General features: G+C 39.6%; 2 protein-coding genes across 2 annotated transcripts; one reads left to right on the top strand and one right to left on the bottom strand.

Moving 5' to 3' along the window:
* The first annotated feature begins 1,992 nt into the window (after nucleotides 1-1,992).
* Nucleotides 1,993-4,849, top strand: LOC139736580 (cytochrome c oxidase assembly factor 7-like). The gene is made up of 3 exons (XM_071647326.1): nucleotides 1,993-2,095; nucleotides 3,213-3,353; nucleotides 4,391-4,849. Exons 1-3 carry the CDS (start codon nucleotides 1,993-1,995, stop codon nucleotides 4,840-4,842), a joined length of 696 nt encoding a protein of 231 aa, XP_071503427.1. The 3' UTR covers nucleotides 4,843-4,849.
* A 19,561-nt stretch (nucleotides 4,850-24,410) lies between these two features.
* Nucleotides 24,411-53,084, bottom strand: LOC139736574 (osmotic avoidance abnormal protein 3-like). Its single transcript, XM_071647321.1, has 15 exons — nucleotides 52,860-53,084; nucleotides 52,012-52,158; nucleotides 50,832-50,970; nucleotides 49,692-49,925; nucleotides 48,660-48,809; nucleotides 45,186-45,413; nucleotides 36,467-36,687; nucleotides 35,406-35,541; nucleotides 34,396-34,541; nucleotides 32,526-32,662; nucleotides 30,884-31,106; nucleotides 28,468-28,641; nucleotides 27,826-28,092; nucleotides 26,416-26,512; nucleotides 24,411-24,807 (listed from the first exon to the last, which is right to left on the bottom strand). Exons 1-15 carry the CDS (start codon nucleotides 53,082-53,084, stop codon nucleotides 24,590-24,592), a joined length of 2,742 nt encoding a protein of 913 aa, XP_071503422.1. The 3' UTR covers nucleotides 24,411-24,589.
* Between the last annotated feature and the right edge of the window lie 428 nt (nucleotides 53,085-53,512).

The raw sequence follows: 53,512 nt of genomic DNA, 5'->3' as shown, positions 1-53,512 counted from the left end.
ACCAAATGGACGATCGCATGCTTCTGCGGCGGCAATGCGCAACTGTAGTATGATTTTAGTATTATATTTATGACGTTTATCTTCGGAGCACGACTGTTCTCTTGTTACTTGTCTATACTAATTTATTCTTCTTTTTTGTATAGTGCATAAATAAAAAAGGGTATATAGGAACCCTATGTAAAAACAAAATGAAGAAAAATAATTAAAGGAAATATACTTTACTCGAGTAAAGTTTATTTTAGTAGATTATTCTTCCATTTTATACAGATAAATCAATTCAATATCACATGCAAAAAACGTCAGAAATTTATTGGAGATAATAATGAAGATAAACATAACAGCATCAACTTGAATTAATAACAATCAAACCATGATGTAACAAACATCGTCGTTGTTATCAATTTTACTGTGATTACCTTTATCATCAATGCAAAGGAGAATGAAACTCAAATATAAATGTGGAATGAGCGAATGTAACAATATTAGAAGGATAGAAATTAGTGAAATATTGAGGAAAATCTAACAATCCGTTGAAAATGTAAAAATTTTCAAAGTTTCGGTGCCGCCATCGTATAGCTGTAGGAGATTGAAGTCTACAATATTTTGTGACGTCACGTTTTGATAACGATATAAAGAAGATAAAAAGAAAATTCCATACATATAACATATAATTATTACCTGCTACTTTTAAGATGTACATCAGGTTAGAGCTCTTTTATCATGGTATATAAGTGAAAATGAAGTAATATTAGTGTGTGGAATTTACTTTCTATCGTTTTCAATACGTGACATCAAAAAAAAAAAATAAATATGATATAGCCTTCTTTTTCAGCTACGGCGGCACCAAAACTTTAAAATTCAAAACTTTTCAATGGATCTTCCAATTTTCCTCAAACTTTGACTAATGGCATGTTTGAAAAATGTTCATTCCCTTTAGCCATGTTATAATAATCCATTATTGGGTTTCATTCCTCTTAAAATAATACAATAATAATTACATTGTCTTACGACAAAGTCTACTAAGTAAATGCCATACTCCTACCGACTTATTGCAAGTGTATTGAAAGTAATTATATTTCAATAGATTTTACAAATAATTTATAATTCAAACACTTTCTAAACATTATGAATAATCTATATGACACGCTGTAAATGCGTTCGGCAGCATTAAATGACAAGTAGTTTGATTGCATAAAAAAAGAAAAAAAAAGAGGAAAACCTTTTCCAGCTTTTTGAAGTAAAGTCATCATCAATAAATAAGAGAAATGTTAAAACTTTTGAATGGCACTGCACTCGTTACAAAATAAGAACGATATCAAGAACTATCGCAGACATTTTTATGTATTGCCTTCGCTTTTCACGAGCTTTAGTGTCAATTATCTCAAATTAAAGAGCTCAATTGAAGAACTCAATTATGTTATTTAGACGACAGTATATAGGAAAATCAAAATTTTGCTCTCTTTACATTAATAAAGATATTTCCGAAGATAATGCTATTTTCTAAGTATTTTCTTTGGTTTTCAGCAGCTTTAATCTCAAATATTCTGAAATATTGATCAAAATGGATTATGTTTTTGCATTTACAGCCTCTACAATATCGGCTGTCATAGTGATAGTGAAGTAGGAGATAATAATTCAATTAGGATGCAAGTAATCCATCATATTAGTACCGTGTATCAAAATAACGAGCTACAGCAGCTGCAGCGAACAATCGACGTGCGTTACGAAACTTCGGACGAAGAGGGCAGTGTTTGGCAAAATTACAAAACCGGCGTGATGACGCACCCGTCCGCGAGTGCTTGCACAGTGCAGCCAGCAGTGCACTAGCCCCTGCGTCCTCGTGCAGCGGGGCTGGTATTGAACTGCATACACGTGTACGTACGTACAATCGCCAGCCAGGTTGTGTAGCAGACGAAAATTTTAGTTGCGCAATATGCGTCCACTGAGCTGGAGATGGAGTAAATGAGATTGAACGGAACCTGGTCATTGAAGATGTTCTCTGTCGATTTTAAAAGCGAAGAGGAGGTGAAGGAGTACATTAAGAATGTGGGAACAGAGTACAGCTTCCAGTGTTACAAGGAGAAGACTCCAGACGGTAAGGTTATTTGGCAAAAAGGCATGGAAACCGTACATGCATCGTGCATTTACTGCCGTGCATGATCGAGCATAGACCCTAGTTACATAATGTCTTAAGGACGCGGAGTTTTACTATAGGCATATCCGGTCAATTGTGTTCAAAGGTCCTACCATCAATACTATGAAGTATCAACTGCAACGTTACTGGGCTTAACTGCAATAGTGGGGTAGGATCGAGTGCACAATTGCCAGAGATCGTCTTCTTCCATTAAATGTGCTGTTTTCATGCTAGAATTTAAGGCACTGTTTTTGTGTGCGTTCTGTGTAACGGCCAGTGCTGACCACTTCATCACATGCAGACACAGGTTTTGCATTCTGCTCTTTGCGATGAATGAATGTTCATGAACACGATGAATGAAGGCGATTAAAGCGGGATCTTTCTCAATTTTTCTTAAGGTTTATCATGTAAGATATGCATGCATAGTAAAGTAGTGACTCTCATGCACGTCCTATCCGAGGGACAGAGTGTTTTTGCCTCTCTTTAATACTTACAAGAGGGGCGGTATGATTACACACAACTCGATCACTCAGTGGTACTCGGGAATCAAACCTGGGTCCTTTGGATCTGGAGGCAGACGCGCTATTTGACCGAACCATATCATATCGCCACTTTAGATGCGACCAACCCGAACGCAAAACATTCTCCCACAGTTTAGGCAATAAGCTATGTAAACTGTACCGTAGACATGTACAATGGAGCATGCCAGGATTATAATCTCTGCCCTATCATAATGCAGTAGGCCCCAGATTTTTTATTCTACTGTTTAGCATAACTGCATCAGGATCTTTTTACTATTACTAAGCAAAAGTGGTCTTGCGTATTTCTACTACAATAAATAAGATAAATACACCCATTGTCCAGTTGTCATGGTAACATGTGTACAGCACTGTATTTTGCTGACTTTACAGATTGACAGTTTGTGTAATGAGTTTGATAATTAATGAGGGTGTACTCTTGGGTTGTCCATTTCCATTTGTACTTTGCTTCTGTCTATAATTTAATTAATTAAACTTCTTGATTCTCATCTGTTCTCGCTCGATCTCCATTGCTCCATTCATCTTTAATGTTCATACAGGATGCTTCCGGCTGGGTGACTTCTTTGCAGCCGTCAAGAATGACTTCCCCCAGGCGGCCAAAGCCTACCAGAAGAGCTGCGATGACTTCAGCCATGCCCGCGGCTGCAGCAAGATAGGGGCCTTTTACCTGTATGGGAAAGGTCAGTCTACAGTACGGAGAAACTTGTTTGAATAGACTACATGGAGCAGTCACAGATATATAAATACTACTACTACTACTACTACTACTACTACTACTACTACTACTACCACTACTACTACTACTACTAATGATAATAATAATAAAATGCTTCATATATGTCCCCAAATAGTTACCAGAGGTAATAGACCAGTTTGTCTTTTGTTACAAGAATGATCTAACAGAGTTTTGTTTTTGTTTTTGTTTTGTTTTGTTTTGTTTTTGTTTTTCCTTTTTTTGGGGGGGGGGGGAGGAGTTTGAAAGTAAGTAAAATTGTATATCATGACAATGTATGTTGCAAGAAAGGGTACAGGTAATTTTCCATTACCTAATATCCTGTTAGCCCATTGAAGACGAGTCCCAAATATACTTTGGCAAGTGTCTATGGGAAATATGTGTTGTAGCAAAATCAACAGGTTAAGTTTGGTCATTAGAAGTGTTGCTCATACATGAAGAGCTCTCAAAGTTTGTTAATCTGTGTTTTATATTTTAGTGAGGATATAAGTTGAGCTGCTGCAATATGAATGGTGTATAAATATACCTCCCTGTTCAGCATATTTCAGTATAAAGTGAATTTTCTGTCCTGTGAGATATAAGCAGTTATTACATGAGAAGGACTGGCAAATGAAGCTTAAACACTGGCAAAAAATGGTTATCTCATACTATTTGATTTAAAAGCAGCACATCCAAACTTTTAGCCTTACAAAACAAAGGGAAAGAGAGAGAGAGAGAGAGAGAGAGCAAGGGGGATAGAGAGAGATATTGAGCATTATAACCTGATTTCCTCATACCTGGCAAATCAAAAGTAATTATTATCATATTGGAAGTCACTTCCTACAATTCCATTGCGCAGGCTAAGCCAGAGCTACCTGCAAACATTATGCGTGGCTGTCCTTTCTTGAAAACAAACTTTTAAACCTTACTCAGAGAATGAATCCAAGAGATTGCCACTATCTTTGTTTTCTGGCAAAGTCTCTTGACCTTTCACCTTTGACCCAGGTGTTGACCGTGACAGAGAGAAGGCCCTCCACTACTTCACCAAGGGTTGTGAGGGAGGAAATACAGACGCCTGCTTCGGAGCCGGCTCCGTGCTCCTGTCATCGAAGAAGGGCACGAATGAGGCCGAGGAGGCCCAAAATCGGTCCCGGGGTCTGGGCTACCTGGAAGGGGCCTGCAAGCAGGACCATGCCGCTAGCTGCTTCAACCTAAGTGCTATCTTCATCAAGGGTCTCAGCGGGGTCGAGAGGGACATGGCGCGGGCCGCCCACTACTCCGTGCGCAGCTGCGAGCTGGGACACATGTACGGCTGCGTGAACGCTAGCCGGATGTACGCCATCGGTGACGGGATCGCGAAAGATGAGAGTCTGGCCGCAAAGTTCAAGGAGAAAGCCAAGGAGCTGCACACCGAAGCAAAGGAGACCAACAGACAACTAAAATTTGGGGAGACGTGATGAAAGTGGAGTGACTTTAACCCGTTGACGATGAGTCGCTAGTATACTCGGGCAGATGTCTGTGGGAAATGCGTGTTGTAGCAAAATCAGCCCGTCCTCAACGGATTAATTTATTCTCAGATGCCTGATACAACCTGTAGTATCTTCCACAGAGCTCCCAAATCTTTCTGACTTTGCAGGAATTTCCCCATAAAAATGTGAACTTGTTTTGGCATCCTGACAATGAGGGTATTAACCCTTTCTATGCTAGGGACTTAAAATAGTGTGAACAGGGCAATGGAGTTTTTTGTGCCAATAGGCAATCAAAACAAATGAAGGGTGAAGACCTTCCCACTTTGGGAATCATTTTTACCTACTGAGATATTATTTGTCCCTTGATAGCATTTGAAAACAGGAAAGCTTGCCCAACTTGGATATACACAGTATGTATATATCATGTTTTATCAAATATCCCCATAATGAATTGTGTACAGCTTTGTATGTGGTAAACACACACAGTGGAAGAATCTTCACTGGAGTTGAAGAATGTACGCATAAGAACACATTATCTGCTAACAGGCAGTTCCATTCATGCAGGCCTGCACTATATACTGTATACGCAATATATTTCACAAGTCTAAATTTTTGCGAAACAGGACTTCCCGGTAATTTCGCTAGTGATTAAATTCGCAATCGTGGAGTCCTGTGCTGTGCTGAACGGAGAAATGTATACGTGTACGTCACGTTCATAATATCGGCATTAGAGTAATTATTTTTGCGTGTTTTTAATTTCGCGAATATAGTAGCTGACTCGCAAAATTCACGAAAATAAAAACCTCGCAAAATATTTGGCGTATACAGTAGTTGATGTTTTTGAATGTACCCTGGAGTCAGTGAATGAAGCTCAATTGAGTTTGGCCACCCTATGCTACTGACGACGTTTCGCGTGATTATCCCGCAACGCGTGATGCTCTCGCCGCGACATTGTACGAATTTTTTCTTCCAAGTATTGCGCAACTTTTGAGACCACATTTGTCGCTCCCGGGCATACCGTTTTGAAGCCACTACCCTTTGAAAAAAATTTGTCGACCCAAAAATTGCTCAAAAACATGATTTTGTGTACAAATCCAATGTAAATTGTGTTTTTGTAATTAATTCATATAAAAATAAGTATATTTTTACTTTCAATGGCTGATAATGATTTGTTTTAGCCTGATTATGCTTTAAAAAGTTTCTGTGACAAATTTTGACAAAAAACCTAACAAAAACAAAAAGTAAAAAACAACGAAATACATAAGAAATTCAATAAACAATAAAATGCATACAGTGTAAGAAATAATTATGAAGCCGAATTTTTGCTTTAATATTATTGTTGAGGATACTGAAAAGAATATGTTCATCAAAAATTAGAAGTCTTGGAGTTTTATTTTCATGAGGATCGTGTGATCCATGACCGAGATCTGAAGGGGGGGCCAAAAGCCCCCCCTTCAGTTCCTCAGAAAGTTCCTCCAAAAACCCGGTGGGATTAGGGTTAATGTCCCCTTGGAATATTTGTGGAATCTCCCTGGTTTTGAAGCGTGAATTTTAGCAGCCACCCCTGGGGCTGTCTGGACATGTTGACAGCCTTGAAGTGAGGCTAGGCATGCAACCATCGAAAAATACCTCAAGCATACAGGTGCATGTCAATTATCAAACCATTACTGAAAAGAGTGTGTGAAATTTTATTCATGTTATATATGTAAAGAGACTACTGATTACTTCTATATTGACTTTGATCCTGTAGTACATTGTAGTTGCATATGACTTACCTCACATTGTCTCAACTATTGAAAAAGGATAGTGTTTGCTCGAAAACATTTTCTCAGAACTTGAATAAATAAGTTCTAAGCACGCAAATAATGATACCTTAGATGTTGTCCTGGGATTATACTCTTTTCATTAGTTTCTTTCCCCATTATCCCCCTTCCTATTTTCTTGAGATTTTTTGTAATAAATGTAAGATGGTGTACAATATCAGACACAAGATTCTTTATCGGGTGTGGCCTTGGAACATTCATGGTTCCCATTTCACTCATTTCTTTTGCACTCTTGAACATGTAGTGGGGGTGGGGGGAGGCTACCTAAATTTCAAGTGTTACTGTAGGGTTTATTTGATTAGGACATTCTTTGTGCAACCTACCTCATAATGTCTTTTCTTTCCATGGTAACAAGTGAAGTATGAATGAGGAGGTCTATGGGAAATGCGTGTTGTAGAAAAATCAGTCCATCCTCTATGGGATAAGAAGTCATTATATGGCATTGAAGATAAATAACATTATAACTGTGTGGCATGTTTTGATGATTTTGTGCAATGTCAATCTGTACTTACTGAGAAATGGATTTCATACGTTTAGTCAAATTGAATATGAATGAATTATAAGAATTCATCGAGCAACAAAACAATTTCTTGTGGTTTGATGGGGTTTTTTTGCGACAGTTTTGACTGTACAATTCATCTTTGGTGTTTCATGAGACGAAGGTAAAGTACACTTTCACTCAAATCCTTTGTTTTTCTTGTCTAATTGTATGTCTTCTGTTGTAGAGTATTTTAAGGTTGTCTAGCTGCCAAATTGATCACTAATTCTTAAATTGGCAACAATTTTTAGGTGAAATTCATTCAGTTTCTCTCTCAAATTGACATGACATGTTTTGTGTGTGTGTGTGTGTGTGTGTGAGTGGGTATGATTGTAGTTCTTTGATAACATGTGTATTGTGTATAATGCATTGAAAACACATGAAATTCAGAGATTCTATTTCACAATGAAATATAAATGGTAATTCTGCAGCAAATTCCTCCCAGACTTGATTGGTTTGCTTGCAAAGTAGAGGGTGTTACAAGGATATAAACCAGGTAAAAAAAACACATACATCTGTACACCTCCGATTTCTATAACATGTATTTGGGTATTTCTCATTGGCCCATCACATTGCACAAACAAGTGAAGCCGCAGTGCAATGTTACCAGACACTTTCACTTATTTTCCATCAGAGACTAATACTGCCATCACATGTATCTATTTTTCTTATCTGTCACTCGTAGGAAGCAAAGTTATTTGCTTCCAGCCAGCAACTGAAGTTTATCAGATGGCAGTCTGACAAATCCGACTCGTGTCGGTCGACTACAAGGTCAGTGTCAGCCATGTCAGGCGACGACCTGATGGGGCAAGATCATCTTGATACAAGTAGTCGTCCAACATGAGTCAGATTCATCAGACTGCGATCCGATACCCTTCATTGCATGGCCGTAAGCAACAAACTTTGCTTCTGATAAGTGACCGACGAGAAATAAAATCTCAGTGGAACGGGGGTATAACTAAGATCATGTGATGTTGTGTGCTGCATATACAAGTGCATGGGATTAGTGGGGTAATATGGCGGCATGATGGTTTCAAAGTGATTGGCCCGTGAGATAGCCAGATACAAATTGTACTTCCTACGGAGGTCGGTGCCTTACACAGATGCACCTTGATGTCGGACTCTCGCGCACACACACACCCACTTGAAAACAAACACAATATAACATACAGTACACACACAAACTGTAAACACAATAGCACAGAGGCAGGGATAGGGGTATGTTTGTGTGTAAACATGTGTGACTGTGTTTTGTTTGTTTGTTTGTTTGTTTTTTCTATTATGGTGCATGGATGTGTGTGTACGTACTGTACATTTACAGTGTGTATTTTGAATGTTTCTGTGAATTTGTTTTTGATATGTGTGTACATGTACACATACCTGAATTCATGGTTTCAGTTTGTACAGCAGTACATGCCAAAGATACCATAGACACACTTGATTACCGAGGTGATCTCATAAGCTTGAGAAAATACTGTGGCAAGTGGAAGACAATCTAAAGTGTCCAAGGAAGCCAAACTGTTCTAGTGTTTACGAATGTATGACAAAAGGAAAGGCCAATAGTAGGATGGGGTGAAGTCTGCTCGTAAGAGGTAAAGTAAAAATGATGGACTGACTAGACAAAATGGATAACCAAGCCAAGAAAGTATTCAGAATCAGACAAGCAACATTGTTTACAGTCAACACCATTTTTATTCCAAAATGCTGCTGAAATATCCACATTAGTTCTATGTATGTACATCAAGTCAAAGTAACAATGACAACAATGAAAATCAATCAACCTGAAAATCTGGCTATCACCATTTCTGGTGCTCTCTGAGATCGCTCATTCACATCGTAGATCTTATCTCGAACACAAGGATTGCTGAGGTTGAGAAAACCAGTGCCTGAAGTAGTAACAGTTTGTTCTCTGCTATTGACAAATAAACTTCATGTCCAGTTCATGAGAACAGCAATGGGTCACAGGTAAACATTTCTCACTTTTATTTCCTACCTTTACTTTGTACTTGAATTCAATCTTTTTCTTTCTTCTTTTTACCAGAATTGTGTCACACAATGACCAATTCTGGACTACCCTACTTAAAATCAAGAATACTGATTTCATTTTGTGTTTCAACTGGGAAACAATAGACCAAGTTCACTTCACACTTACACTGATTATTCCTTGTCAAATAAGCCTCAAAAACTTGTGTAGCTCAGAGACTTTGTAAGAGAAACTGTGCTGCAGGTGCATGTCTTTGGAACAATCTGATATCTTTCACAGCAATCAAAGGCTCCCAAAATGGTTGAGCCTAGTGAACATGTTCAATGATGCGTAAAGAACCCCGAGATGAAAGTAACAGGGAGACATGGCGATATGCTTACAAGTACATAATGTCAATTTGTGCCCAATATGGAAGTGATACCAGGTTTGATAGCTTACTCTGGTAAACTTGTCATCCACATGGGTGTCTGTAAACACAGAATGAGAATGCTCAAAAATTATTCGCTCAATTGCCACAAGAGGGCGCACTGTTACTTCATTCAGGGCTGTGTTTGTGGTCTGGTCAAAGGACGACCATATCTCTGCAGAGGACACCAGTGTCCACAATTAACTTTCTTTGTCCATCCAAGCAGGTGCATACAGACTTCCTATCAACCAGTCTAATACATCACACCTGTGTGACATACTAATTGATGTAACTTCTTTTTCTTTTTGTTTTGTACACCAGTTAAAGTAGTAAAATGCAAACAGAAGAAAACTGACTAGAAAAGAATACAATTTATTGGTGGAAAAATGAGCAAATAAAATGGGATGGAATCCCGTTTTCTTTGCTCATTTTTCCACAGTTAAAGTAATGTTACTTGTACACAGTCAGATCATGATGCAGCCACTTTTCTAAGAAGTGTGAAACTGATACATGGCAAATACAGACTGTTTCAACCAGTCTGTAATTGAAAGGTTTATTGCAAAGGGGGGAGGGAGCTGTTTCAGTAGGAAATCGTTATATTAGCTGCAATGACATTCTACTTGAATCCAGACCAAACTAACAAAAGTTTGTCTTACACTGCAGAGATACGAGTTACCTAACTCAGAGAGCACCAGTCTTACCCCTCCTCACTGTCTAAAAGTTGACGGTATTCTATGCTAACTTTAGTATTTCCTGTCAGGAATTAGTGGACCCCAGGCGTTCTTCTTCCAGAACTTGTAGAAGGCAGCAATGGAGCCCAGAGTAGCGCAAGATGCCGAACCGACGGTGATGCTTTGTGCTGTAACAAAATCAAAAGCAGCGCAACATTGAAAAGGCTAAGCATCAGGAATAGTGGTATCTACAATTTGTATACATGTACCCACATACAAAAAATTTGCTGCAATACATAAAACAAACCACCCATACTTGAACAACCTCACCAATGATCCTGTTCAATAGTTAAAAACAGACACACAGAAAATAGTCTTTTATACCTGAAGGAGTACTGTATACGCCAAATATTTCGTGAGGTTTTGATTTTCAAGAATTTCGCGAGTCAACTGCTATTCGCGAAATTAAAAACATGCGAAAATACTGACTCTGATCCTGATATGAATGTGACATACGCGTACACATTTTCTCTGTTCAGTACAGGACTCCAGGATCGCAAATTTAACCACTCGCCAAATCGTCAGGAAGTCTCGATTCGCGAAAATTTAGACTGGCGAAATATATGGTGTATACGGTACTCAATTTAACACTACTGTATCAACTGCACTTTATTTTGCTGGTGGGAAGTCCTGCAAAACTGAGATGCTGTTAACACACCATAGCACCTATTATCTGTGTCCAAATATATGTCATATGAAGTCTGAATGTTGTAAACTTAAAGATACTATAAAGTTTTGGTACCTCAAAAGTTTCCCTAAGTTTCCTTGTCTTAGTTTGTGTTTCAGGTTAAAGTACCTTTCATATAATTAACACTGTGAGACTTACTCACCCCAAAGTGCTCCTATGTCTTAGTAATCACGCAATAATGGTTTCGTACAATACGTGTACAGTGTGTACATTGATTGTCGCGGTACCGCATCGAGTCAAACTACCGGCTTGTTGAATTTTTCAGAGCCCGCTCTGCTCTGGTACGAAACCATTATTGCATGATTACTATTAATGAGAGCACTTTGGGGCGAGTAATGCTCACAGTGTTATTTATATGAAAGGTACTTTAACCTGAAACACAAACTAAGACAAGGAAACTCGGGAAACTTTTGAGGTACCAAAACTTTACATTATCTTTAATTTCCCCTACATAATTTTGCATTGTAAATCAAAGGTGTCAAAAGTTGCCAAACATGGATTTGCTGAAATACATCTGGGATATAATCCATTTTTCTCTTTTTACATTCTACATTTACCAATGATGTTTAAGTTGTCAGCTTGTATTTCAACAACAACAACAAAAATGGTACAAGGGACAGCATGTAGACAGATGAAATTTTGAAAAAAAAAAGAAACAAAAAAAAATCAAACTCAAGGTCTATGTGTAGTCAAGTCAGCAGAAAATTGGGTATTAAAACAGAATAATTTAACTAAAAAAAAAGAATAGTTACGTTGTTCTAACATGCTCCATAAAAAGTGAAAATTGTCTAAATTCAGACGATTTTTGTGACTAATTTCTGTGACTTTACAAATTTGACTGGCGGAACATCTAGCAATGTCAGAAACCTTAAAGGCTGTGGCAAAGTTCAAAATGATAAAAGTTTTACATTGAGTTATTGCAACAGCATATTTATGTCGATATACAAAACGTAGGGCAACTTGTCAGTCAGTTGCAATTTTGGCAGAGTATCAATGTCTTCACTTGCAGCCAAGCAAACCTACCATGAAGTCTTCATAGCTGTGTTGTGTGCTACTTTTATATGATCACAGTAATTTGGTGGCTTTTCCCCATAAGCCATGGTCGCACTACAATGTACCGGTATGTGAAATTCCAGTGCACTCCCATAAAACAAACGCGGTTATAACGAAATTCCTGTTACACCGAAGTAACAATTCAGGCCCCAACATTATTTGCTCTATAATGTATCTTTTTACTGTATATGTTTGGTCAAATAATGACATTTTGATATAACAAAAGGAAACTGCTGGTTCCGAGGACTTTGTTGTAACAGGAGTCGACTTACATGTATTAAGCATACTTTCACTGCCCAGTATTTATGCCTTGTGAAGATTGGCAGTGTGCCTGCACACTTCACAAGAAATTACCAGCAAAACTTCACATACAATGATGTAAAACTTCCTTCATGCACTTGGGATGTTTCTGAATTTCTGTGTGTAGCATAAGACTATGATGAGTAGTTTGTGTCACTCAAATACACAGTTTTGTCTGATATAGTGTAATCAAGTGATCAAACATCTGTGAGTTATCAGGAAGTAAACTACATACTTGTATGCGTAGTTTCACATCGTATGACCATTGCTATTGTGAGGTTTAATACAATAGGGAACAAGGAAGGTTCAACCCACTTCTTGCCCCAATGAAAAGTCCAGACGTGCAGCCGCCAATAAAGTAGTTCAGGGGCGAGTCACTTTCTCGTAAGGAGGCAGTAGCACCAGTTGTCACGGCAAAAATGGCTCCTACTGCGGCTGTGAAGGGCAAAGAAATGGAGAGCGGGTGAAAATAGAGAAGACTTTCAAAATTGTATCCACTCTTGCTTAAAAATGTGAATTGACAAATTTAGCCTGTTACTGGGCCATGGCCCTAAATTGGCACATCATCAGACAACAGTTTATCATGTGTCAGACCGGTGCATTGCTACACCTAAACAGTCTCTTATTGTGTACAAAGTAGTCAAGTTTTGGAGGGCTTTCATATTAAATAGAATGCTGAAAATAGAAGATACACAAAACAAAACAAAAAAAGTAGAAAGATAAAGACAGAATTTACACATCATACATGAATGTATGGTGCACACTAAATACTAACAAATCGTTGTTTTCATTTTAAATGCATTATTCTTTTTTTGAATAGTTCCTTGGCATCGAAAAAGTGACCAGCAAATTGTGTTTTATGCCAAGCTAAAAGAAAGGAAATGGGTTGAATACATCCACAGATCTCCTCTTGTAATTTGTTCTCCCTTAATTGATATTCTGCACTCTCATAAGTAGCTGGGTGTATGTGCCATCAACAAAATGACCAATCAGCAATCAGTATCTATGGAGACCATTTAATGAGACTAATTACTGGCTTCACGATTGAAAGTGAAGCTCTCATTAACCTCATACTCACCAAAGGAGGCTGTGACCGACCCAAGGCGTAACAGACCCTCAGCAACGCCTGCAGGTTTCACAGACAGGGTGAACGCTCCTCCACAAAACCCTGGACAAAAGGGAAACACGCCATTGGAAGGAATGTTTGTTATCATCATACAAAAACATGGGACATACTTAAAATGAAGGGTCAAAAGCAGATGTGATAAGTTTGGTGATAAGATGTGATAAAAATTTCAGAAGCAGTTGTGGTGAAGGTAGCGAAGCATGCTGTAGTCTAAGTGTAGATAGAAATCTGCATGCTACGTTCGAAAATCAACTTCTGAAAGTAGACCAGACAAGCCCCCTCCCATCCCACACCCTCAGCTCTCCTACTCTCCTACTCGATGCTTCGCTGTGCTCCCTCGCCCAGAGAGCATGACCACTGCACTGATGACATGCATGTGGTGGATGGCAGATTTGGTAATTGGACAGGAGAGTGGAGGATTGAGGATGGAGGAACTTTTGGCTTTTCAGTTTAAAATAAAGGCAGTGTATACAACCACACGCATGTGTCTTTACTATCCAGCCACACGAGTGTGGCTGTAGCCATAGCCAGAGTCGCTGGATACATCCACACACGGCCACGGCGAGAAGCTTTATACATTGCGTAGCAGGGAACACGCTGTGTGTGGCCACATCAACACGCGATAAAGCGATGAACTTACCTCCTCGATCAATTTCATTTAGGGCCTAATATCATCTCACCATCGCCATCTAGACATTTTAATATTTTGAACTTTATTCTCAATTCCTTTATTTGATAAGGTGAATTTAAGATCAATAGCAAAGTTACAATTGATTTTGCACTTTGATTTACGATTGATCATGCATCGCGTCGTTATTGAGACTTCGCCTTCACTCGTTCGAGTACAGTAACTCGCAAATCGGGCACCTTATAGCGTACACAGGCAGCCGGCGCGCGGGTCCCTGCTGGGGCGGGCGGCGGCACAACTGCGCTGGCTAGGCTACTATACACTAGCTGCGCTGAGCAATCGCTAACATGCACACGAAGTCACGATGTACATCATGTAGGTCCTACCACCTGTAGTCTAGGGATGTCAATCCGAAGTCCCCCCATTTAGCGGCAGTTGTAATTTTGCTATTAATTCTAAACCCACTGTATCAGGCAAACACGATAAGAACAGAGCAAAAAAAAATATTTGTAAGAAAACAATATAAGAAGGTATGAAAATGAGGTTACTTCATCACTTTGCGAGCAAGCTGGTCGTATGGACTGTGGTACAAGTTGTATTCATGTGCTTGATACGCACGGCGATCAGCTTCTCCGTGTGTGTGGATATGTATGTACACTGTACATTACACACGAGTCGAGTGTGGCTGTATCCAGCGACTCGGGCCATGGATATAAGTACAATCACACTCATGTGGCTGGATGGTAAAAGACACACGCGTGTGGTTGGATCCGTGTGGTTGTATACACTGCCTTAAAAAAAAGGCGAATCAGTGCAGTATCTATGTCATGATGGCAGCTGAAATCATCATAGGTGTCAGTTTTCATATATACAGATCTGTCTAACGTTAGATCTAGATTTATTCTACCCCTACCCGGTCCCTAAGCATTCTACCCCCCCCCCCCTCCCCTAAGTTATGAGTTAGAGTTATCTCTAACGCTAGCCGATACAATGAATTTTACATGCTGCACTTGGCAAACACACAGCATCAAATGTTAATATGTGGGACTAGGCACGGAGCCGGCAAGATTTCACTCACCTATCCCACTTGCTACTGATGTAATTCCCACAGTTTTTTGAGTAGTTTGCTTGCCGTCAAGTTGATCGAACTTCGGCCGAAGGACATCTAGAATTCCTGAACTCATTTTGACCGAATTTGTCGAGCGATCCTACAAGTTACACACCAGAGGGCTCTTCACCCTGCACTGCACTCCTGTCGAAAGGTCACTATCGATCGCTGTCTCCAGCTATCGGATCGTATAAGCACGTATGATCGATTACCGGTATAGGGAAAAGAAGGGTGTGGATGGGGCGAGTAGGAGAGTGTGTGTTTGTGTGTGTGTGTGTGTGTGTGTGTGTGTGTGTGTGTGTGTGTTGTGTGGGGGGGGGGGGGGGGGGGAGGGGGGTATCCCCTTTCCCCACACAATGGAGCATTTGCATTTCTGCAGGGATGGATCCATGAAATTCCAGAAAGAGGAGGGGGGGGGGGGGCACCTAGGTAAGCAGAGCAATTAAGTGAGGAGGAGGGTGTTGAAATGGGGTACACTGTAGGGAGATATATTCAAATTCATATCTGCAAACAGAAATATTAAGATAAAACCATATTTGTATATACATAGGCCTAATAATGTATGGGAGGAAGGACGCCCGGTGCGCCCCCCCCCCCCCCCCCCCCCCCACCTGAATCTGCCACTGTTTCTGTGCACACATTGGTCGTAATAATACATATATATAATAGAAAATGATCAAGAGAAGATTATATTGTTTGGGTGTATGATATTCAAATGGCAAAAAAAAAATATATATATATATATCAAACTATAGGTTGCATGCACTATCAATCAATTGTTGCAATATTTGTTAAAGCCTCCCTCGTTCAACTGAATTGCAACTATCATTACGGGCCTATACGAAATGATCAGTTTCCACTCGTGTGAGATTGAACCAGATCGAGCAAGGATCTGCAAAATGTCTGGGGGGTAATTTCCCTGAATAAATACATTGTATATCACATGATTCTCAATATCCTCTTTATCACCTCCAAATTCTTTTGATATACATCAGAAACTGGAAGGACGCCAGAAGAAGTTGACTGTTTATCAACAAAATGTCACACAACGTAACTTTTAAGTTCCGGATCTCATTTATAACAATATGGAGGTTTGACTGGATGAAAAATAATCTTCATCAGTACAATTATCATCTTTATCACTTTTTGACGAGGAAAATTTGAATGACAAGGACAGTAATGAGGAAGAGAATATCTTCCATAAGTCTGAGTCGGGGTGAGTGACCTTTCTGAGGTCCTCATGCACGTGTGAATTGTCAGATATGATGAGGACTTTAAAGGCAACGACGATGACGACACGCTGAACAACAGTACAGTGTATCAGATTTGACAGATTGCTCTCGAGAATCCGTTGATTTCATCTCGAGACCTTTTTCTTTCCGAAAATGATATTGCCATCAGAAATGCCAAGGAAAGTGTCAGTGTCATTTTAGCTTTGTTAACGCCATCTTTATGTATAATGGAGTCAGAGGCATGAAAGATAACCATCTGCTATTTGTATTTTGTGGGGTTGTTTCCATCTTTGATTTAATATCAGCTTTCTGAGAAGTCTGTGCAACGTAGTTAAATTCTTCTTTCTTTCTTTTTTACTTTGAGAAAGGATGGACATTTTGATATTCATGGTCTATCAGGTATTATTAATATTCTCTGACTTGATAAGGTACATATTTCTCATTTAAAAGAACACATTTTCCATTTTCTATCTGTATTTCATCCTTATGCTAGATATGAATACTATTAAAATGTTCACATCAATTACAGTTTTAGTGTAATTAATCCATACATTTATCTATCAAGGGAGATATGCAGTGATGCATATACCTTTAGAATTATTTGTAAATTAAAACTTCTTGTAAGGTATGTTTCAAAGCTTTGTTCCATTTTATATTCTACTTTTTTTTTCTGGAAAGTGGATTAACATGTTTATTAAAAATTGTCTGTTGCATTGAATTTACATTGTTGGCCAAGTTTATCATTTTTTTCTTTCACTTTTTTTTTGCATCCGTCTTAATGCATATTTCATACACACACATACACACATAAATGTAGTACAATGTATCATATTATATAATATATTATATATATATATATATATATATATATATATATATATATATATATATATATATATATATACAATTGCCATATTATGATAATTGTATAGTATACTTTTAACTGAGTCCACAGAAAACACAAAACACCGTCAAGTTAAAGCTTTGGATGTCTTTTATTACTATAAGTATCTACTGCCACACGCTGCACATTTTAGGGAACACACATTATTATGATATAAGATACATTTCTGATGCCATAAACCTCTATACAGAGCAGAGCCGAGTAACTCTCCAAAAAGATCACTAAACCATTTATATCACCTCTCAAGCAGAAACAAACACACATTTTTGAAAAGTACAGAATACGTTACCACAATATCCACAAAGCACCAAGCCTGTTGCAATATGAATTACAACTTTCATATTTCTCATTCTCAATTTTTTTTTCCTATAAAAGAGTCCAGATAACTCTGAAGGGAAGAGATTCAAGCACTATACGGTAATAATAGCTACTCAAAATTTTGAATTGTAAAATAAAAGTCACATCAGTGAAAGACCTTGTGACAATGTGAAAAAGAAGCATATGCACAAAATAATAATATCTGATATGGCAATACATGTGTAATGAAGGTGGAATGATAGAATACAAATCATCTCTTCATTTCAGACTTGAACACTAGCTGGTAAACTTTAGAGAACGGGGGGGGGGGGGGGGGGGGGGACATCATTTATACATTGCATCTAAAACTGAATACTGTGCATATAGCAAACAGGGGGATTGTCACCCTGGAAGCGTTATTACTCCAGATTACTTGAAAGAGAAAGAAATATACAAACACACAAATATACTCGCACATTTCTTTTGCTAAACTGCCATGCTTACTTCACTAACACCTAACAATGCTGCTTCACCAAGTTTTACATGTTTTATATGCAATATTCTTACCACTTTCCATATCAAAAGACTGCAATGAGTAATGCTGTTAGGCAGGGTAGGTGCTTTGTGGAAATTATCTTGTTACGCCCCACATACATGCTCAATGATTCAATTTCAAATTAGCTCAACTCTGCCATTCAAGTTCACTTGACAATATCTTGCATGCAGGACCACGTACGAGTACATGGCACCTGACAAAAACATTCATACATTCTTTTTCCAAATAAATATAAAACAAATGCAAATTGCATAAAATGGACATATACTACAGAGTAATGCTAAAGTTGGCATAGTTTGGAGCATATAAATATTGTAGACTGCACATTGAAATGCTAGCCTACATTTCAGACCTGGATCTAAATCACACACACACACACAGAGACAGAAACAAACATAATCATGTTATGTAAACAGTGCTGACAAAATGCGGTTTGTGCATTCAAATTTTTAGCCCAACATCATCACCTGCCGGTACTTGGTAAAACATAACATTAATATCAAACTTGGCACATTTGCATGCTTTTCCAGATTGTCTCAATGTACATAATACATTACATGTTTTTGTTTGGTTTGTGTTAAACAGTATGATATGTGTGAGATAAATACCATCTGAAAAGGTAGGCTAGCAAAAGGACGGGTAAAACATGCAAAAATGAAATTTCTTTATAAACTGCTTGATTTTTTAAACACTTTTTTTTAAAGCTTTCTTATCTACATCGACACACAAACTTTGCAGGCAGTATAAGGTACATTTGGGTTGATACTGAAATTCACACTTTACACATCTGCACAATCTTTAAACATCATTCATATTTTTCTCTCTTTTTTTTTCTTCAAAATGACAGGTATAATCAGAAAACAATCCACTGGAAAAACAAAAACAAAAACAAAAACAGAACAAAACAAAAAACAAATTTCAGATGACAAGAAAAGAAGAAAACATGCCAGAAATTTGTCTTAAGGTCTCATCAAGTTACATCAACCGTGTTAAAAGTGAGTCATAAGTTCAAGTTGTATAAAGGAAGATGTCGCACTGGTAAGAGTTATAAACTCTTTCAGCCCATAGCAGTGAATATTCTTCAAATAGCTGACGTACTGTCGAGGCAACATCAATTAATACCTTCAAATCTTAACTCAATGATCACTGGAAACAGAAGCATTAGAAAAATTTAATCCAGATGGCATGAATTGACCCTCCCATTGGATACATCACATTGAACTCTTCAGGATCAGGATTGGAATCTTCTGTAAAGCCTTAATTTACTGCAAGCACAATGTCCTATGTCTATATGTTACACTGACGTCAAGGTTATAAGTGGGACTAACTGAAGCCTACGTAGCACACAGTACACTTTGTTTTTGGTTTATTTGTCTGTTGTTTGTTGTTTGTTGTTTTGTCTCTTCCTGTGTAAGCGTACACTCAACTCATGTTGCCAATTTTTAGTCCACAAGAAAGCACAGATCTGTTGTTCAAAGAAAAATGTTTGCCTTTTGAGGCATTGAAGGCCAACAATATAAACTGCTTGTCCCAGTTAGAAGTGCAAATTTGTCAATACAGAATTGTTGTTTCATATACGTTTCAATCTGCTTCATACAGACGAATTATTAAAGTACAGGATGAGTGAGGTTCCAAAATAATGATTTTTAAAATGCTGTTTGTGAATACTATGGCATCCATGACCAGTCACAGCAAATGGTTCTCTCTGCCTGAATAAGAATATAATTTCTTTTTTTTTTTGAATGCACATGTATGTTGATAGACCTGACAGAAATAAAATGTTTGTTAAATAATAAGACTCCCTGGATGAATAATTTGACACTTCAACAATATTTTCTCACTCTGAGTACGTAAACTTCAACACAAGCAAGCTATAAATGGGGTTTAACTGTACAATTTCTACGACAACGAAAATATACACGCATTATCATTATTTCCCTTCCAAGTTCATAAAATTCCTCTTGTACAATGATAAAAAATAAACTTTACATCTCTTTTTATTGCACACACAATAAAACAGCATTTCCTGCACAGGTTGGACACACCATTCCTTGCAAGGTCGCAGCCTTCTTTAACTAGTTTCTTACCAGATTTTCAAATCCTCATATACTTTGCACAGGCTCCTCAAACCTGACATTGGATATGGGTTAAATGGCATTGGGGCATGCGTTCCAAGGAATGTAGCATAAGTGAGTATTTTAACGTGTTGAGGATGGGCTGATTTTGCTATAACACACATTTCCCATAGACACCTGCCCAGGTATACTCAGGACTGGTCTTCAACGGGTTAGAGACCCAGTAGTGTGGGGGAGAAAAGATTGGCCAGATTGAACTGATTTTTATTCGCTGCCCAATGGGGTACATGTACATTAGAAAACAATGAATAGTGCAGGCCTCCTAGAATAGAATTGTCCATCAGCAAAAATATGCATCGAAGCAGACGCTCATTGGTAACATTCAACTCCTTTCAGGATTCTTTGGCTGTGTGTGTACTTAAATACTGTATACGCCGAATATTTCGCGAGGTTTTTATTTTCGCGAATTTCAGGAGTCAGCCGCTATTCGCGAAATTAACAGCACGCGAAAATATTGACTCTAATGCCGATATGAACGTGACGTACGCATATACATTTTCTTCATCAGTACAGGACTCCACGATAGCGAATTTAACCACTTGCGAAATTGCTGGGTAGTCCCGATTCGCGAAAATTTAGACTCGCGAAATATATGCCGTATGCAGTACAGAGAGATCAGTGATAAATGTGTACACTATTCATGATGGTTATTCCTTGTAATGAGTTTATGTGAGTTGGGCCAGTCTTTCAATTGCATGATATCCCAACACTACCGAGTCTTCAATGCAAAATTGAGGGCCAAATATCCTGTCCCAGTCTATACATGGCAGTCATAGCCTATTAAAGAAATAATCGATAATAAGGATACATCTTTCCAAAATCATTTCACTTCTGTGCTCAATACAGATTTTTTGAACCACACAATTTTGAAGACTTGGAAAGGAAAAAAAAAAATCAGGCCATGTGAAAACTTTTCATGGGCCAGCATGCAATAGCACATGACAGTTATTCTAATACCAGGTAATGCTATTTAAATCTTACTTCAATGTTCCTGTTTTTTGTAACAAAATATTGAAGAGCTTTCCCCCAAAAGGGTCGACTATCCATTCCTGCAAAGAAACTTCCCATTCCTGGATAATTTCAGCGCTCAAATATCAAGATACATTTCTAAGCTTGGAATGAAACACTGCCTTCACATTACATTGCATAAACAACAAACAATGCAAAACATAAACAACGCCAAAAAATGCAGAGGATTATACTTTTTCTCCCTATTCTTCAATCAACATGTAATTCCATCCACGAAACTGTATGATTATTGCTCATACAATGTCAATTTAACTGAAGACTATGCAACCCAAACAAAAATATGAACTCAAAACAAATATCTATAAAAATAAAACTTATGTCAGTGATATAATATATCTCTTCACGGCACACACACACTGTATTAATGGATCTCCCACTTAAACCAATCTGTTCATCCAATGAGAACGCAAGGACAGAAAGATATCTCAATGTTTAATATCTACAAAGGCAAATGCATATGTCTACATGCATTTGTCGTTAAGTACAATGCATATCATGAGTTTTGTGACACAGGATGTAGAGGGTTAATACTCTAGATGATGCAGTATTTTATGAATGACAAATATGTGAATATAAGAGTGCAGTTTTTTCCCTTGGCAAAAACATACATTTCAGCTCTGAGTCAGTCTGGACCTCTAGTGATGAGAAGGAGTTCAGATTTTTCACATGGTGCTCATCAAAAAGCAGGCATATCATCATAATCAATTGATTTTGTCTACTAAATGTATAAAAATACATTGAGCTTACACACAAAAAGAACATCTGCACACATTTTTAAGTTTAAAATATTGAAAGTTTTACACAGAGCTAAAACTTCTTGCATACACAGACATCAGCTCCAAAGAAAAGGAAGCTGTAAGAGCATTCATGGTGCCAAAAGCATTTCATCTCAATTCTGCTTCTAGTGTGGATTCCTCATCATGGACAGACGAAGCACAGGAATTAATATTTTCAGCATTTTTCCCCGCATTTTTTTTTTTAACCAGCTGCGATAACTTACAAAATAACAAAAACATATCACAGAGACTGTTAAAAGAAAAAAGAAAAAAAATGTACCTTTCATTCTTATTCTTCAGAGAGACAAGAAAGAAATTCCAGTGTCTTCCAGCAGGAAGCAATACAACATTTGCTGGGTAGTGCAAGTCTTTCCATTTTTTGGCAAAACTTTTAAAGTAGTTTAACCTTTGCCTCTGAAGACCACAATGTGAGATTTTGACTATCTGGAATTTTGGCTGGAATTAGGGTAAACATAACAACGACAAAAAAAAAGAAAAAAAGAAGAAGAACGAGCCACAAAAACAAAAAATAGCATGAAGTAAAATGTACCACTTTTAGCATCATTTCCTCTCTCAAGGACGCCCTCTAGGTTTAAAACACACATCTCCTTGCCATGTCATGAATCATCCCTATAACATCATGGCATCACAAACAAGTCATATTTTACAATCTTTATAATTCTTCATAATGTCATTTTTTTTCCTTTTCTTAAAATCTTTGTACAATGACTAATTTAATATTCATGATTACAGGTTGTGACATCATCAGACATACAGACAGACAAGCTTAAATCCTGTTTCAGTAAATCTTATATCATGAACGGAAAATATCCCTGCACATATATTCTGTACACAGCGATGGGAATTAGCCTCATAAGTACATTCAAATTTGTACACATCAGAACAAAAGCTGTCACTTATCTTGAATACTAGAATCAACGGCACATGAACACATCGGCCTATGAGGGAAGATGTTGATGGCTTTAACGTACATTCTATTTGCATGCTTCATCTACAAGAACATAAAACCAATACAGTCGCACCTGTCTCAGCTGCCACCTGTCTACTGTAAAAGTGGAAATTTTTAGCGGTGTTGAAATTTTCGCGCATTTCGCGCAACCAGAAGCTGGCGCGAAAATAAAAGCATGTGAATATTTTTGCGTGCCATATGTTCCAGTAGTTGATGTCTTGATTCCGCGGAATTAAAAACAAGCAAAACTCTTCTTACCCGCCCAAGCGCGAAAAATTAGTAGCGCGAAAATATCCACCATTACAGTATAGAGGCCAACTGCCCTAAACAGCCCATGAAAAATGCACGCCAGTGTGCAATGACAAGATTAGTAATGGCATCGCTCAATGCTGTAGAACCTGTCTAGAGTGGTCACCTGTCTATGAAGACCACTCCTTTCATCTCCCTCGGATGGCTTCTTAAGATTGGCTTGACTGTATCTAATGAAAGAGTCACATCACGATGAAGGCTGCATCCCTATACCACAACCGTTACGCCTTCCCCTACTTGGACATCAATGAATTTGAATTATCGTACAACAGATCGACTATTTCGTGACTCACATTTGCACTTTCTTTGACAACACTGAGCAAATAGTTGGATGAGAAGCACTATGTACACCTCTCAGCAGACGACTGCGCTAAGACACAGTATTTACACTCATGTGGCAAAACCATAAATTTATTTCACAGGTCTCGGAATGTAATGGGAGAAATATAAATAATACACAAGATGATTTAATAAATAGATGTGAAATACAATTGTAAATGTGATAGCATTATATACATGCATGAATGTGCAAACTTGGCTTAGTTCGCCCCTAGGTTGGAAAAAGATGCTCTTGATGTGATTTCCTTTCCAAGTCAAGAGACAATTGAACAATGAATACAGGGCATGCAGGGACATGGAAGCTACAGTGCAACAATCTTGAATGCGTCGGGTGATGGAATTCATTAACTTCTGCAACTGATAACAGTGTCCACTCTTGTTACTATTACCAGGTCACTTGGAGGTGAAACAGTGTCAACAAAGATCTAGGCAATAGAGCTTTATGGAGCATTACCTCGCAGATAAAAGAGCGCCCTCTACTGCTGTATCAGAGTCATTTTGGCAGACTCAACAGCTAACATGCATTTACACAGGGAGGTGTGATTTTTTTTAGTTCTGCATAACAGTGGGTCAATATCAGTAGGCATTATACCAGCAGAATATATCCACAGCCCATCTGTGTAAGTTTTTCACCACATTCTCAAGCCCTACACATGAAGGTGATAATGCTTTTGACACATTATGCAGTTGAGGATTTTATTACCTGTGCAACGTCCCGACAAAAGATATAGCAACACATAGCAGTATTTTCCCCAACAAAATAAATACAACAGCACCCTCTGCTGTTGGAAAGCTGCACAGACTTACAAGGGCTCCAGCGTGTTGTTTTTCTTCTTCCCTTTCTTGGGTTTGCCGGTGGGCAGCTTCTCCAGGCGGGTTGGCCGCCGCATGCCGATGTCCGCTGGGCCGAGTTGACCGTGCACAGCTGCGGCCGTCAGGTCCGAGTTGGAGAGGGCGTGGTGGGAGGCGGGGCCTAGCAGAGAGGAGTGGGAGGAGTGAGGGGAGTGGGAGGAGTGGTCGGCTGTAGGTGGAGACGGGGAAGAAAAAGGGGCGTGGTCATTTCATAACATGTTGAAGAAGAGATCTTGATGCTTGCAAGAGCAACTGCTTGTGTTCAAACATTCCATTTTAGCATGGGTTTCAAGAAGGAATCATTTCCGAAAACAAATTCTGTTATCTGTTCGTAATTCCCTGCAAGACACACTATCAGTGTCAATGTCACAATTGTCTTTCAAAACTCTGTCAACCTGTCTCTATTGCATGCCATTACCCTGATGCGATAAATACACAGAAACACACACACAACAACAAACACACACAGACACAAAAACCTATACAAAGGGACACATACATACACACAAACACACAACCTAAATATTTGTATCCCATGAGTGTCACCAAGAGAGATTACTATCCTGCCTCATGTTCTGCCAGTTGAGAACAGGAGAGGACTTCCAGTCAGTAAAACTCTCCATGGAACTCAGGGCTCCCATCATCTACACATCAAAATCTATGAAATACTTGCCCTTTACATCCATCCAACGAGGTCTTGAATAATTCCCAAATCAGAAAGACTCTTATTTTCACTTGACACAACACGAAGAGATATCTAAGCTTTCAGGAATCCTCCTGCAGTTGCAGATAGACTAAGAGCCATCGCACATAATACAACTATCGGTCGCACGACTTACCAATTCTGGATCTGAAATAAACAAGAGTGTTTATTCTGAGGCTATTGTGATTTATTTCCGATCCAAAGTCGGTCGGTCATGCAACCAAAAGTTGCATAGTGTGAGGTGACCTTTAGCGGCTATGGGACCCAATGCCTCTCTCCATGCTATCCCAGCTAATGTATGCTGTGCCCCATGTCTATTCTCATGCTACACTCTCATAACATTCCCACATGCAGACATCATCCGCACACTCCACCCCTGGCCAAAAGAACGGCCAAAGTGTAGTACGGTACAACAGGCAACCCACATCTTCCTGCTTGTAGTTTCTAGGAAGGCTGAAACATAGGGACTAGTTGTCATGCAAAACTCCTGATAGAACTCTACCTCAAACACCTCTGAAAAAAGATTATCAATGAAAGAATTTTACAAGAAATTTGAGATATTCTCTATTGTTCACTTACTAGGGATATTCTTTATCCTGTGACTGTCAGAAATACATACCGTGTAGGTGTTTAATGACAACACAATTTGATAGCATTTCTTTCATACTTGTAACATTTCTGACCCTGAATTTAATTTCTGCAGGGCTATCAAACTTTGCAGAGCGACAAATATATTGATGGGAGCTAAATAAAAACATATTTTGAAGGCAGGAATAATTTCTTGGTGTAAAAAGCTTTAGAATTGCATACACTATGCGTGCTCAATCAAATCTGAGGAAAACAAAAACTGATATTCATTTTCCTATTTATGATGAAAGAAAGTTTATAATATCCTAAAAAAACCATACTGGTTGTTAGCTTCCTTTCTGCTATTTTATGTAAGCATGTTCACATTCCACTTTACAAAACTGATGAATGAAATTGACCGATGATCCTGAATCAGCCAAAGCATTGCACTGCAATGTAAGGAGTATATGGGCAAAATCTTACACCCCTCCCTCAGCGCATACTCACGCAAGTTTCTGTTGATGTCTGCATTGCTAAGAAGCTGATTGGCTCGTTTCGGCTTGAAATAATCCATGGCCGAGTCGTGCTTGGACTGCTGAAGTTTCTGCGCATGCAATGGGGTGGGGTTAGAGAGAGGACATGTCTTCACATGCCGCATTCACTAACGGAAAAAACGAGTTACTACAAGAACGCGAACCGTAAAAGATCACATTCCTCCTATACATGCAGAAGTCTGTACGATGCTTGACTATTAAAGAGAAAAACAAGGCTGACCCAAGACATCCCAAACATGCAGGGACGGCTATGTTGTTTCTGTGTTTTACTAATTTACATTTACAAGAATGTCATCATGGGTTTTCTAACAACAAGAAGTACAGGATCTATTACTTGTTCAAACACAACCCATCTATACATACAGAAAATGAGCCCGAAAGGACAAAAACAAAACAAACGACTTAAGAGGGACTGGTGATCAGTTCTAATGTGCTATACTTATCAGAATTTCAATAGTTCAGCACAAGAACTGATCACCAGTCATTCTTTAACAGCTTTATGAAACACCCCCTGGGTTGTTCTATATGTCAGAAGTTCAGAAGTATCAGCCATCAGCTGTAAGTATTCAGAGACTCATACTTGATTTTCTCACTAATGCTCGGTCTCATATTTCATGCAACAGGACCAACGCATGAAAATGAGAACAACTTTGCTGGAATAGTAAATGTCATGGTAATGAGAAGAAGTCAACCTTCCTGTTTGTCTATTGCAATGAATAGTTGCACTTCTAACTGATTACAAGAGTTGCTATCCTAATATCTGTATAAAATGGGACCCAGAACTCTTCTGATTTCGCTCTTTAAGACTGTGTATTGGTAATTGTTTATTTTCAATAGTTTATAGATTAGAGATAGAATGTCCTACAGATAGAATGTTTGAACCCATTTCATGGATTAAATTGAGGTAGCTATGTATAACCCTTCTTTTAGAGCAGTCCCATCCATGCCATTAAAGTTCACAAACTTGTCCTTCAAAATGCTTGGCTTTAATCTGATAATCCCTTCATTGTCATTGCTTCAGTGGTTTACATACTGTGTTTTGTCCCATTCATCACACAGCTAGCAAGGCTTGGTAAGATTAATCGCTTGAATAGACCCTGTACTGCAAAGCCTCTTTTCTCAGTACACCCTTTTCCAGAGTGTGTGCTGTCTTTCAAATATTTTGATAGGTTAGGAGAGTCCATATGAATTGAGTTACACATCGTTTTAAAGCTAAGAGTCTGCTCTTTTGAATCTGCCCTTGACTTAAAATCCATGTCTGGGATTTTTTGTTGGTTTTGTGATGCAGGGTCACAAACGCAATGCACAGACATGCAGAGATATCCAGTAAGATCCCTTTCTGCACTGAAGCATGCAAACTCACCTGTCTGTACCGGTCCTCCTCGTCATCGTATGCACTTGGTCCAATCCCGTTGGTGTACCCATTGACCTGAGGGCGATCATTTTGAGGTACCCGCCCCAGTCCCCTGTCTGCCTGGCCCCTCTGCTGGGTCAAGGGTTGCCGGCCGCCGGGCATGACCCCTCCTGGCATGCTAGCCCCACCCGTCGCCGGGAGCTTGTCCCGGACGACGACCAGGTCTGGCAGCTTCCAGCGACTCTCTTCTTCATCCCAGGAACACTCCAACTTGACCTGATGGAGGAAGAGATTGGGCAGGGAGGGGTTAGTTTAGGGGGAGATAAGGGGAGATATGTAGAGAATGTGCTGTGTAGGGATTATTTATTGCAATTTACCACCATTGACTGTCTGACAACTTTGGCATTACCACAACATAAAGTTGAGTGGTCACATGATAAACTTCTCTTAAGTTTCAGCTGCATACGTTCAGACTGCAAGACTGCACAAACTTCTAGAAGATTTGCTAGTTTTAGGGGAAAGTTTCGCAGGAAGTTTAGAGAAAGAAATTTCTGGGAAATTTGCAGTCATGCTAGCAAAACTTCGTAAGACTTTAAAACTTCTCGAGATTTGCCACTGCACATGCATGGCTAAAGAGAGAGAATTCCCCACCTTGTCGAGGTTGAAGTAGTTGCAGTCCCGTCGCAGACACGGCTGGACCTTGTCCAGAATCTGCTGCAGCATCTTGACCTGCTTCTCCTGCTTGCGGATGGTGTCCAGGTAGTCGATGCGCTCAAACTCAAACTCGGCGTTGAGGTCGCTGATTTCACACTCAGCAGCCCTCAGCTGGAATGAGGGAGGGAGAACAGAGAGGATTGACAATGAGTGGATAGATGATGCACATGTTTATATCTAAAAATTATTCATGCTACCAGACCAGGACACAGCCACAACACAACTGCCATGTCTACAACACCAGTCTACGCAAAGAATACCCCATGTGTACTCAGAAGATCACCCACACAACCTAGAGCTGCATTACTCCAATAAAAATCTCTCATTTTAACCAAATCAAGACTCATAATACCATAGCTCTACTCTTATCTTACAGACACAATGCAAACATTTAATAGAGCTAGCTATACATTCTATGTAACATTAAAACCACAATCATGGCCACAAAATCATGCAGATAAGCATTACTCACTTTAACTGGTACTAGTACAGCACTCAGGTGACCAAACACTATGTATGCATGCAAAACACTGTCATGTACTGCAGCATAATACTACTTATAAAACTAGAACACCATTCCCACAATCTCATCAGGACACAAGTGGCATATATAACACCTCTCGTACATCAAACCAAAAACGTCACTCAGATAACCAACTTATAATACAACCAGACACCATCTCTAACATAACCAGCACATCGCACCAGGAGACGATAACACCACTGAAAGGATCATAACACCAACTGACCATAACACCACTCAAAGGATCATAACACTAACTGACCATAACACCAAATGATCATAACACCAACTGACCATAACACCACTCAAAGGATCATAACACTAACTGACCATAACATCACTCAAAGAACCATACAATGTACAAAGGGCCTTAACACCATTCAGAAGACAATAACACCATACAAAAAACAAACAAACATAAAACCACTTAACAAACAATAACACCACTTCATATCATAACACTACTCACACAATCACAATATGAAGAGTTTGTTCGCAAAAACCGATAAGTCCATTTTTGAAGACTTTGAAGTACGGTCTCTGTCATAAAGTACAAAATAATACCTTTTAAAGGGATAGTACAGTATTGGTGGAGATGAGAATTGGGCTTTTAACTTTTTTCGAGATACCAAGAAAACACTTATGATGTAGTACAGAGCATACTATTTTATGAGGAATTCAAAGATTAGTGGATGAAAATCAGGTTTGGAATGACTGAAACATCCAAAAACAAAGTAAAACAAAGCGATCGTAATAAAGTGTGGGTCCCACATTTTATTAGAATTGCCCTTTTTTGGATATCTCAGCCATTTCGAAACCAATTTTCATCAAATAAACGTTGAATCCTCATAAAATTACATGCTCTTTCATATTTCATAAGAGGTTTCTCATTATTTCACCAAAAAATGTCAGAAGCCCCAAATTAGGTCTCAAGCAAAATTGTACGATCCCTTTAAATGATATATTGGTCACTACATATAAAGGTACATTTTTGAAGTTATGGTCAAAAGAAGCAAAAATTTTTTTATTATTCTCTTTATTTTTCTTGACCTTTAATCGCAAATATCTCCATTTGGCAAATATGGACTTATCGGTTTTTGCGAACAAACTCTTCATATAATCAATGCAACCACAACATCACCAATGGAGCCATAGGTATATCCATGCGCACACAATAAGCCAGTTTGGGGTTCCACTTTGAGCATGAGCAGAAAAAGGTCATCTGTATCGGCAGAGCATGTTGGTTTTTTATTCACTGAGATAAGTATCTGTGATGTAATGATTATTCAAGTGATCATTATGAGTGGTGCTTGCCAGCACATCCACCTGACAGCAAAAGTGGTATTTGACAATATTAATAGAAAAAGATTGTTAATACATTCTATGCAAAATAATGAAATGGATGCTTTCCAAAGTGCTAATTGATGGATCATTCTGGTCACCTGGTCTACGCAAGTTCATTCTTTCTTTGAACATGACTGATGAATTCCAAAAATTGCTTAACGTTGGGTAAGCTGAAATACCTTCTCTCACTTGAAAACTCGTGGAGTGCCTAATCAACTGAGAAAGAAGAAAGGTCATTTGCACCGATGTGCCCATGAGCTAACCCCGAACTGGCTTATACAACCCATGCAACTGCAGCATGATTAATGCAACCACAACACCACTCATGCACCCACAGCACAATTCATACAACCACAACACCATTTATGTCACCATAACACCATACACAAGACCACGACACCATACACAAGACCACGACACCACTCATCCAATTCAAACACTGGTCTTGTCACCGTTACACCCCTTCTGCACTGATTATACACCCACCTTCTCAGACTCCTTCTTCAGAAGCTCATTCTTGGCTTTCAGCTCCTCCTCAATGTTGCTGTAGATGTTGAGCATGATACCGTCATCATCCATCTTAGCGATAGCTTTAGCCAGGGCCAGTTTCCGTAGCTCGGCGTGCTTCAGCTTCTTACGCCTCTTCTCTTTCAGACCCTCGTCCGACGCACGCTCTCCTCCCACCATCTCATGCTCCAGGGCTTGCAGTCTAGAGGGAAGGGTGAGATACAGTGGAGTGGGGGAGCATGAAGGAAGAAGGGAGGAGGAGGAGGAGGATGGAGAGGAGGAGGAGGAGGAGGAAGAAGAGGAGGAGGAGGAGGAGGAAGAGGAGGGGGAGGAGGAGGAGGAGGAGGAGGAGGAGGAGGAGAAGGGGAGGAGGAGGAGGAGGAGGAGGAAGAATAGGAGGAGGAGGAGGAGGAGGAGGAGGAGGAGGAGGAGAGGAGGGGGAGGAGGAGGAGGAGGAGGAGGAGGAGGAGGAGGAGGAGGAGAAGGGGAGGAGGAGGAGGAGGAGGAATAGGAGGAGGAGGAGGAGGAGGAGGAGGAGGAGGAAGAGAGGAGGAGGAGGAGGAGGAGGAGGAGGAGGAGGAAGAGGAGGGGGAGGAGGAGGAGGAGGAGGAGGAGGAGAAGGGGAGGAGGAGGAGGAGGAGGAGGAGGAGGAGAAGGGGAGGAGGAGGAGGAGGAGGAATAGGAGGAGGAGGAGGAGGAGGAGGAGGAGGAGGAAGAGGAAGAGGAGGAGGAGGAGGAGGAGGAGGAGGAGGAAGAGGAGGAGGAGGAGGAAGAGGAGGGGGAGGAGGAGGAGGAGGAGGAGGAGGAGGAGGAGGAAGAGGGGGAGGAGGAGGGGGAGGAGGAGGAGGAGGAGGAGGAGGAGGAGGAGGAGGGGGAGGGGGAGGAGGAGGAGGAGGAGGAGGAGGAGGAGGAGGAGGAGGAGGAGGAATAATTATGGGGTGGTTAGCACAGCTCATTTTTTATATCGGATTTGAGCAAGTAGCATCGGATTTGAGCAAGTAGCATCTACAGTGGGAAAAATCCGGCAAAATCAAATCTGATTCACTCTGCTGTTAGCATGCTGTCTTAGCAAATTCTTTAACCAGTTGATGATGGACTGATTTTGCTATAACATGTATTTTCCATAGACACCTTCCTGAGTATTCTAACGACTCATCCTCAACGGGTTAAGAGTTCCGACAATTACGATGAATCGAAACCTTGAGACGCATACTTGTCTGCAGTGACTCCCTTGCTGAAACAGCTTTATAAGTCATTTTACTGCCCCATAACCACAATATAGTAAATGATCATTGCAATAATCACTCAAATACAAGATTTTAAGTTTCAATTTTTACCATAAGAAATCATTTTGATTTGATTATGATTTTGATTTCTCACTGAGGGACCCTAATAATTGCCAATGGGGTGGGGGGGGGGGGGGGTTTGAGGGCTCAAATTCAATTTCACAAAATCATTTTCACTCCTTGTAACACTTTATAATAGTCAGGGTGCATGAGATTGAATAACACAACACAGAACAACAAAAAAACAAACAAATTCAAATAGAAAAGAGGAAAATCCAGGTGGAAAGGAACTAAAATTCCCAAGGATGTCACATTTTCCAGATTTGGGTGCTCACCTCTTTAGGGCCTCTTCCTGATCTAACACTGTGCTCTGCTCCTTCCGGGGCAGTTTTGGAGAGGATCGGGGTGCAGACGGTCCCTCGTCATCGCCGGCAGGCGAGGGCTCACTCTCCTCGGACATCGGTTGTTCCGCCTACAAGCAGTACAGTGTACTCTCGTCATAACGAACACAGTTATAACGAAATTCCGGTTACAACGAAGTAAAAATTCAGGCCGCAACATTATCCTCTCTTTGTCTTTTATTGTTTGTTTGTTCGGTTATAACGACATTTCAATATAACAAAAGAAAACTGTCTCAAGGACTTCATTATAATGGGAGTCCGCTGTGGAAAGGGATGGATAGTAACCGTGATTTCAATCCTACTAGGCAGTCCAGTTGGATATAGGCCCCCGCCAACAGCATGACAACTCTAGTCTTTCAATGTACATGTTCCTTGTACCCACAAAATCTATCACCTTCACTCAGTATTTCATCATACATGTTGTAGCCTGAAACCTTCAAGGAGCAAAGCCCGAGTGCCACTTTAGAAATATGTGCAGATACAATTCACAAAATAGTTCTCTTTTTTTTTGGGGGGGGGGGGGGTAGGGAAGAGGAAAAGGCTTAGTACATCCCTAACTTCAAGTCACAAGAAGTGTCATTTTGCGATTTAATTGATTTATTTTGTTGTTCCTTCATACAAACACGCATTCAATTCCAGGAAGGAAGCTACTGAACGCCGATACACAACAAGGGACCATAGAACCATCAGCCAACGTCCCCTCAGAAGGAATAGGTAACAAGGATGAAGCCCCTTACCTAAGGGCAGGCTTTCAAGCAGGATAATGTAAAAAAGTAGGAATAAAGTAGGAACAAAATCTCTAAAAAAGTAGGAAAAAGTAGGCCATGAGAGGGAAAAAGTAGGGCATTAAAGAAAAAAAAGTAGGAATAAATCAGGACATGTGCAGGCTTTTTGGAGTAGTTTTCATTGATACTCACCAGAACTCTTGATGCTACATGTAAATCATATTTGTACTCACAACCCTGCTGCCTCAGCCTCACTTTTGCTCCTTTGGAGAGCCTGGTAATTTTGAGCAAGGATTCATGTGTGTTATGTCCTAGATGAAAATCAGTGGCAATCACATTGAACAGGGCAAAAGCTGAGATATCAATTGGTTTGTGTTATCCCTCTTTCATGCTGAAGAGCGATCCCCACCAGTCAAACTTGCAACTAGAGTCTACGCGATTTCTTTCAACTATCAGGAGCTCTTTGTTTTACGGGGTTGTTTTAGGAAAAAGTAGAAAAAGTAGGATCTCAAAAAAGTAGGAAAAGTAGGGACACAGTAAAAATAGGAAAAAGTAGGAAAAGTCCACTCAAATGTAAGGGATTTACTGATATTCCCTAGAATTGACAGTCTGGGGGTATTTATACATTTCCAGAGTGGTTCTAAATATTCTCGCAATTCAACGCTACACAGTTAATCGATGGCACCTCAGCCAGTACTGTACAGTCCCTTTAACTGCTTTGCTCTTGAATGCTGTGGACAACTGCTATTTTGAAAATGTCTTTGTTTTTAACGTCAATGAAGCTCCTTTTGAAATAGAGAAAAATTATGTAACTTTTTGAATATGAACAGGGGCCCATTTCATAAAACATGTCATCAGTGACAACTGCCATATTTCTATGACAAATTTGCTCTCAGCCAATCAGATGCAAGGATTTCAGTAGCTTGTCACATCTATGAGAACTTGCCACTGATGACAAGTTTTATGAAACAGGCCCCAGGTCACTAGATTGGTACAGGACATCACACTGTGGATATGAATGGGGGAAAGACATTCCAAGGAAAACTGAGACAAGATTGTAGAGATCTGTGAGAGCTCACCTGACTGGATACCTTGGCGGAGGCATCCTCCTGACCAGCTACCGGTCCCTCTTCACTGCCGGGCGTCGGCTGGACTCTCTCTAGGGTGATCACCTGCTGCTGGGATGGGAGGGTCGGGGCGCCCTCGCTTGACTGGATCTCTCCAACTGGATACAGACAGATAAACAGTAGGGTGGGGTTGATGGTACACAATGCTTTTCACTAGTAAAGTTAAAAACCAAGTAGCGTGAGAATACCACATAGTGTGAAGGATGGTCCGGTTTGGATATTTGAGATCTCAGTAGTGAAATGTTTACGGACTTATCAGGATCTTTGTGTAAGTACAAACAAAGCCCAAGGATCTCCGCTGGAATCAATCTTTATCGACAAACGTATGCTTTAATGCACATACAGGCTGACTGGTGCTGTATGCGGTTTTTCGAATGTACCCCGAAGGCCAGCGAATTAGAGCCACCCATGAATTGCCATGCTACCGGTAAACTAGAGTATCTACCCAAAATTCAACAGTTTTCTCCATCTAAGACTGGTCATGAATTTAATAATTTGCTCATCACCAATATCAGATATCTCACGACTTTAGAGCTGCAATGCTTTTGGCGCATAAGACATACTTTTAGATATCATCTTATTTGGTCATGCAAATTTACCCCTTTGATCTTACAATTTTGGTCAGTTTTCTTTATGTGAGACTGGTATACTGAGATGGCTTACTGTTGTGTGTCAACATATCTAAATCAGCTTTAGTCCTGGACATACTTTCTTGTTCAAGGACATTCCAGGACCTTTGCTTTTAATTTCAGTTTTTTCGGATGTCAAATCATCTAAAAAAAAAGAAAACGAAAAAAAGAAAAGGTGACTATCTACATACATGTGTAAATCACTTTGATCAGGTTACAACCTTCTTGTTCCCAGATCTTCTTGGAGCTCTAATTTCAGTTTCTGCATTTCAGGACCACATGAAACTAATCTGGGTAGTTTTATGTGTAAATTGGTGTCGGTTCTGGTGTTACCTCCTTGTTTGGAGACCTGGGCCAGCTTATCCTCATAGAGAGCCTTGAGTTGGTCCATGTCCTGCTGCAGTTTGGCCTTGGACATCTGTTCCTGTTCATACATGGCTTTCATCTCCTCTAGCTGGGCTTGGTAGTCCTGGAACCAAGAGAGTGTGCCAAAAGTGACTTCAGATCGAACTTTAAATCATTTATATGAACATCACTTCTATGGAAAATCATTTCTATGTACATCATTTCTATGGAAAATCATTTCATGTACACATGGTGTACATCGTTTCTCCATTAAGTAATTTTTAAGTACATTGAATTTCAAAATTTCTGCGAGAATATAAATTTCCAAATATTTCAAATCACCACAAGACAGGTGTTGGTAATCCACTCAAAATGAATCTACAGTAAACTTTTCTGGATAGAAACATGGTTTTGAAATAAGAGTTATGGGTAGTCATGATTACAATACAGTTTTAACACATGGTTTTGTTACACACATTGGAGAGGTAATTCAATACTGTGTTTGCAGAAACTAAAGTTTTGAAAGTCTAGTAAATGTAACCGCAATCTCAATCATGGTTTGATCGACAGCTGCAAGCTGCAAGTACCCTATTGACCCAATTTTCAAAAAGACGATCTGAGCACAATGAGATATGTATATGCAGTAGCCCAGTTCGACCAAGCCTTGCCAGAAACTAATTATGGAGTTTAACTCTTAGAAACACTTCTTTGTCACACCATGTTTCAAAACCATGTTTCTTGGTATGCAGAACATTTGAAACGAGGACTGAAATGGATCATACAAAGAAAGATACTGCAAGTTCATCAATATATCATTGCTCCTGAAGTAACCCTCCACATATTATATGGGATATCCACAATTTGTTGGTAAGAGTGGGTATCATATTCCATGACTACAAAAGAATTTGCAACAAAAAGTTTGGTTCTCTAATATGACTTATCTTTCTTGTACTGGTACATGTGTGCACACAAGGATGAGTGTGAGGAATGTTGGCTTTTAATCTTCAAGTCTTGAGAGTTTTTAGGGTCAGAGGTCAAAGGTCACTCACCCTCTGCAGCTGGTCCTTGACGGAATCCACATCCTCCTGACTGCCAGGGGTCGTCGGGGACGCACTGCCCTGTTGCTGAAGGGCTGCAGGGGCTGCGGGGGCTGCAGGAGCCTGGCCAGCTGGGAGGGCTGCCGGGCCAGCTGGGAGGGCTATCTTGCCAGCCGCAGCAGCAGCAGCAGCAGCTGAAAGTAACCATGTCAAAAATAACATGCTAACCTCATTTCAAGACACTCCTATGGCTAAAATCTGATACAAGACATTATGGTGGCTTTCAATACATCAGCATAGAGAATACTGAGTAAAAATGTTATCCTCAGGTATAAGATTGAACAATTCTTTACCCACTAAAAGAAACGAAAATAATTCATTATTACCATCACCCCCCCCCCCCCCAAAAAAAAAAAAAAAAAAGTTGTTATGAGCAGTCATTACTACAAACACCTCTTCACTGACACTATAAACTTTAGCCGATCAGAATGTAATGACTGATTAAATAGATGAGATAATTGGGGGAGTCTGAAACACCTACTTTAACGATACAGATGGATGTGTATCAGAGAGTAAACTACAAAGATGTATTGGCTACATGAACCAGAAACTGTCCCCCAATAAATACAAATATGTACAGTGAATGCTGATGAATGAATTTATGAATTCATTAATGAAACTGAATGCTTAAATAGTGAACTCATGAATTCTTTGTGTCTCTTATTTCCTGCAAATATGAACAAAAGTTGACTTCAAGTATACAATTAATACGCAAGGGAGGTTCTAAATTAGAAATATATTATTTCGAACGTGAAACACTACTTATTTTCAAATGCAGGAGAGACTGCTTCAAAGACGTTTTAGATTTTTTTTTGTTCCTTTCCTTCATTGCTTTCAAACTCTTTTAGATATTAAAGTCATTGAAATAGATAAAGCATCCCCTGATGTGTAGTTCTCCTTCGATCTCTGTGCCTGATGATAATTATGCTGCAAGAATGGGGGGGGGGGGGGGGGGGGGGCGGTAAATTTGACAAATAAGAAGTTGCTTTGTGATATTCTTTACAGAATACAGTTTCGCACAAATAGCAAAAGTTTCACCACAGGAAAGTAATTTTCACACTTTAAGCCCTCTTCCAGCAAAAACAAATAAATTAATAAATGGATAAATATGTAACATCAATCGGCTACCGTAAAAAAATAAAAAATACAAAAAAAATAACTTTATGTAATTTGATGAATAAAATTTGATGAATAAAACAAAATTGAAACTAGGACAAGAAAAATAGAATTGAAATCTGGGAGATTTGGGAGGAATTTGCGGTAAATTTTGCACCAAATTATGAGACACAAGCACACAGACATCAGATGGCGATCCCATTCAACATTAAAACAGCACTCTTCACAGTGGTAGCCCCAATTTGCAAAACATCTGTCAAACCTGTCTATAATGGCCACTGAAGATACACCTGATTCAGCGGCCATTACAGGCAGGTAGAAATTAGATTTGTGGCTGATTAGACTTCATTGCACATCAGCATTTACACCATGTATCTTTCCTGTAGCAATACTTTGCAAAAATGTCTTTAGGTTGATCATGTTACATATCACTTGGAGTACATGTACCTTCTTGGAGTATAATCTACCAAACAACAACAATAGTACTCCTAATGGCAGTCTCTTTCCATTTTTCTTGTATTGTCATGACACAGTCTGGTCTTAAACTATGGGTGCTTGAAGCTAGGGTTTAAGCTACAATAAACAGCTGACACACAACGAATAGTAATGACAACACTAGAAATGTCGCTACAGCGACTGGTTGTACCCCCGCCAAACAACATTTCATAAGCTTTGGTCAAAACAACGTTTGGTCAAAAAACTGAGGAAGTAGTTAAATCCGCAAGATCTTTCCTTGATCTTCTGCCATTAATATGCCGTTACCATGGCAACATACTTTTGGGTACTGTCGAAAAATGCGTCTTGCACATCTACAACCAAAGGCACACATCTGTACCAAGTTTCATGGAAATTGGGCAAAAACTGAGGAAGTAGTTTGCAACACAAAATTTTCCATCATTTTGGCTCATAATATGTGAGCTGTTACCATGGCAACATACTTTTTGTAACTGTCAAGAAATGTGTCATGCTGACCTATATCCTAAGACAAACATTCAATATGAATTCCATGAGAATTGGAAGAACACTGATGAAGCAGTTTTGCCATGAAGCATTTTGCCCTATATTTTACCAATAACATGCCGTTACCATGGCAACACACTTTTTGCCACTGCGGAAATATGTGTCTTGCACATTAACATATTCAGATGAACATCTGTACCTAATTTCATAAAAATTGATCAAAAACTGTGGGAGGAGTTCGCGACGCAAGATTTGTACCCATTTTTGCCCATAATATGCCGTTACCATGGCAACATACTTTTGGGTACTGTAAAAAAAAACGTCTTGCACATCTACAACCCAAGGCACACATCTGTGCCAAGTTTTATGGGAATCGGTTGAAAACTGAGGAAGTAGTTCGCGACGCAAGATTTGCAACGGACCGACCGCCCGACCGACCGCCCGACCGCCCGCCCGCCCGCCCGCCCGCCCGCCCGCCCGCCCGCCCGACCGTCCGCTGATTCCTATATACCCCCTTCAAACTTCGTTTGGCGGGGTGTTTGGCGGGGGTATAATAAGAAAAGTAAGGTGGCTGCTAAGGTTCCACACAAGACAAGTGGCCACCATACACAGGGTCTTTCAAAACATTGTTCTCATGGTGAGGAAGGGGAAGTACCTTGCGGCCAGATAAAGCAATTCTGTTTGAAACAGGTTTGACTGCATTTACACTATCAAACTACCTCAGAATGATGACTCACAAGTTTGCATTTGCTCAATCTGAGTGGACTTTTGGTCTCGAGTTAACTCAAGCCTTGAGAAATCAAGAAACAATTTCACTTTTTGTCACTTCTAAAAATTAAAAATAAAAATCTGTGCATATAACCATATTGGTGCCAACTGGGCAGGTGTTAATAAAAAAAAAAAAAGAAATCATCAACTCCTTGCAAACACAAATGCCATCTTTTGCTAGTATAAGGTATGGCCAAAGGGTGAAAAAGTTTGCATATGTGGGCCATCAACCCAATGAGATAGATCCACACAAGAGTAAGATCAGGAGAGTAAACAATGGGAGGAATCACTTTTTCACACCTAATTCACATTTTCCTATAAACTCATACGTTCATATCTGATTTGCTCATGGCTGCCTCATCATATGTCTTGTTTGTGGTTATGCATGAGTGTATATATTATGAATGTGTGTGTGTGGGGGGGGGGGGGGGCGCGAGGGATGTTAGTGTCTAAAAATTGTGTGCAAGTCTTTGCTGCTGTGTAGGTTCATACCATTATTCCTTGTGTCAGCCTCCCTCTGCAATTCAATCTTCAATATCAGTTGTGGATGGTAACTGCTCCCTTCACTTTAGAAGGGGAAATGTGCAAGAAACCACCCACTCCCCCTTCCAGGATAAGTAGGTAAGTGTTTAGTATACCTGTATTAAACCATGTCCAAGCATTTGACACTTAATAATTGAGGTTAGATGACAAAACACACAGCATTTTTTTTAACCCTTTGCTGGAATAGGGGAGAAGAACTTGATCAGGACAAGGTACCACAGAAACAGTCCTCTTTTATTTTAACTCCCCTGTACGCTTAATGCGAAAGGAACAATGTGTATTCTAGAAAAGCATAGGTACATGTGGTTGAGGGTGAAATCTTTTTTTTTTAACTTTCAGCTGTAATGTGATATCAATGATGTTTGCATGATGTAAGAACATATCTATCATAATCTCAAATTTGTATATCTAAACACAGTTCAAGTCATGACAGACACAGATCATTTGTCTCAGAGTGCAAGATCTGTGTCGGTATAATGATAAGCAGTGAATTGTGAACACACGCAGAAAAGAAATGATTTAGAATATCAATTTGACAGACATGTTATCGGTATGACTAGTGAGGAACACACATGGATGATATTGAAACAGTTTGTGACAGTTTTGGTTGTTGGTACCGTAGAAGTGCACAAAGAATGGTGAATAGAGATATCTGGCTGACATACATGTCATTGTCATGTGAATGTACTTGAAAATACTTAAAAATTCTAATATGTACAGGATTAATGAGAAGAAGATGACATGGTGAACACATAGGTACGGAATCCTGTTCTAATATAAATATGTTGAACTTGTGATATAATTTCAGTGGATGATTGTTAGGGAGCAAAATCCCTGAGTCCAGTAAAATCCCAATGTTTGAATCAAAATGTCGTTTAATTATACCAAGTTTTGAAAACAATGTAGTATAAAGTGGCTTCAAACTCTGGTGTGAGAACAATTGCTTGGCTATGACAAGAGTTTGTTAATTATCAACAAACCCATTCTATTTAAGAAATAGACTTTCTACATTAGTCTAAAAAATTAGATTGATTTTGCTGAAAATGAGTACTCAAAAAATGGGAAAATCAGTCTGCAAATGATCGAAATTTGGCATCTTAATCTGAAATTGTGGAGCAGGGTTCGGCATAAACAAAAATAGAAGCAAGAAATTTGTCCTTCATTTCTTTCAGAATTGCATCGATCATAGAGCTGCCAAGGTTCGGCTTTTGACGAACCTGCGGAGCTGCCACGGTTCGGCTTTTGACGAACCTGCGGAGCTGCCAAGGTTCGCCTTTTCACGAACCTGCGGAGCTGCTAAGGTTCGGCTTTTGACGAACCTGCGGAGCTGCCACGGTTCGGCTTTTGACGAACCTGCGGAGCTGCCAAGGTTCGGCTTTTGACGAACCTGCCCAGCTGCCAAGGTTCGGCTTTTGACGAACGTGCCGAGCTGCCAAAAGTTCGGCTTTTGACGGCACTTTTATAGCAAGTGTCCACTGTACGTAGTAGGAAGGAGAAATTGGAATATAGACCCAGTTATGTACGATGAGGTGTTTCACAAAGAAGAAGGTATAGTGAGATGAAAAGTAGGAGAGTGGAGATTCTTTGTCACACGTCAAACCGAGAATCATGGAACTTACCAACCAATTGAATATCTGACAGAGAAATCAAAGAAATATAAACAAAAACAAATAATGAAAGTTTGAATATCATTCCTGCGACCCAAACCGCCCTTGGAGGATAACTGAACCCAGATGTACAACCTATCCCATCCTTATTTCTTGCTGCTATAAATCTCTAGCAAAATTAGGGGGAAAAAAAATTTTCTCTCTTGCAGAGACACCCAACAAATCTAACACGTTGACACTGATCACATCACAAGACTGAAATAATAGGCCCTTGCTCCAAGGTTCTGTCTCCCGCTTCGCACCCACTCCTAAAGCAATCTTGCATGCTACCACATGGCATCTAAAATCTTCTGCCACTAAAAACAACCTTCCCAAACAAGGTTCAAGAATGAATAACCCACAGCATGTAAAAGACACAACTATTGAGAAAGGCACAGGAAAACAGCACAAGCCAACCCACAGTGTCTCCTCTGCCCTTAATCCCCCATCTAAACTTGTATTCTATTATTTTAATTTTTGCCATATTCTAGTCAATTTGCCTATGTGGTGGCAACGAATATCACATCTAAAGAAAAGTGTGTGAAGCTTTTCAAATCCAATAACTTCATAATTTTACTCTATCTACCTATCCAACTACCCATCAATCTGTCCATCTATCTACAATGTATATGGGCAATTCCACGGTAACTAGGACACAGGTGCCAAAAATTCAAAATGATATTTGTTTCAAACACCATACATTTTCAGACAGTACTTGAGTTGAAGTTTTCAGAATCATTATGTTTTTCAATAAAAGCAGCCATTTTGAATTTCAAAATGGCTGCCAAAATATGCCTATAACTCAATGGTGAAAAGAGTGTATTGTCGCATAACTTACCCTCTGTATATCCACTTTATTAGTACTCTAAACAACAATCTTTCATATGTATGCAGCTACCAGAGAAGTCTTTTACCACACGATAGAAAAAAAAGCTGGTAGCTTTAAAGAATTTGATAAAAACTTTTAATTACTTTGATAATGATGGATGTAACGTCAGTTACCAAAAACAAGGAATTTTTAAGTTTATTCATCAAAGGAAGTGAGCTGTATGATGTAACTTGGGATTTCTAATGTATGCCCATATGCCTTTATTTTAATACCAAAAATAAGGATACTTGGCATACTGGAGAGTCAAAATGAACACTACAAAATGTGTAACGTCAGTTACCGAAACGTCATACACGAGTATGTAACGTCAGTTACCACGACAGTAATTATAACTGAGGCAAATTTTTTGACTTTTGGCCATTTCAATACATCTGGGAAGTCAACTTACAACAAAGAGCAGCAATCCCTTTCATAGGAAATGATGTCATTACCATGGTATGTCCATGGATATTTTTTTTTCTAAATTCATTTATTCATTCATTTACCATGATTATCTTTTTTTTTGGGGGGGGGGCTTGAGCTTTCGATTTTTGATTCAGCACAAGTTTAAGGTTAAATCATCTGGAAGTTTAGTTTGCCACATGCAGTATATGCACTCAAATTAGTACATTCCCAGTCCTACGGGATGATAAAGCTACCAAAGTTTGTAGGCCTAATCAGTGACATGATTGCTTGTTAACCACATTTTCTGCAAACAAACAAACAAACAAACAAACTTCTGCACAGCTGTATACCAACAGTTTAACAATCTTCACCAATGTTTGCTTTTGCTGGCATTTTTCTTTTTTTTTCAGGAAGCTTAGTCAAGTTTCTACCTCAAGGCAAATGCACAAACAGATATTTCTTCTCTTGCACTTAAATGTGTGGTGTAGTTAACATGGCTCATCTTGTAATATGGTACGTGAGGCATGTACTCATTATTGTTTGAAACTTAACACTGATGTTGCTCAAAGTGAGAGAGGATTCTATTGGGTTTTTAAAAAAATTGTTCATACAGTGTGTATTTGTTGATTACTTTATTCTATTCATGTAGGGACATTTTATAATACAACACATGATAATTATGAACAGGAAGAGTTTTTTATATTGATTTTAGTATTCTTTCGTTGCAAAGTCCGATTTCTTGGGATCTCCAATGTATTTGCAAGCCGTGATATATCAGTGAAAAGGAAAAGAAAAACAGTTAAATTACTTCAAGCTAGGAATAAAACAGTAACGCTCTTTTGACCAAAAAAGCATTTATTTTTCTTCTTCACAGAGAAATATTAAAAGTGCGACACTTTTCATTTAAATCAATTGATGATGGAGATCATCAGGAGTAAAATGAAGAAAAGAAGGAGAAATATATCACAATAGATTTGATACATATTTATGCATATTTATGAGTTGATACATGTTTTTTTCCCCATGACCTGGAAGATATTTTGATATTTTTTTCAAGCACAAAAATATCCATGTTTTGTGTAGTACTACAAGGTATTATGGGTGGAGCACTCTATGTACACTGTAGATAAAAACTTTCTTGTTCATTAAAAAACAAACAAACAAACAAACAAAAAAGCCCTTAGTCATGTCAATATATTTATACTTGGAACTGCTTAATCTATTAATGGCTCTGTGTAATCATAAATGTTGAATGAAAATTAAATCTTCAGACAAATGTCAAGAAATATCCTCTTGTGCATTTACATTATTTTTGCCCAACTGTGCTATGGCATGGGGGGGGGGGGGGGGTGCCCCCTAAGGGCCCACTCAACATTATTTGTGTCTTTAGATTTTGTTTTAATTTGTTGCTGTAGTTGCCTGGGATTGTCACTGGTACATTGCAGCAGTATAATAACCTGTCAAATAAATTAGTTCTCTGTAAACCCCACGGCAAAGTATGTGTAACGTCAGTTACGAAACGTCAGTTACTGACATGTTTACCTTTAAGTTTTCATAGAACACAAAGAAAATGGACTACTGTTTCATTTCATTGTGTATTTATGACTGATGAACCAAGGTATGACTCCATATCAACCAAATCATTCTGAATGGTCAGAATTATGAAATATCACATAGCTATTCCCAATCATGATTTTGCATGTGTAAACCCTATGGCAAATGTAAGCGTAACGTCAGTTACGTAACGTCAGTTACCGTCATGCCTTCACTGAAATTGGCATGGTGGTAAAAGGAGACAACTAAAGTGCACATTATTTTGCACACCTGTTCCTAAGAACCTAGGTGTATTGCCATATTAAACACATAAAGGCTAAAAGTCAGGGACATGAGATATTTCCATTTATATCTACACCATAATTTCCCATGTCCTTTTTCCGTAACGTCAGTTACCGACACATTTTCACTTGCTATGTGATAAGAAATGCAGTTTGAGAGAAAAACTTTCCACCTATTTCTTCATTCTCATGAACTTATTCATCAATGCTAATTGCAAGCCCAAGGTGCTTTCATTCACAAAACTACAGGGTAAACAATTTCATAAAAATCCTTACGTGTAACGTCAGTTACCGTGGAATTGCCCATATAACTATCAATCTATCATTCTATCTATCTATCTATCTACCTATCTGTCTGTCCATCTATCTATCCATCTATCCACATATACTTTTCTATCTATCTATCTCTCCATCTATCTATATATCTATCAATTCACTCATCTATCTGTCACAGTCAACTTTAACATGTAGTTGGATTACATCTTTAATAAAAGAGAGTTGCCTAAATTCATCACGAAGCACACCCTCACCATCAAATCCTCCCGCCGGGATCGGGATCTGTCCCATCAGCATCTGCTTCAGCATCTTGATCTCCTCCTGGTACTGCCTCAAGAGGGCGTCCTTCGGGTCCTCGTTGATCTTGGGCTTGTTCTTGATGTTCTTGGCGCGGTTGGCATAGCGCAGTGTGGAGAGGGTCTCGTCGTAGTTGTTGTCGGCCGGCGAGAGGCAGGCAACCATCAGGGTCTTGGTGTTGCCACCTGACAGGGTGAGGGAGACATTTCACTTGTAAGCAAAACACTTCTGCATTAGAACAGAGCTCTGGGGGATTCGTAATCATGTATGTATGAATTCTGCAAATTAACCCTAACTTACCTGGGCTATTTAGTGCGCTTGAATTCCTGGGGGGGGCATTATGCCCCCCCCCCTTCAGATCTCAGCCGTTGACCGCATGATCGCCGCAAAATTTTGCATGAACATAAAGCCAGATGTAATCTACAAGACTGATAAGTTAAATTTTCAATTAATTAGTTATGCAAATATATGCAAAAAACCTCATTTTCGTCTTTAATTGGCTTATAAAAGCTCATGGAATGCTGATTTTTGGTATAAATATTCCTAGTGACGTTCCGAACATTTGTGCGTAAAAAAAATTCAGTATCAAAACTAATTTCGTATTTTTTTATTGTTTTATCAATTTTTTATTTATTTCTCTGTTTTTTCGAACATTTGTTTTTGTTGTTTTTTTCAGCAGAATTTGTCATACACATTTTTTGAAGAATAATTATACTAAAATAGATTGATTTCAGCCATTAGAATAAAAAATATGAATCTTTTTATATGAACTAATTGAAAAAACACAATTTGTATTGACTTTGTACACAAAATCACGTTTTTGAGCAATTTTGGGGTTGACGAAAATTTTTTGAAGGGGCGTGGCTTCGGAACGGTATGCCCGGGCGCAACAAATTTGGTCTCAAAAGTTGCGCGAGACTTGAAAGTAAAAAGTCAGCGAGCGGCACGGTCAAAAAAATTCGCACGCCGGAATGGTCGCGGAATTTGTCGAAGGGGGGGGGGCATTATGCCCCCCCGGTAAGTTAGGGTTAAGGCAAGCCTTTCTACTGCTGTTACTACAAGTTGATTGTATTATCAGGGCTGCTAACCTATGCTGATCAAAACAAGAGACCCGCGGGTCTAGCGCTCACCTGAGTATCGCAAGTTCACCTTTCACGCAGTCACTAACCTAAATTATTCACAGCTCTACCAAAATTTGACCAGGCATTCTCAAGTAGAAGATGAAAATGTACAATAAAGGCCCAATTTTTTTTAAGATTCCTTAATTTGGGGGGATTGGGGCCCCCTGGGGCCCTCTGGGTGGGGCATGGTGCCCATTTTGATAAATTGAGATCCTGACCCCCTAGGGATGCTACCTGCCAAGTTTGACAAAAATCCATCATGAGGTTTTCAGGAAGAAGATGAAAATGTACAATTCAGGCCCCCATTTGGACCCTTCCAACCACCCCCCCCCCCCCACCCAAGAGGGGCACCCCTGGATCTCCTATGAACAAACTTGAAACTACAGTCATTAATGTACTCACTCATAGTATCATCTCAGCTCTATAACTTCTGATTCTAGAGAAGATTTATAAAGATTCCTTCATTTGGGGGGTTTGGGACCCCTGGGGGCCCCCTGGGTGGGGCATGGTGCCCATTTTAACAAATTGAGATCCTAACCCCCTAGGGATGCTACCTGCCAAGTTTGGTGAAAATGGGTCATGGGGTTCTCAAGAAGACGATAAAAATGTACAATTTAGGCCCCATTAGGACCCCTCCTCACCCCCTCCCCTGGGTCCCAAGGGGGGCACCCCTGATTCTGCCATGAACAAACTTGAAACTACAGTCATCAATGTACTAACTCATAGTATTAACTAAGCACTATCACTTCTGGTTCTAGAGAAGAAGATTTTTGCAGAATCCTTAATTTTGGGGGGCTTGGGCCCCCTGAGGGCCCCCTGGGTGGGGCATGGTGCCCATTTTAACAAATTGAGTTCCTAACCCCCTAGGGATGCTACCTGCCAAGTTTGGTGAAAATGGGTCATGGGGTTCTCAAGAAGAAGATGAAAATGTACAATTTAGGCCCCATTAGAACCGTTCCCCACCCCCCTCCCCTGGGTCCCAAGGGGGGCACCCCTGATTCTGCCATGAACAAACTTGAAACTACAGTCATCAATGTACTAACTCATAGTATTAACTTAGCTCTATCACTTCTGGTTCTAGAGAAGAAGATTTTTACAGATTCCTTAATTTTGGGGGGTTTGGGCCCCCCTGGGGGCCCCCTGGGTGGGGCATGGTGCCCATTTTAACAAATTGAGTTCCTAACCCCCTAGGGATGCTACCTGCCAAGTTTGATGAAAATCGGTCTTGGGGTTTTCAAGAAGAAGATGAAAATGTAAAAAGTTTACGCACGACGCACGACGGACGACGGACGACGGACGACGGACGACGGACGACGCACGACGCACGACGGACGCCGGACGAAGGGCCATCGCAATAGCTCACTTGAGCCTTTGGCTCAGGTGAGCTAAAAATACTGATAAGCACTTAAAAAATATAAATTCTCTGAAGGAAAAAAGGAGAATTAGATAAAAAGATTAAAGATAGGAATACATTAACCATTATATATATCAACAAGGAATCTTAAAAAGAAAAAAAGCACTGTTGGATTGTAAAAAAAAAAATAGAATGATTTAAATATAAATAACTTGGCAACTCTGTATCATGATTCCTTCTTATTTCTACTTGGTTCTGCATTTTTTTTCTTTGTTCATGTTTTTCTTTTTCTTTTCTCCCTTCATTAACTCCTTCATACTTATCTCCATCCTTCAAGCCTGATCTGTTTTTTGTATTCTTCTTCTTCTTCTTTGTTTTTCCTGTGCATAAGTACTGCCATCAGAGTCATAACTGGATTTGAGCTGTTGTGTTGATAAGTTATGGTAAGAGGGATCACACATATTCAAAAAAGCTCTCAACAGCCAGCAGATCCTCAGAGTACCTTCTCTTTGGCTCCACCTCATCTGTGGAATTCTCTACCAATCCCACGACAGAATTGTTACAACCTTGTTACCTTCAAATCTAAACAATAGACTTATTTTTTCCAGTAACTGTGTCAATAATGCATGACATATTGTGGGAGCTGGGTGCCTCGGTATGTTTTACAGATTAATGGTGCTAATGTCAGGTTTGCCAACATTCCCACATCCATATCAGGGAGATTCCACACAGCAATCACGGAGATACAGCGTATCGGCATGTTACATGCATTTCAATGGGCAAAAATAATTCCCTAATCAGGGAGATTTTAATATTCTCTTATTTAGATATGAACAGATTTTGACATTTTCAGGGAGACTCCTGCAGAATCAGAGAGACTTGGCAGCTCTGTCATGTTGTTCATCACCATCATGATGTTCATCAACATCATCTCCATAAAAAAAAGCAACACTCACCAAGAGAATCCTGCAGGAGACGGGTCAGCTTAGAGTCACGGTAAGGGATGTGTTTGGACTTGCCATCAACCAGCGCAGAGATGACGTTACCCAGGGCCGACAGGGACAGGTTGATTTTTGTCGCTTCCTTCAGTCGGTCTCCCGTGGCACCTGATCAGAATAACAGGAAAAAAAATTACAAGGAAAAGTTTACAAAGGGTTTGATAGAATTGCCACTATTACAGTCCACTAAGAAAGTACTTGGATAAATCAAAGTATATAGTTGCTAGTTTTTGAGAAATGTTTCAAATTTCCCTGCTATTGACCATTAATCTTTTTCCTCCAATTGCAATATCTCAGATTCCTTCCAAGATTTTTCCTCCTCTTCCCCTGCTACTCCCTTTCAATGTTTTCCTCCTTCCCCTCCTAATCCTCCTCCTCCTACTCTTCTACCCTCCTTCCCCTTCTCCTCTTTCTCTTTACCCATGTCATCTTCCTAGTCTTTCTTCTCCTCCTCCCTATTCCCCTCTTCTTCTTCCTCTTCTTCACTCTCCTCTTCATTTGTTCATTCTTTCTTGTCCTATTTTTCCTATTCTGTTTTAGATTTTTCTTCTTATAAGTCTCTTTCTCCTCCTCCTTGTCATCATTATGACCATTATCATTATCACCATCACTACCCCCACCACACTATGGGCATCACCACCACCACCACCACCACCCTCATCATCTTCACAATCATGAAATTACCACCTTCATCACTGCCATTATGATCATCATCACCACCACCACCACCACCATTGCCACTACCAACACCATCCCACTCCCCACCATCACCAACACCATCATCCTCATGATTAATCATCTTCATAACCACCATTACCATCACCATCATCACCACCACCATCATCACCACCACAATAACAATCATCATTATCACCATCATCATCATCATCACCATCTTCACCATCATCATCATCATCATCATCATCATCATCATCATCACTATCTTCACGATCCTCATCTCCATCCTCTTCCTCCTTCTATTCTCCTGACCTGTCTTGGCCTGTCGCTCGCTTCCCGCCAGATCCACCAGGTTAAGTTTGCCGGCCCGTATGTGGTCCTCCCCCGCCTCGTCCAGCTCGCACATCTCGATGTGGATGGTGAAGATGGAGTGGGATCGGGAGGAGTCTGCGTTCATCAGAGTGGCACCCACAGACCGGTTCTTCCACCCAAGCTCCATGACTTGCTCACACTCACGTGTGTTGTGGACCACGTGCATGCTCAAGTCTGTCAGAAAAGGGGAAAAATATCCAAACAAAAGTAAGAAAATTCAAATGAATGATTCTTGCATCAAGTTAATTCCGTTGGTGTTGTTCTTGCAACAGACTGACAAATCATTAGATTTGTAGCGATTTATGTCAATGGAGGGCAATTTTCAATGAGTTGCAATATAAAAAAAAAAAACACTGAATAGCAATTTGTCAACTGTCATGGAAGAATACATGTACCTGGTACTAGCCCCATCCCCTCTCCCCAAAGTGAGTGTCAAATTTATTTTATAATGTCATGACCCTGTCCATGACATACAAATCGATCAAAAACTCCACTCAAGAGTTATCAATTCCACTCAAGAGTTATTAACAGTAGGCAACCGGGACTCTTATTCGGGAGGTTTCATTGAAAACCGCGCTCCATAATCCACAGACTTCAAAGCTGTGGCACTTTTATCCCAACTCCATTTAAGCTTTCTTTTTTTTCATACAACTTTTGACACACTTGCTTCTACAGGAATGTCTCTAACAAAGTAAAATCATTTTTAAATCAATGCAGCTAATTGTAAAGAATGAGGGGAGCAACTCTTGGAAAATTCCAAGCTCTTATCTCTAATCCTATCTGGACTCTAAATCTTTTTAAATCATTGTCTGTCCTCCCGCCTTAATTAATGCATAATTTGCAAACAGAGAGACAACTCACTATTCATTGCCATAAAACATATGATTGACAGAGAGATACTAAGCCATCCTTACCAGAATATTGACATTTGACGGGGGGTTAGAGGAACACAATTTACTCTTGCCATTTGACAATACCTGACATACAGTTGTAGCAAATGCGTCCACTGCACAACATCAAGCACCCGGCCACATGAGGGCGCTACTCTTATTACATCCTTTACATGTCACAGAAATGTACCTTTGACGTAGACTCCTTTGTCTGGATGTTCTTTCAGCTCTAGTCTGGCCTTGTGGTCCTTCCCAAGGAGGTCTCGGATCTCTTCATTGTAGATCTCAAGGTAGGACGCCCTCACCAGGAATTTTAGTCCTTCTGCAACCTGGAAGTAGACAGATTTTGATAGACATCAAATTGTGCAACATCTCATAACTGGCAAACAAGTCAATGATCAATAGAAAAATTTCAAATCATATGTAAAGATGCAACAAATAATGCCACAGAATTATGTTAATGGGGTTTATTCTATTGGTGCAGCCGGCAGGTATTGAATGCTTGTGGAAGTTATATGTACATGTTAGATTCATAGAGAGGGAGGTTATAGCACATGATTTTTGTAAATCTCCACTTTATGTTGCTACTCAAAAGGACAAGACCTCAGCAGAAGGACCTGTCAATCTCATCTTGTCACATATGAATATTTCACTTGTTACATAATGTTCAGAGCTACATCTCACTACCAAATATTTAGGCATGCCCTTGAGTCTTTTTGCTTTTTTTTGTTTTGTATTGTTTTATGTTTTTTTTTTTTTTTTTTTTTTTTTGGGGGGGGGGTTAACAAATCAGCATTCGATTACTCAAACTGTACACCTTACTGCACTTACATAATGTACTGTAAATGTTACTTTAATACATGGTATACTTTGCCTTGCTTATTTCACTCATTAATTACACACCAGTACCATTGCATACTTGACCTTACTTGCACTGTCTACTTTACTTCACTGCCACTGTATATTTCACACCCAAGTACTCACGACTACAGTACAAAATTCACTGATGTTGCTATCAACTTCTGAAGAAGGTCTATACAACACTTTCACAGGTAGAACAATAATACAGTCAAATCTGTCTAATAGCAGCCACCTGCCGGACACGACCACTAACGACAATTACCTCCAAGAGAAAAAGCATGTGAAAGAGCCTGTCTATAACAGCAACCTGTCTATAGCGACAACTTTTTTTCTCCCCCATGGGTGGCTACAATAGGCAGGTTTGACTGTACAACATTTAATGAGAATCTAGAATAAGATGAAGGAACTTGTTATCCCATGGATCATCAGACCGACATTTGTAGCCAAAACCATGGCCACTGAGATTGGAGCCATGACCTATACAGGAATTGCTTGGACTTATTTCCTACCTGAATATTTTCAAAGATGTGCTCAAAGGCCCGAGGGATGATGCCACGCTGAGTGGGCGGGTCTGTGATTCCCTGCATGCTGAAAGATTTGCCACACCCTGTCTGGCCGTAGGCAAAGATGGTTCCATTGTACCCCTCCAGCACGCCCTGAAACATTGGGAAAACAAATAAACAAACACACGAAGTATTTCATTACTTCAGACAATCAAAAAGGGCACTTTTTTCAACAAAAAAAAAAAGAGAAGAAAATACTGGAATACATTCTCAGTGCTGTCAACATTTACACATCAACATTAGAGAGATTCTAAAGAGCTTTCCAGTAGATATCTGTGTGTTACATATCTACACTTTTGTACCTGTACAGCTAAATTGAATCTCAAATGACACTTTATAAGTCTGATTCTTTTGAGACGCTAACGGGGTCAAAGCTTTCCATGTAATTTGTGCTATCATGGTTTGGAAAGGGTAAGATTGGCCTCTCGGACAAATGTCTGTAAAAATAAGTGTGAAGAAGTATCACAGGACTTTTTCCACATACCATCCAAGGGGAAATATTGACAAATTAAGTTTGCTTTCCCGAAAGGATCAATAACTAAGTGGAACACTGTACCAAGCTCCATGGTTAAATCTAACTCAGATGAAAAAAGTAAATATCTAAAGGGGTCATCATACAACAGCCTCTGAATAGGACCACGCTCCTCAAAACAAGCACACAAGTCAAGTTCATATTTGTGATCGATGTTCTTCTTTACTATCTTTCAAGAGCTAGCCTCTTAAAGATTACAAAGAAGAAATAGATCATCTAGTTCAGATGATGAAGATATTTCCTTCCATGTTTGACTACTCACATCAACCAGGGGGTAAGCTATGTCACCGTAGATCTGTTCGGTTGTAGACTCCGTGAAGTAAGCACCGTCAAAGGTGAAGCTCTTAGGCGGATCCTTGGACTTTGGCTTGAAAATCTCACAGTAGCCTCGTGCACCGTCCATTTTGACCACGGTGGAGCAATTCAGGCTCTTCTCCCTCGCATTGAGGGGTCGGCATCGCACGATTACCTTGACTGCTTCTGCCATCTTCGACCCTTCAACAGAAGAAAAAATATTAGCTAAAAATGCATTTCACTGCCAATAGGGCCTACTTGTGTTTTGATAGTCTTGTTTTCACACACAATGAATGTAATCTAGCTCTGCAGTCTGTGTTACATAGACAGACCAACCTACAGTGTAGATCTGTGAATGTTTGCTGCATAGTCACAGATACAGTTGTATCTTTAACATCAAAATGTTGGAAAAAAAAACACAAAGCAAAACACTCTCAGACATCCTATTCTTATGGGAACAAAATTACAATCAATGTTACAGATTTGAGATCTATTCAGGTGGGTCTCCAAAGACAGAAAAACGACGACAACGAGTTCTATTAGGCCAAGTAAAAAAAGAAAGTAGTTTCTCGTCCGGGTTTTTTGAGCAAGGCGATGAGGGAGGTCCTTACTATTTGATAT

The sequence above is a fragment of the Diadema antillarum genome, unplaced genomic scaffold, assembly GCF_040938485.1.
Source record: "Diadema antillarum isolate AM-2024a unplaced genomic scaffold, OU_Dant_1.0 seq00000656_RagTag, whole genome shotgun sequence".
NCBI classification, from domain to species: domain Eukaryota; kingdom Metazoa; phylum Echinodermata; class Echinoidea; order Diadematoida; family Diadematidae; genus Diadema; species Diadema antillarum.
Note: the sequence above shows the minus strand (reverse complement) of the source record. Positions and strands in the feature narration are given on the sequence as shown.

Coding starts and splice junctions, on each gene's coding strand:
- LOC139736580 (XM_071647326.1), top strand. CDS start 1,993: ATGTTCTCTGTCGATTTTAAAAGCGAAGAGGAGGTGAAGGAGTACATT. Junction 2,096..3,212: donor CAAGGAGAAGACTCCAGACG/GTAAGGTTATTT, acceptor ATGTTCATACAG/GATGCTTCCGGCTGGGTGAC. Junction 3,354..4,390: donor CTTTTACCTGTATGGGAAAG/GTCAGTCTACAG, acceptor CCTTTGACCCAG/GTGTTGACCGTGACAGAGAG.
- LOC139736574 (XM_071647321.1), bottom strand. CDS start 53,084: ATGGCAGAAGCAGTCAAGGTAATCGTGCGATGCCGACCCCTCAATGCG. Junction 52,159..52,859: donor TAGCTTACCCCCTGGTTGAT/GTGAGTAGTCAA, acceptor CCAATGTTTCAG/GGCGTGCTGGAGGGGTACAA. Junction 48,810..49,691: donor CGAGCGACAGGCCAAGACAG/GTCAGGAGAATA, acceptor TATTCTGATCAG/GTGCCACGGGAGACCGACTG.